At 35.9% G+C, this 61,183-nt stretch overlaps 3 protein-coding genes across 3 annotated transcripts; 2 read left to right on the forward strand and 1 right to left on the reverse strand.

Annotated features, from left to right (window-relative positions):
- The first annotated feature begins 21,761 nt into the window (after positions 1–21,761).
- LOC114349833 (lachesin) lies at positions 21,762–49,352 on the forward strand. The gene is made up of 9 exons (XM_028300401.1): positions 21,762–21,879; positions 32,072–32,194; positions 32,537–32,643; positions 32,723–32,908; positions 35,732–35,924; positions 37,585–37,713; positions 38,982–39,101; positions 46,542–46,712; positions 48,912–49,352. Exons 1-9 carry the CDS (start codon positions 21,792–21,794, stop codon positions 49,280–49,282), a joined length of 1,488 nt encoding a protein of 495 aa, XP_028156202.1. The 5' UTR covers positions 21,762–21,791; the 3' UTR covers positions 49,283–49,352.
- LOC114349830 (NADH dehydrogenase [ubiquinone] iron-sulfur protein 3, mitochondrial) lies at positions 24,162–25,058 on the forward strand. The gene has a single exon (XM_028300399.1). It carries the CDS (start codon positions 24,205–24,207, stop codon positions 24,997–24,999), a length of 795 nt encoding a protein of 264 aa, XP_028156200.1. The 5' UTR covers positions 24,162–24,204; the 3' UTR covers positions 25,000–25,058.
- LOC114349832 (sodium-dependent noradrenaline transporter-like) lies at positions 32,848–34,839 on the reverse strand. The gene is made up of 2 exons (XM_028300400.1): positions 34,499–34,839; positions 32,848–33,201 (listed from the first exon to the last, which is right to left on the reverse strand). The coding sequence occupies exons 1-2, from the start codon at positions 34,800–34,802 to the stop codon at positions 32,921–32,923; spliced, it is 585 nt and encodes a 194-aa protein (XP_028156201.1). The 5' UTR covers positions 34,803–34,839; the 3' UTR covers positions 32,848–32,920.
- Positions 49,353–61,183: the final 11,831 nt, after the last annotated feature.

Below are 61,183 nucleotides of genomic sequence, written 5' to 3' on the forward strand. Positions count from 1 at the left end.
CAGTTAACTGTTTAGTCGGTTTTGTAAGGGTCTACCTCTAATGCTCTAGCGTGTTTTACTGGCTAAACAGTACTGCTAAATATGTTGCAGCTTTAATCAGTATTCACGGTACAAGTGCGGCCGTGTCCGCAGCGCAAACACGTCGCCGAGTTACCTGTCCGTGACGTGTGGCGCCGGGCGAATTGCTTTATGCTCTCTGTCATTATGGCTCGCAGCTAAATTAATTGAAACACCGAATGTGAATGCATTTAAGAAAAAGAGTACGTCTTTCAAAATATGAAACACAAAGGTGGTCATTGCTACCAAACAATGAATACATATAGAAGTGTTTTAAATACCCAAACTTGCGTCATTGAAATAAGTAGTAGATATAGCGTCACACAGATTTTTTTTAATTTGTTTTATAACGAAGTCTGCCATTTCGTATGAATTTTAAAGAGTATTTGTACTTTTTCATTTATTCTAATTTTATTCGGATGATTTTAAATTTTGAGTTAATCATCATCATCATCATCCATCATTAATTCGTCCACTGCTGAACATATGCCTCCAATGATTTCTACATCGCCCGGTTGGTAGCGGTTTGCTGTAATCACTTAACCTGAAAAACGTTTATACAAACACAATCAATGCATGTAAAAAACTTTAATATTTTCAATTGCACCTTTTAAAATTATAAAGACGAAAATTCGTCAAAATAATGCATTTTACGAAGATTATTACAGTGATTGAACCTTTATGACATTATCTAAGATTACAAGAGGGAATTAGGTATTATCTTTATTTCCAAAAATATTCCGACTATTTACCCAAACAGCAAACGTTTGCGAGTACCTGCGTGTGATGCAAAGTAAATTGCTTCATATTGTCTCGACTGCAGCGCGTGTGCCGAGGCTAAATTAATTCAAACTACAAACGTGTATAACGTGTTTGCTGCTTTGTTTCGAGTTATTGGTGACTACAATAAGCGTGTTGAAGGTGTAGTTAGCCAAACTAAGTTACAAATAAGCGATAAATACTGCACCGACCACTTCCACGCAGAGTACCGCGTGATCCTGCCTGAAGATAAATAAGAAGGTTAACGATGACGTCTCTGAGTAACTTCATAGCTTTGTCCTCTTTTAGATCTATTTTCCACTTCATGATTTTTTTTTCATGTCATCTTAACATTAACCTAAATAACTGCGCTTCTAAGTAAACGTTAACCTAAACTTTTCTTCATTGCGTGAAAATATTTTGTGCAAAGATGTAGGTAAGTAAAACATTCATTTGTCATTTGCAGCATTATTACCTGGCGAGTGTTGAATTTAGTCGTCACAGAAAACGAAGAGGTGAAAAACCTCACGTCCAAGTAAGTCCAAATAATAATAATCCGATTAGACAAATGCACGTGAAACCAACATCATTTCCAAGTAAGTAAATTAACGATTAGTTGAATAAAATTAGTACAATTAGCAACAATACCGGTTATCATCGGTTTAAACCGTTATAGATTTATTCAAATTGACGACTCGAGATGACGTCATTTAAAAAATATCCTTGGACTAAATTATTTAATTTAGTTCTATTTATCTGATTGATACCTACCTAATCGTTACAGACATTTCGAATACCTACTTAATACAAATTAATATAATAACGACAAAAACTTCGATAGCTTTACTATTATAACAGTAAACTCTACATATTTGATACAAAAGTCTAATTATTGCGAAAAATTAACAACGGTAAAACAAAACACGCAAGCAAAGTTTCGGTCTAATTGGTCCACTACTTAAATTGCGTCACTTAAAAAGTATTCACTCTGGAATTTATTTGGGAGACTCGTCAAGGTAATTCAGTGCTAAACAAAAGAGCGTAATTGGTTTTCTGTACAAACTATGCAGTGCACATCGCTGCTCAGTCCACATAAACGACGTGGCGGACTCATAAAACCTTATCTGTCCCCTTGCGGGAGCGTTTGAATGGAATTCTTTACTTGCCTGAAAACTTGCGCGGGCGTGTGTTTGAACGTAATTTTTTCGATATGTGAATAACATTATTTTGTTTCAACTTTTTTATCTTTAATTATCATCCTTTTGTATCAGAATTTCTAGAACCTATCTCAATTTTTTTTTCTTTGCTAACGTTGAACTTTTATTTGGGCTGTTTAGTCTTGGAGGGCATTGAAAAAATATCATTGCTAGTAGATAAGATCTTGAAAATGATTAGGTTTTTGAACTTGGACGTTTTTAACTTTTTTTGTTCAATTGTTGTGTTAGGTATTTTTAATTAATTTAAAGAATTCTGATTTCCCAATACTCCATATCTTCGCAGTGATACTAGGAATCCATGGAACTAGAATATCCCCCCAACAAAAATAAAACTAAATCTTGTCAAGTACCTTAGGTAATTAAAAAATATGAATGTGATTATAATGTGAAAGTTGGAAAGGAAAACTACTTTGAAAGGAGATGAACTAATATCACTTACTGGAAATTGTCTGCAATTTGTCTTGTACCGTCGCGGTGTTGCATGAGATCAAATCCTAGGAAAACATTGTTTGGCCATAAAGTTGAACAAGTAACATGACTAGTTTACAAGAACGTTAAAAAAGGAATGAGTGCGTTGATCAGATTTTTGTTTACATTTTTAGACGATTGAAAACTTTTTAATTACAATTAAATCGTGAAACTTTTTTGGAGCATCGGGGTTCATAATATCACGATTCGAGTATATCAATGAACCAGTTTCGATGACATATCTTTGACAGAATTTTAATATTAACACGATCCGAGTAAATCAATGAAGCAGTTGCGATGACAAATCTTTGACACAATTTTAATCGCCACTTTAGATAATATATCGAATTGAGAACTGATATCCAGTTCTCAGTTAAATTAAAAGCAGTAGAAAAATGTATCTTCCTTTTCAAGAATACAGTAGTGTTTCACACCCTGATATGCAATCGCGAAATGACTTCAAGTTTTTTTCTGAGCTTTTTTATGTTAACAAAGTCGATTTTTTTTTCATTAATTGTTTATTTTGTATGTGTTGCTTAAAAATATAGCCTTACTATAAGATATCAAATGATGTCAATAAAATATCGTATTTATTTTATAACAAATAATAAGTCCATAGACTGGTCACCACTNGTGAATAACATTATTATGTTTCAACTTTTTTACGTTTAATTATCATCCTTTTGTATCAGAATTTCAAGTACCTGTCTCAAATTTTTTTTCTTTGCTAACGTTGAACTTCTTTTGGGCTGTTTACTCTTGGAAGACATTAAAAAAATATCATTGATAGTAGAAAAGATCTTGAAAATGATTAGGTTTTTGAACTTGGACGTTTTTAACTTTTTTGTTCAATTGTTTTGTTAGATATTTTTAACGAATCCAAAGAATTCGGATTTCATAATCTCCATATCTTCGCAGTGATACTAAGACTCCGTTGAACTAGAATACCCACTCAACAAAAATAAAACAAGTAGATAAGTATCTAAGGTAACTAATAAATATACACGTGATTCCCGGATTTTTCGTAAAAGTTGGAAAAATGAACCAATTTAAAAAGAAATAAACGAGTGTACTGGGAACTGTCTGCATTTTTTTTTACATTTGTCTTGTACTATCGCGGTGTCGCATGGCTTTGCCTAGGAAAACCTCGTTTGACCATAAAATTGAACAAGTAAAACGACTAGTTTTCATAAGTACGTTAAAAAAGGAATGATTGCGTTTTTCAGATTTTTGTTTACATTTTTAGACAAATTTATCATCATGAAACTTTTTTGGAGCATCGTAGGATAGGAGTCCACAATTACCACGATTCGAGTTAATCAATGAATGAAGCACTTGCAATGTTGATGATATAATCATTGACACAATTTTGACCGCCACTTAAGATATCGAATTGAGAACTGGATGGCAGTAGAAAACTTTTTTGACCGCCACTTAAGATATCGAATTGAGAACTGGCAGTAGAAAACTTTATCTTCCTTTTTAGCTTATCACTTTTCAGCAATACAGTAGTGTTTGACAAATGACACTCTGGAATACAATCGTTAAATGCCTTCAAGTCTTTTTCTGACCTTTTTTATGTTTAACAAAGTCGAAAATATATTTTTATTTTTGTTTATTTTCTATGTCCTTTTTTGTGTTTAAAAACAGCCGTAACATTAGATATCAAATTATATCAATTAAATATCGTATCCATTTTTAACAACTAGGTAATCAGTCCATAGACTGGTCACCACTTTTATTTTGCCGTACTAAAGCGGACTTTCAGTGAAGCGAGTGCACTTGCCAGTCCCAACGCTCCCCGGACTCTCGGGATTGAAGTACCAGCAACAATGACGGTCTTTGGCTTTTGTAATACTTTATTATGTGCCGGCAAAGATCCCCTGACAAAACTTTATTGGAACATCGAGTATGTACTAGCTCGATATGACACACTACTTATAATAGGGCAACATTATACGATAGTCTCTTTGAAGCCTCACAGGAACTCATTCGCCTATTAGATTGGCTTCTTTGCCGCTTTTATTAGGAGTGATATCATAATAATATAAAAGTTATTTATGTAATGAATTATGTTACTTCGTACTTTTTGTCACGATTTATTTATAGGAAAAAATATAAGGCAAATTTTTTGTGAATTAGGTAAATAGGAACCTGATAATTATAATTTGTATATTTTCAGTAAAGGTACAAAGCTGTTGAAGTAGCTTAGGCTTTATTATACTACTTTGGTACGTCAAATTATGTTTTACACTTACAAACTTGTTGAAGTCTGCCTTAGGCATTATAAACTTCTAAAATTACTTAGATACGTCAAATTACGCTTTTACTTCAGTTACTCCTACAAAATATTCTTACTTTTCAGAGGTTAAATGCAGCTAAAACATACTAAATGACATCATGAATAAAACATTCGTTACTAGAATAATGACGACACGATTTTAAAAGAGATCGGGCGAGTATGTCTGGGAGGAATTAGTCACTGTCATATCGTGTTTTTGTGTAACAGTTGGTATTACCGTCTAGAGCACACTTCCTTTACTCTGACCTGTTAGTTAGGGTTCAGTAGATAAGGACTGTGTACACGGGTTGCTTATTTTCGGGAACCACTTGGATACTAAATTGAAGGCAATTTTGCTTGCTTTTTCGTCATTAAGGCACACCATCATACTTTAACTTTAACAAACGTCAAAAAACTGTCAAACTCCATACAAAATAATTATGTACACCGGTTATCGTTATAGCTACGGTTAAAGTTAGGTAGTGCAACTCAGCCTAAGACTACCTAGATAGTTGATTTATTTATGATACCTATAGTAATGACATTGAACACGGTGATTGAGGTACACTATGGTTTGTAATCTGGAATATTATCTACATGATTTAGGTACCTCACGTACAGCGTTGCCAGTTTTTTTTTTCGCCAAGTCGGGACTTTGGTACTTTTTAAGTAAAAATAGCGGGATTCTTCCGTCAGAAGCGGGACATAGTAAAAAAACGTATATAATCAAAGGTTTTCAAATATTTATCTTTTTATTTGACTTAAAATTACGTTTACGTGACAATAGATAGCAAAAGGAGCCATAAAAAATGTATTTTAACAAAAAAATAATGTTTAAATCAGATTTACTCTATCGTTAAATTCGTCTTTAGCATAAAAAAAACATTAAAAAGTTTTATTCTTTAGAATAATATGGCGTTTCAAACAATAGTCTGGTGAACTGAGTGTCTCTCTCCGAAAAGCGGGACCGAGCCTGTCCCGCGCGGGACATTTAAATTTGATTAAAAAATCGGGACGTCCCGCCAAAATCGGGACGTCTGGCAACGCTGCTCACGTATTAAAACAAATAATTATTATAACGAAGATCGCGGGAAGCACCTGGATACAGGCGGCGCAGGACAGGTCGTTGTGGAAATCCTTGGGGAGGCCTTTGTTCAGCAGTGGACGTCATTTCGCGGAAACAAAAAATAATATGTTATCAAAATACTCGTATGTTTTCTTAAACATGGTAATTACTATTTTGTGTTTCATCATTATCTTCGTTTTAGCCACAGGACGTCTACTGTCACTGCTAAATTTAGGCCTCCCCAATGATATTCATTTTGACTGGTTTGTAGCGTTTTGTATTTATTTGAGAAAAAAGATCATGAAAATTTTCCACCAGTGTGTCTGAAACGAAATCACTGGTGTAGCTGCCACCATAGAATGGTCGTTCCTCCGTATCGGCGCCACCTCGTCTCGCCCAATAATATCTCTCGATGTGCAAAGGTAATCAAATGACAAAGCTCGTACGCGTGTTTGCAGAATACACCTCCTTGATTACGAATATAAACCCTATACAAAGACACGGAAGATGCATTTTGATAAAATATGTAGATGCAAACGAACTTGTTAGGCGTTAGATTTGTAGTATAATAGTGCTGAAATTGTCTGTTCTATGTAATTTTATGGATAAGTTCCCAAGTTCTGTGAAATGCTGGCAGACTCTGAAGTTGGTAATTTATTCTTAGAAAACGATGATTCGTTTATAAATTAATTAATTAAAGCATAGAATGGCCGGAAAACGTTGTAGGCAGGCCCCCACTAGGTGGACCGACGTTCTGGTGAAATTTGCGGGAGGTGCCTGGATGCGGAAGGCGCAGGAAAGGTCTTTGTTTAAATCCTTGGGGGAGGCCTTCGTCCAGCAGTGGAATCCAGAATATTGACAGTGATAACAACACGTGAGTAAACAAAAATGTTTTGGCTTTTTGTCATAATTGTAGAAAAAAAAATATTAAAACAAACAACGCTAAGCCTGTGGCCTATCCAGTAATAAACAAGTTTAACATTTTCTTTACAACGTAAGCTCAAAAGCTTTTCGGGAAAATTATCAAAAACGCGGGTAAATGGACTGATATGTGCTGAGTTTTACAGCCTTAATAAGTCATAAGTCAGGCGCGTAATGTGCGTGAAATAGATTCGCGCGCCCTCTCGCGGCGTTGGGAAGAAACGCTTGGAGTCAGTGCGGTGCCTCGAGATCCTGCTTGGAACCTGGATAAAGGTTGGTTTTGGTGAACATTATAGTCATTATACATCAATTTATTACATTAACTTAAAATGACTTAAAAACTAAAATTTAAAAATTACTTATGATAAAAACTATTTACAAAATAAAAAATACTTCACCCCCAGCGCCGCAGTTAGGAATGGTGCCCAAAAGGCTTGCAGCATTGCCACATTGAATGGCCAGGCTAATTCTCTGACCAAAATAGCTGCCAGCCTTTTGATCACCGGTCACCTCGGTGAGCCTCTTACATTAATTACATTAATTAAAATTAAAATAGTCAACTCTATATTTATACGGGAAATATTGTTTGTTTAGGTACACAGGTTAACTAAAAATACAAAAATATTGCATTTTTAAAAAAATATAAAAATCAACTGAAATTACGAGTAGTGCCGCAGAATAATGTAGTTCTTACCTTCATTTACTTCGCATTACTTTACGTTAAATAAAAAACTTAAACAGTTGGGTGTCAATGTTAGCTGATGGTATTTAACCAAACTTGACAGTTTTTTTTCACCAGATACTTTCACAAATATGCGCCAACCCATTTAGCCTTATAATGTTGTCGTATAATATGAATGTATTGTAGAGAGTGATTTAGTATGATTCACGGTGACGTTGAAACAGAATGAACGTGTAGGTATTTGCGTTTTGTCTTGTTATTTTCCCGTATGACGTTTCTCTCTCTTCCTGTATCTTCTTTCTTCTCTAATTTATGGTTTATGACGTACGGTATTTAGTAAGACGTGATTCATTTGTTTATTTTCTTTAGAATAAATACAGTTGGAAAAAAATCTATAGGTACATTTTAACAATATGTATCTTGAAGACAAAATTGATCACTAAGATGTAGAGACACATTATGTAGAGTTTCTTGATATATTTTTACACCTCCTTGTACGCAATCACCGCAAAGCATCAAAAAATCATCTACGTTAGTCGCCCATCCGAATTCAAATTGCGTTTCTGTTACACCAATTTGACGGTATGATTAAAGTCAAAAAACATGCGATCGGAAAATGAAGTTAAAATGGACACGAATATCTATAACAATGGTAAAATTTAATCGGCGAAAGCAATACGCGAATGTGTGAAACCGCACCGAATTGAATGCCGCATCGAATGGGCTTGCATTAATTGACTGGCGCACATAATAAAAGTCCTTTTCATTTTGTCAGCTATAAATAAAATGCGCACGGCTTATGTTCCGAACATAGAACGCAAGGCTTTGACCGACGACAGAGATTCTAGGAGATGAATCACATTTCATAATGTTGATTGAATATTTAAACGTGAAGGTAAATCTATTAGGTCTATTAGTTTAACTGATTGTAGTATAGTGACACTTTTGCAAACATATTCTGAGTAAAAGCACAGAATAATAATAAGTACTACGTACAGAAGTTTTACTTCGCGAAGGTATTTAAAAAAATGTATGCTCAATGTCATTAACAATATGGTGTAATTTAGCCTGTCTCAAGAGTCAAGCACCATTTTGTTGACAAACGTCAGTGATCGGCACTGCGCCGAAGCTATAGGGCTGACTTTGGTAAAATGATGTGACGTGAGGTGCCAAACTGCGGAAAATGGCGGAGGAAATACATGATTTAGCATGAATTATCATGAATAATATTAACTACTTATTTACCTCTCAGTGTCTTGAGGCAACTTAAAACAGTACATACTGTGTTTTTATTATTTTTTAGGCAGTTAAATACTGCACAGTATTTAGTACACCATTTTCTTTATTTTCTTCCATCATACACAAGAATACGCGTGCGTGGGTCAATGTTCGCTCGTATGTGAGGCCTTGTCGAATAGTGTCCTGTAGGTGGGCCATCGTGCGTGTTTTGTTTTCGATGTAAACTCGCGGAGATGAACAGGCCTGGTAAAAGTTTTATTCTAGAATTTTTTTGTTACTTTATTTGAAATAATCGGGCCCACGGCCATTTGCTTGCTAGGCGTTAAAAATATGGCTTGAGATGCAATTCTTAAAATTTTATTCATGTTCAATACAAACAAATGACAAACTTCCTCTATTACTGAAATAATAATGTCAGGAACGGGCTAACGTTAATTACCTTATAAATTGAATAGGTCCAGGAAAAACGTAGCTGTAACCTACATCGTACTTATCTGTATTACGAATTCTGTGAAAATTGATGACCGTAAATGAAAGAAACCACATTAAGTCTCGACTCGAAGTTCAGCATAGGTAATATTTATTTTATCCACAACGACGAAGCTCTTGGCCTGCATCTCACCTGATGGAAAATGATGATCAGATCAGGTCAGGTCATAGATAGAAGCGAGAGAATCTGCCCCCATTTCAAATCAAACTTGGGATCTCTAGGTCTGAAGCAGAAAGGGTGATCTTACCACTAAAACACAGAGGCGCGGCGGTTGGTTGAATTCAGGAATTTAATTTAATTATTTGGATTTCATATATTCTTGATCTAGCATTTCACTTGAGTGTGTTACTTAGGTACATATAATTTCATAATACAGATTTAAAAAACTAGGAAGTAGTTATTACTCAAACTGAAATCCTCACCAATCAACCCTCAAATTAAGGAGCGACGTAAAATACCGTAATATTTGGCTTAAAATTACAACAAAGCCCAGACCGGGGGCCGTATAATGGATCCTTTCAACCACCTTTTTATTCCAGATGTACTTAATTGCATTTGACCCCGTTTTCAGGCCGGTGCATACTGCGATAACGTTGTAAATGTCGCAACAGAATTACGTTTGCCGTGTCAAGTTACTGTAGTTACTATTGCAAAGTACCTATTGCGATAGATTACAATTTTAAGTACTATACTTTAAATATTACTTTTACTTGCAATAGTGCATTTATGGTAAAAATACAGCTGACGTGATTTTGATACTTGCACCAGTATTTTTATCGTAAATAGTGCATTTACGATAAAAACGATGTCGTGATTTTGATTTGGTTTTGACTCTGCTCACTTTGTCAAGTTATAATATGAAAATGATTTTAGGCCCAGTTATAAATCAACAGACTAGTGGGGTAGAGACGCGTTAAAATGTTTGAAAGAAGTTACGATTATTGGTTTGATTACCGGTTAAGTTGGTTTAGAAATCTATATTTTCGTTCACAAATGTTAGATGCTTTTAACAATAATTTCTTAACTTGTGATAACTTCGTAACACAAGGTTATCAGATTGGTTTGATATTTGGAAAATTAAATGCTTCTGACTACCTAAGTATGCAGATATGAATTTTTACATAATTTTGACACTAGGTAATCCCTTCTACTCTCTGAAATTCGGTACATCATTAATAAACACAGTCGTTCTGATATTACGCACATACTCGTATCCCCTGTATACACATTGCACACACTAAGTACATCCCAAACCGCAAACGTCAATATCAATGACCGCGTAATTCCACCCTAAATCCATAAAACAACATCAAACGCAACGCACAGAATACTTAATAGAAGCACGATATCAACAACTCAGTTCTTGAGTTTAATTTCAATTCCCGTAATGAGGCCGAAAAGTGCATATTTCATTGCCGCGGGCCGGGCAGGCGTTAAGTGGGGTATTTTATTGGCTTATTATACAATATTCTAAGCTAAAAATCGTGGAAAGAGTACGTTTTTAATTGGGCAGTGAGCTCGCATGGTGCTGACGGGAGTATTATTCATGGCTGCTTCAGAGCCAGCTCCGTCGCCCGTTATTCAGTTGTTTTTTTGCGATCGCAAACGGGAACTTTTTTAACCCAGTTTAACTTTTCTGAAATAGATTGAGTGCCTCGCAAGATTTTTCCTGTTGTGATCCCCAAAATATTGTTGCATGCCTCTCATGGTCCAATGCAACGGGGAAGGGTTGCTTGCGAAAAATTCGACAATTTCAGCTTGTTCCACGAATGCGGTAGGCAGGAATGCGATTGTCAATGCTGACTATGAACACAGAAAGGAAATATCTGCCTTTATATTGGCTCTACAAATCTTTTTTTTTTAATTGCATGGTTCTGGAGCTTTCCTGTGTACCTACAACGACTCTAAAACTAAAACAAACTACATAATTACTTCAATTTTCAATTTAATTACACTGCGGAAATATTATCTATAAGTTCAAATCACACCCATAGCCGCCAATAAATCTAAGCGCAAGGGCAAGCCTACTACTATCCTACACTTATTCCGCTTTAACAATTGTGAAAGGTCCCCGGAACTGCGGGGTTATTCCAAAAACCGTTATCCAAAATTTCGAATGTTGCCATCCCTCTCACGCAAGCGACATGCCAGCATGAGCGACAGTGACAGATAGACCTGAAACTACGTCAACGGCGTTTCGGAGTAGACCCCTACTTCCTAGGAGAGCGAGATAAGTGGCATATATAGAAAGTCACATCAATTTTAAAGGACTGTGAGGCTTCAACCAAATTGACTTATATTGTGTTCCTGTTGCGGGTGGGCGTTGCAGTATTTATAACTTTATATTCTTTGATATAAAAGTTAGTTGTTTCTAGATATTGGATCATCTAGANAGATTATCTAGAAATAAGTCTGTATTATTTTGGTTTCATTGCGCAGACCTCTTACTTGTTTAATATTATACTTATTTCTAAGATCCTAGATAATTTTAATTTTGCTATTATTTATTTAGTACGCAGTCATGTCGTCATCATCTTTTATAAAAATATATTTTAAAATCCCTTATTTACAAATCTTAGTCGAAACCAAACTCCGGTGAAAATAACCATTCATAATATTTTTATTTCAGAAAAGTATTCAAAAATACGCAGTCAAGCAAGGATTACCAAAATATCAACGGGGTCTAACAAGCAACGTTTTTTCAGTACACCATTCTTCCATCCAACCCACTCTCGCTTCGAAAATAGAGTCCGCAATCACAATAATTCATACACACTGTTTATTTTCGTTCGTCCAACAAGTGGCTTAATGTAAACAAAACCGGGGCTGGTGCTAAGTTTGTTTGTTTTTATCACTGTTAGCCGCTATCTGGTAAACAAAATTCGTGCACGTTAAGCTCCCTTTTATGAAGCGATGACATGCACACGAAAATACGTGTGAAGTAACAACACTACCATATGGGGCATGGGAACAATGGCTTCATTAGGGATTTTGTAACGGTTAGAGTTTGAATGTTACGAAAGTTTTTTTTAAAGTGGTTTGTGTTGGGTTATACCTAATATTCATAAACATGATAAAATACGTAGTTATGAATATAATATAAGTTTACGAAATTAGGTTACGTATTTTCTTAGAAATCTTCTGATACTTGAGTGTTTTAATACAATGAACTTAATGAATACGTAGGTAGGTACCATGATAGAATTTATACTAAGGCCCAGAACAGACGGTGAAACGCAACTGCAACGAAACTGCAACTGCTAGTTACTTTTGAGTTGCTTCTAAGTTTCTGCCATAGCGTCCGTTGAGAGACCACACATGACGCGACCAGTTTGAAAGTTTCAGTTTCAGTTTCATTCATCAGAATCATCACAAAGTTGCAGTTTCGTTGCAGTTGCGTTTCACCGTCTGTTCTGGGCCTAAGACAAGCGATTAGTTTTATTTTTATTTGCCAGCCTTCATTACTTACATGCTCAACAAGATCATTATGATTTTACTTAGGTATAAAAGATAAGAATTAAAGAGAACATAAGAATAAATGTAGATTTAAATTAATAATGTAAGAAAAATCTTTTCAGAAATATGTCCCAACATTTCTAACAAGTAGCATTCAAAGTTTCAAGCAAGTTTCACAGTTGGATAAAACCTGATTAACTTAGCGGTCTTTAGAGAACCAACGGGACAATTTCTTTAAAAGCCCTTAATATCTTTTTAAGAGTTCTTATCGCGAAAGGGCTACTAAACAAGGCAAGTTGCGAACATTATTTAGAAAAAAAGGAAACCACGCCAACTTTGCTTGTTTCGAAAAGGTCGTGGTAGCATCTAGATAACGGAGATTTGCGGTTTCTCCATTAACAAATTACCCCTTTAAGCGTCCTTAAAAGAAATGTGTCTTGTTTATTTATTGATGCAACTGCATATGGTCGCGTGCTATCTAAGTCTTTTAAATAGAGACATTAATAAGAGCTATCTTGACTCAACAAGGTAACGTTTAGCAGTACTTACCTGCTTCTAATTAAATCGTAATTGTGGACCCTTTTGTAAGAATATTTTTATACATAACGTTTCTAAGAAAATTTGCTTTACGAAATACAATTAAAGTTACATTTTTATGACTACCACGAGAATAAAGTCTTCTTGGGAATCATTTGTATGTATTTATAAGAGCAGGAAACTTCTACTTAATAACATAATAATAATTTTACTTTTCTTTTTGGAACTGTAATAATATCAAGCACAAAAGTGAAACGGCCAACACAACGGATTTTAATCCCAATCCCAACTAATATTATAAATGCGAAAGTAACTCTGTCTGTCTGTCTGTCTGTCTGTCTGTCTGTCTGTCTGTCTGTCTGTCTGTCTGTCTGTCTGTCTGTCTGTCTGTCTGTCTGTCTGTCTGTCTGTCTGTCTGTCTGTCTGTCTGTCTGTTACGCTTTCCCGCTTAAACCTCGCAACCGATTTTGATGAAATTTGGCATATAGATAGTTTGAGTCCCGGGAAAGAACATAGGATAGTTTTTATCCCGGTTTTTGAAACAGGGACGCGCGCGATAAAGTTTTTCTGTGACAGACAAAATTCCACGCGGGCGAAGCCGCGGGCGGAAAGCTATGAGTATTATAAAATAGTACTTATGTAGGTAACTTATTACAATTAATTGAACAATATGTAGCTGGATATGACGTCTAAGGTTATATTTCGTGCGAAAAAAATTTTTTTTTTCCATATTTATAAAAGAAATGAATGAAGCTGTTGAGATTTTTTAAATACGAAGAGAAAAATGAAAATCTTCAGCGAATTTAAGTCGGATCGTAATATTCAACTACAAATCATTTGGTAAGACGAACAATGGAAAGGGTGCGAAAAATTTACAGTCTCGTGCTCAGACCCTACTTGTTTTCGAGAGCGGCAATAAAAATATATTTTATTCTAATTTACGTAACGCCCTACAAAATATATAATATTTTGCGTAATTATTCATAATTCTCCTATCTTTCAGGCAGGTTTCAGACATTTGTACAAAATATACGCTTAAGAAATTTTGTATAATAGTAGGTAGATACTTGCCCAGTAATATTCTTATTAATTTATTACACCTCATAATATTTGGTTTAGGTTTTATTTTATGTTTTTTTTTACGCAATTCTACTAAAAAAAACCATCTGCGGCTTACCACCGACACTTCAAGTGATCATCATTATGTTTTGTTTTTAAGATAATAATAGCTAGTATGCGTACATAACGATGTGGTTGTTACCTAATTACAAACTAAAATATCATTATTCTTCTACCACAATTAGGCGCCCGCTACACTGCAAGGTTGTCTGGCAACTATTTCCAGATACAGGTCATCTTGTCAAATCATAATTATATGACGTTATGGTTAAGTTTTTTGCGTAAATACATGAAGTCATCAAATTGATATTTAACTGTGTCAACTTAGCTGTGTTTTCTCGTTCACATAATACGGTTCATGGTAAGAAAAGACACGGTAACAACGAGTGTGTGTAGTGGACTGCCATTGACTGAAATGTTGGGGATGCTTCTTCTTCGTCTTTTCGTGTCGACAACAAACCTACACAGTGATGACATCCAAAGTCATAATACAAGGTAATTTTTTGGGTGCCTATTCAGGCATCTGGTTAATTGTTGAAATAAAATAATTTTACGCGTCTTTCGACCGCATCATCGGCTTGGTGCGCCAGCGCAGCGGCGACACGCTTAAGAAGCGCAGTGGGGGAAACCTTAGTCGAAAAAACTTCTCACGAGAGNGGAGACCGCACGTCGTCGGTTAAAGGATATCATTATTCTTCAACCACAATTAGGCGCCCGCTACACTGTAAGGTTGTCTGGCAACTATTTCCAGATATAGGTCATCTTGTCAAATAATATAATATGACGTTATGGTTAAGTTTTTTGCGTCAATACATGAAGTCATCAAATTGATATTTAACTGTGTCAATTTAGCTGTTTTCTCGTTCACATAATACGGTTCATGGTAAGAAAAGACACGGTAACAACGAGTGTGTGTAGTGGACTGCCATTGACTGAAATGATGGAGATGCTGATGACATCCAGAGTCATAATACAAGGTATTTTTTTGGGTATTCAGGCATCTAGTTAATAATTGTTGAAATAAAATAATTTTACGCGTCTTTCGAGCGCATCATCGGCTTGGCAGCGCCCGCGCATCTTCGACACGCTTAAGAAGCGCAGTGGAGGAAACCTTAGAAGAGAAAAACTTTCCACGAGAGCTTTGCGTAGTGTAGATTGCGCTTTATGACCGCTACGCTATCCAGCTTGAGCTTTAAGTGGTGCAATTATAAAACATTAGCATAACCCTGCGAGGGAAAACCGCTAGACTGGTAGGTACGAATGTTTTTAAGAGTAGAGCCCACTGCGGCCGGAAAGGAAGACCTACCCAAGTTGGAGCCACGGACAAACCGTTTCGAATATTCATAGAGTACAGGCACAACAAAAACAAGAACATGTTTTACTAAAAACTGTTTTAATATCAATTTAAAGCGTCAATAGCCTATGGTGTCCGAGAGACGCAGGTTCGAACCCCGCCGCCCGCTGGTCTAAAATAAATACAAATTACAAAATTTTTTTCTTAAAAAATATTCTATAGACTGTCTGTTTTGATTAAAATTTAAAAAAAATCGGAACATAGAGCCCATACCCGACGCATAAAAAAATGTAAGCCTTTTTTCCTTTGCTCAGGAATGGAACACTGCACCGTCAACAAATTGATCAAAAATTCATCTTCTATACTTATATTAAATCTGTAGAGAGGTCAATTCTGTACATGAAATATATCTTCAAAATAACTATCAGGGGGTGATTGGTGATCGATACTGTTGCCAAAAATGCAATCAGTAAAATTTTTGTCTGTCTGTCTGTCTGTCTGTCTGTCGTTTACTTTTGTAGCGTCGACCACGTATTCATATGATGCGATGGTAGCCGCGGTTACTACCACCTTCCAGGTAGGGACGGACGTTTTTTAGGGCACCTTTTCTAGCCCCCTCCCTGGCTGAGCAGGGAGAGCAGTGCCTCCCTAAATAGGGCTGCTCTGTCATCCCAGGTGCTGCCGAATCCACACTGCCGCCCCAAATTTGCAGTGCACAAACGACCACGGCGTGTACTCACACCCCTGGGACCGCCCGTGTGCAGGAATCAGACAAAGCCTAGCTTGCATCAGGCCAGACCTCTCTACCTCATCCCATCGCCACAGGACTTAACTTCATCGGAGTCCTTTAGACGGAAGCGGTCAAGTGCGCAGGATATTTTAAGGTGCGCAAACGTTCGCGCAGACGCAGGCGCACGCACTCGTCTTCCCCCTCCTCGAATCAGTGGAACGGAAAACCGCTACGACTGGAAGAGAGGTCAGATGATGTGTCTGGCCGATGGTAACTATGCGCCCTCTACCATCGCCCTAGGCCATCCACCTTGCCTTGCTGAATCGTCGAGTCCTCCAAGCCCATTTGCATATCTGCGGTGGGTTGCATTCCTCGCCAAATCAGACTTTATGCGCTTTGCGGGAGGGATCCGCATAAAACTTGTCCACCGAGATGGCAAGCCCCTCATCCAGGTTTAGCCCGTGAGCCGACATGGTTTGCCGGGGTGTGGCCGCTGTGCGCACCACAGCTACTTGGAGCCACTGGAGAGAGTTTATGTGCTAACAGCAGGTATGATACATCTCTGCCACCTCTATAGAGGTCGGCTGGCAGAGATTGGCGCTATTAACACACTACACACCGGCCGCTAGTACCGAATATACAGTCTTTTTTACAAATACAAAATTTTGGAATATTTTTTGTAACAGTTTTATTGGTAACTGTACTTAGAATGTAAACAAAGGCAGAGGTGCAAATGATGTATGCTAGCAAAATCTTGTTAGTGTGCACATTTGTACAAATTATAAAGTCATGTTCAGTTTTTTAATCAAAGTCGAAAACTATAAAGCTAAGCTGCTTAATTTTACAACCACATTTTTTTTTAATTCGCCTATCTGAATGGTGGAGTGACAACATTACTTCTTATTCAAATAGGAGACATATTCCAGTCCATGACATGGTCCAGTTGGCCTTTGGAACATCTTTTTATTTTAACATATTATTATTGTTATCTTTTAACCAACCATAAAATGTGAAAAATACATGCAAACTGTTACCCAAAACAATGTAGTTGTCATTTTAAATGCAGCGGCGGAAGTGATAGCGTGACGTCACGTGGAGCGCACCGCGCATGCGCACGCCACCGGAACCGGAAGCTGCGGTGTTGCGGCGCAATCTGGAGTCGGACCGCACTGAATCAAGTGCAGCCTTCCCTCTCTGTTTTATGTACGATTCTGTGAAAGATAAATGAGCGCGATTCCGAATGGCTGAACGCTAACACGTTACAAGGATTATTTAGGGTGTTTGTAAGGGTCTGATTCATTTTTTATTAGATTAATGAGTGGACTGAAGAAATAAAAGAAATGATGCGTGTTTGGTGACTTATATTGATCATTATTAGATTGCAACTTGATTACTTAACGACCTTTGTTAAGATTTTCTTTCTTATGTAAATTACAAATAGATTTTCAAGGTACAAAAGATTCTAAACTTACTCGTAGGAGTAATCTCTAGAGGTTATTGAATGTCAAATGTGTATAATAAATTAATTAACCTAAAAGTCTTACCTTGTAACAAAAGATGATAAAATATTTTTGTTCAAAATAACCGTGTTAAGGTAAAAGGAGCTTTATATAACTAAAAATAGTCAACCATCCAATAGAATCGAAGGAGTTTTAAAAAGAGTTCATATAAAAAATATATTTCATTTTTGTATTCGATTTTCCTCTTGTAAGAAACATAAAGAAAAAAAAACTACTGTAAAAATATATCTCACTTATTTTGTAAATTTTAAACTTTGTACATAAACGTGTGTAAAGTATGGAGCCTACAAGTTTGCTCGTATACATTGGCGAGAAGCTACCAGCACTCTCTAAAATATACAAAATGTACATTAATTTGTCTGCATTTTTTAAATTGTATTATTACCTTATAAAAACCAAACTCCGGTAATTACGGCTGGAGATTAAAAAAAAACTCTTATTCTGTGCAAAACAAATATCATTACATCAAACTTGTGATTATTATTACCTACACTAACATTTTCCCACACAACTCACCATATAAATCAAACCGTCTTATGGCAGGCAGCGCGGTTAATTCAACAAGCTGGGAGCAACAGAACTAAAACCATAAAACATTTGTAATTAAAACAACGGCGCCTTACAAAGAATCGGAACACCTTCCACGCGGGCTTACTGTTGCTTGTTACAGATGTAAAGACCTGGAAGAGACTAGTCTAAATAGGCGAGGACTAAAAACAATTACCAAAAATTCTTTCTAGCTGCTGCTAGGGACTTCCTTAATTCAATGTCAAATACTATTGATGTCAGACAATATACGCATTTTGAATTTTTACCATGCATTACTGGCGGCTGAAGGGACAGCAAAGTTCTAAAATGAAGGCCATGTACCGGCAACGATAGGCGTCCACGCACAAGGTAGATGGATGACCATATTATACAGGTTGCAGGAAGGTACTGGATACAGACTGCTATCAGGCCAGCCTATCTGGAAATTATTGAATGAGGCCTTTGTTCAGCAGTGGAAGTTCTGTGACTCATAATATTGATGATGATGATGATTTATTTATTTATTTATTTCGGTAAAAAAANAAAAAATTGTAAGCCTTTTTTCCTTTGCTCAGGAATGGAACACTGCACCGTCAACAAATTGATCAAAAATTCATCTTCTATATTAAATCTGTAGAGAGGTCAATTCTTTACATGAAATATATCTTCAAAATAACTATCAGGGGGTGATTAGTGATCGATACTGTTGCCAAAAATGCAATCAGTAAAATTTTTGTCTGTCTGTCTGTCTGTCTGTCTGTCCGTCTGTATGTTCCTTATAGAAACAAAAACTACTCGACGGATTTTAACGAAACTTGGTACAATTATTCTTCATACTCCTGGGCAGGTTATAGTATACTTAGGAGTTCCCAAAGGAACAGGAATTAGCGGGAAAATCCTTTTGTATGAAAAATCTAAACCGCTTAAGTTAGACGCTTGAAATTTGGCATGTAGGTAGATACCTTAATAAACTTAAAGCTTACTTACAACAAGGAATTCCCGAAACTCCCACGGGAACGGGAATTAGCGGGAAAATCCTTTTGTATGAAAAATCTAAACCGCGTAAGATAGATGAAGGGGGTAAAATGGGATCCACGCGTACGAAGTCGCGGGCGGCCGCTAGTACCGAATATACAGTCTTTTTTACAAATACAAAATTTTGGAATATTTTTTGTAACAGTTTTAGTGGTAACTGTACTTAGAATGTAAACAAAGGCAGAGGTGCAAATGATGTAAGCTAGCAAAATCTTGTTAGTGTGCACATTTGTACAAATTATAAAGTCATGTTCAGTTTTTTTAATCAAAGTCGAAAACTTTAAAGCTAAGCTGCTTAATTTTACAACCACATGTTTTTTTAATTCGCCTATCTGAATGGTGGAGTGACAACATTACCTCCTATTCAAATAGGAAACACATTAATAGGGTCCAGTTGGCCTTTGGAACATCTTTTTATTTGAACATATTATTATTGTTATCTTTTAACTAACCATAAAATGTGAAAAATACACGCAAACTGTTACCCAAAACAATGTAGTTGTCATTTTAAATGCAGCGGCGGAAGTGATAGCGTGACGTCACGTGGAACCAGCGCACTGCGCATGCGCCACCGGAACCGGAAGCTGCGGTGTTGCGGCGCAATCTGGAGTCGGACCGCACTGAATCAAGTGCAGCCTTCCCTCTCTGTTTTATGTACGATTCTGTGAAAGATAAATGAGCGCGATTCCGAATGGCTGAACGCTAACACGTTACAAGGATTATTTAAGGTGTTTGTAAGGGTCTGATTCATTTTTTATTAGATTAATGAGTGGACTGAAGAAGTAACGGAATGATGCGTGTTTGGTGACTTATATTGATCATTAATAGATTACGAATTGATTACCTGACGACCTTTGTTAAGAGTTTATTTCTAATATAAATCTATAATCTATCTACTATATAAATAAAAATGAATTGATGTTCGTTAGTTTGTTTAAAACTCGAGAACGGCTGGGCCGATTGAGCTGATTTTGGTTTTAAAATGTTTGTCGTAGTCCAGGGTAGGTCTAAACGGTGAGCAAAAAAGGAAAAATTGCGATGGCTTTATTGCCTTTAAGGCGGAACAGAGTTCGCCGGGTCAGCTAGTTACAAATAGATTTTCAAGGTAAGTACATAAGACTCTAAACTTACTCGTTGGAGTAAATCCCCAGAGGTTATTAAATGTCAAATGTGTATAATAAATTAATTAACCTAAAAGTCTTACCTTGTAACAAAAGAAGGTAAAAATGATTTGTTAAAATAACAGTGTTTAGGTAGTAGAAGCTTTAAATAACAAAAAAGTAAAACCATCCAATAGAGTCGAAGGAGTATTAAAAAGTGTTCATCTAAAAAAATTGCATTTTTGTATTCGATTTTCCTTCTGTCCTGTGCAAAACAAATATTATTATATCAAACTTGTGATTATTATTACTCACACTAACATTTTCCCATACAACTCACCATATAAATCAAACCGTCTTATGGCAGGCAGCGCGGTTAATTCAACAAGCTGGGAGCAACAGAACTAAAACCATAAAACATTTGTAATTAAAACAACGGCGCCTTACAAAGAATCGGAACACCTTCCACGCGGGCTTACTGTTGCTTGTTACAGATGTAAAGACCTGGAAGAGACTAGTAAAAAGTTGAGGACTAAAAACAATTGCAAAAAATGCTTTCTAGCTGCTTCTAGAAACTTCTTGCAGGCAGTGTACGAGGAACGAAGGACGTCCACCTTAAGGTGGACATGTTATGGCCGTATGCAGCTTGTAAATTATAAATAACTAACTTGAAAAAATCGAACTGCCTAAGGCGGGAATCGAACCCACACGAACTTTCGTTTACCGGGCGACTGCACTTCTATCTGAGCTACTTAGACACTGGATGAACCTGTCGAAATTTTCAAATGTAATACGCTGTTACGGCCAGCGTTTGTTTCATCAATGTTGGGTATGCCTACCTTATACAGCTTTCAGGAAGGTGCTAAAATCGGACCACTATCTGGCCGGCCTATCTGGAAATTATTTGGCGAGGCCTCTGTCTCTTCAGCAGTGGACGTCCGAATGAATGACGCATCTTGAAAATATGACAAAAAACTTAACAGATCCAAGTAATGTTGCTATTTGTAATGTGTATCCTCTTAGTCATAGATAAAAAGAAACAAAAGTAGTTTAGGTATTTTTTTCAGAGCAGGCAAGTTGAAAAAAAAAGACTGTGGCATGTATGTCTCTTCTAAAAATATAAGATCTTCGTTTCGTTTGTATGTAGCGCGCCGCGCGAGTCCTGCGGGACATATGTTGGAACTTCCACTAGAAAAGTTTCGAGCGAAGTGTAAAGTCTTGTTCCGTGTGTAAAATGCGCGCCGTCTCGATTATGTGAAAGCATTATTTGATAATTAGGATCCACGGTGTACATGAATTTACTGGGTGTAGAAAAAAAAGTGTCAAGCGAAATTACGGTTGCAGAGAACGCTGAGAAGTACCTGAATCAGACTCGACAAGGTAAGTTGTACTGTATTTTACAGTAAAAATATTTTGAACTAAACTTTTTTCACTGCTTTCAAAAGTGACTTGAGTGGGAACTTGGTGCTCTTTTTCGGAAAGGTTGCGAGGTAATAACAAAACTCGTAACATGTTTATTAACTTAGCAAATGAATCTTAAGTTCAGGGAAACATTTTTTTCGACCATATTAACATGACTCTATTACATAATTAAATAAAAGTAGGGTAACCCACTTTCAACTTTGACCAAACATGTTAGTAAATCAAATTAATAAAAAGTTACATTACTTAAAGAATATTTATGTTAGCGACATGTTTGTGTGTTTTTCTTTGGAATTTTCGATGTGAACTTGTAACAGTCTTATAATGTTTATCTTCAAACTTGTGAAGCGAATTGAACGCGCGCCTAATTAATATTTAATTTAAAGTTAACATACTTAAACAGATTAGACACCTACTACTAAGAACATTGTGTAAGTTATTATTAATCATCTTATGTGAAACACAAACCGTTTCAGCTAATTTTGTAAGGAAACTTTATAGATTGAAGTTAAAGTTGAAGTGTTGATTCGGTAGGAAAACATTCAGAGCTAGTTGTTTGATTCGTGGTTAACTGAACTAATAATATACCTAAGAATTTTATTACTAGTGGCTAAATATAGTCAAAATATAAATTAAAATGCTTAAAAGTTGTGTGTAGTAAAAGTAAAGTTAAGATGTCCCGATAGGTGGCGGTAACATGCTTTTGTTGATTTATTTATAACCACTTGGTAAAGGCAAATTGGTTGAGTTCACTATGGATAAAAAACCTGGGATATAATTATGTAATTAAAATAAGTATAACATTGAGAATGACAAAATGCACGACATCCATGCTTCTTCTAAAACGACGCTGTCAAAGACCTGTTTGGGTCCTCGGGTACTCCGTAGAATGCCAGCGTAAAGTTCGCAGGCTACACTCATTTAATTAAAGGAATGACTAGATTAGTTGTCTGTTTATACGTATCTATGTCTAATAGTATTTACATAAAGTCACCACTCTTTAAAATATAATATGACTCTACATTTCGAAATCGTTTCTCAACGCTAAAGCGAAGGTTGAACGATTTAATCACAACTGTTTCGATAATTAAGGTTTTAAGTCTACAGTGTGCTTACCATGAGTTTACGTTAGGTGTGTGTCGCTAGCGACTGCGTAAAAAAATTACATTAAAATGTATGACATCTTGCGAAGCGAAATACAATTTTCATAGACTTTTCTGACATACTCGCTAACGACCAAACCTAACGTAAACTCACGGTAAGCACACAGGTTAAACGGTCTCGAATCGAAAATTAATTTGAGTACAACCATTGAGCAAAAGCAGACCTATAAATTATTACCTAGGATTATGTTTAGGCATAAAGCATTAGGAAGGATTAAGTATAGATAGTGTATAGTAGATACAGCTGCTTAGATATGGCTTACCTACTATGTTTGTTATGTATACGGCTATTGATGGTTACAATTTGAAAAACTTGTTAAAACAACACATATAAAAACTTTAATATCGAAAACTCAAAATTAAGGTGGTGCAATCCCGTCAGTAATAATAATTATAAAAACTTATTAATATTATGCAGTTGCAGAAATCTACAAACGAAAGTAGCAGTCAAATACTTGTACTATTATGTGACTTTGCATCTTACAAATTCTGTACAAACATTTTGTACTGCATTTTCTATTTATACGCGTACAAACGTATTACTGCGAGCGAAATAAGTAGGAAATGTTAAACACAAGACTCCGACGAGTCGAGCGATTGTAATGTTTTAATTAAGACCAACGTTCACATTTAAATGTTACTTGAACAGTGTGTGCTCCAACCAACATCCTCCCGCCATAAAACGGGTTGTAAAAATTTAATCAAATTTAGGGACTGCTTGTCAGTTCGCTGTGACATGCACAGATTTGATAAAGCTCTCCTGAGTGACATTGTATCTCAATTATTATTTTGAACAGGATTTGGGCTGGTGTGCAGTTAAAGCCGCTTATTTTTACATTTTCTTCGTGGTTAGAAATTTAATGTTTGTCTACAATTTAAGATTATTTTACTTTACAGATAGTTTTTCTGGTAGAGTAAGTAGAGACAAAAGGGTTAATATTTTTATACAGAGACAAAATTTTTTGTATTAAGACCTAAAACCATCTAAATCTATGTCTAAAAGTTTTTTACTGTTTGATCATAGAGATATTTGACGCCTTGATTTTGACGCAATATATCATCAACCGCTGCCAAAATATTGATTGTTGTATTCGAATTTTTCTATGAATTAAATAAAATAATGTACAGAATATTGAAATCCACTATCATACAGCACCTTCCAACGATTATCAAGCGTAAATTATACACAAGTTACACGTTATGTAACAAGAAATGTAACGTGCAGGTAAATGATCCGGTCCGTTTGAAGCCAATAGAGACGAAAGCCTACACTTTGAGGAAGCATAACAATCCAAGACGGCAAAAGCTGTACGAGTTTGGGTTATACGTCGCAGCTTGCATGCCGAAATATGTTCAGAAGATCCAGATGCAGCATTGCGATGAGCTTGAAATTTTGGTTGCTCCAGAAGGCTTGTTCCCGGTTCTGAGTTTTTTGTGTCATCACCAACACGCTTGCTTCAATGTCTGTTCGGCAGCAACAGCGATAGATGTACCTAGCAGAGAGTATAGATTCGAGGTGGTATACATGTTGCTAAGCATGAGGTTCGGAGAGCGCGCGCGAGTCAAAACTTACACTGACGAGCTCACGCCGCTGCATTCAGCGTACTCCTTGTGGAAAGTTTGCAATATCTGGGAGAGAGAAATATATGATATGTTCGGCGTTATATACACGCACCACCCAGATTTGAGGCGGATTCTGACGGATTATGGGTTCACTGGTCACCCTTTGAGAAAGGACTTTCCCATGGTCGGGTACACAGAACTTCGGTATGATGATGAACTGAAGAAAATCGTGTACGAGCCGGTTGAGTTTGCCCAAGAATATCGACGTTTCCAGTTGGAATCGCCTTGGAATTATTTGAAGAATTTCCATGAAGGATACAACGATCCTCCGCCACCACCAACAAAGAAATAGTCATCTTTGCTTGCGCTGCAGGTGCTAATGTTTGGAATGTTCCAGATTATTGTATTTTTCTTTTTATAAATACAAAGATTTATTGAATGTATTTCATGTTTGAAACTATTGTCACACAACAGAAAAGATAGACAAAAGTATATTTTTAAAATATCATTGCATTTTTAGATATATTGTGAGCACATACCCTTACAAATAAGAAATCTGTTTTGAATACTACCCTCAAAACTTAAGCTACGTTTCCTTGGCTCTTCAAAAAATGTTCTCAATGGCGGCAAGTTGAATACGGCAACGACTATAACTTGAATTAAATCTTGTACGCTAATGAGCTTTTGTGTTGACACAATGGCGCGTCATTTAGTGAGTGCATAAAAGGGTGTGACTACACGGCCGAATGCGCTGCAAATGTAGATTTATGTCCTTAGGACAGTACAGGAACATTGTTTTCTCTTTAGGGATTTTAAGACTAGTGTACATTACGATACTATAACACTAGCGCTTACAACATGTGAGAATGTTTTTGTGACGTCAAATGTCAGTGTGAATTCTGGTGAGTTTCAGACTTGTGTGCTCTGACACGTTACAATGTTATTATATACTCAACATCAAATAAACGATTTTCTTCTGACACAATCATGGTGCCCCAACAATATTGGTGTTATTTGAAAGCCCAATAAATATCCTTAAAGAAAAACACATTTAATTTCTTAATAAATGATTAACATATACCATAAATGTGACTTGAAAATAGACCTCACTTTGGGCTCACCTCTGGGATCAATTAGACCAATTTTTATGGTTATAAAACCAAATAATGATGTCACGTGTCCTCTTTAACAGATGGATAGCGATTAATCCCAATTTAACAGTTTTATAGCCATAAAAGTTGGCTTTAGCGTAACTACAAATTTTTTGAAGAAGTGACTCTAAAGACACATTTTTGGGGTAAAAACCTTTCCTTTAACGAAATGAAGGTTAGAACTAGGCTTTTAAATGGTGCCAATATTGGTGGGAAGTGGGGATGCATACGTTTGAAAATGCTTGTCGCGGGAGGTGCGATTTATTTGATGTCGAGTGTATTATGTCACCCCCTCTCGTGCTCCTTCCATACCTCAAGCTCTGATTTAGATAATCACTAGACCTATAGTGCATAAGACACCTTGGTTTGTTTTGTAAAATAAATTATGAATGCTGCATAAGCTGTACATAAAGTCCGCCAGTAACTTGTCTTGTAGTTATTGAATCAGATTATAGGATGGAAACTATCAAGACAGTCTGAAAGAGAGCCAACTAAAATAAATAACATATTTCTTACAAAGATTCCAAGTCGGGCAACATTGCGAACACGATCATTTACGCACTAGACAATCTTCCCTGGAATACCACGCCAATGTGACCGCAGCTTTACGCATATACATATAAGATGGCCGCCTTCCCCCAGCGAGCAGATGACGGTCCTTTCTAACGCCTCAATTAATAACTTTCGAAATTAGCGCGAGTGGCTAATTATTCTATCTCCATTTCATTAAGTTAGTTGCTTGGCGAGCTTGGGTCAACGGGATTGGGACTCATTATACGAAAGTATCTCGGAGCTTTTTTGATTGACTCGTAACTCTTTTAATAAAAGTTTTTTTATCACATTTAAACCTTCGCTACGGAAATAAAAAGAGGTGAGTTAATGATGATTTTATAGACTTTCTGTTCGCGGAATCTCTTCCGGAGTTTGCCTTTATCCCTGATCAAAAACATGGTCGTAAATAAACTACTCTCACAGTAAATACTTTTATTTTATACCTAAACACCTGCAGCTAATTATATACATAAGTCAAAAATAAAGACGTATGTCTATAATTGTTTTAAAATTTTAGAATATTTTAACAAAAGTAGATTATTATCATTGTATCAACCCAGTGACTCTGGCGCAACTGCTTGAGTTGTTGCCTTGTCTTGCCTAGTATTAATAATTGAGCCACAAATAATAGAACTGTATTAGATATTAATTAATACATTCATTGCTTCCTCAACGTAGCAAACTTACACAAAATGTTCTTAAAACGAGAATTCATAAAAAATAGTGGCTTAGGCAACATGTAGGTCTGACAGAAAGATCGAGTTAGTTACTCTTTCTTACATAAAATAATCAGTATATTTATTTATTACCAGTCATTAGCAAAAAGGTCGCGGCTTCGTGTGCTACTTAGTTTCTCCAGGAACACCTTTTATGGGATTTCTCAGAAAATCCAGTAGAAAATGTTTTATTAATATTAAAGGGACTTACATGGAAATATAATTAGCTTTTATGTACTTTCACGTAACCCAAATAATAAAACAAACTCCTACTATTTATCGGTCTCTTTTTACCTTACTTTATTATTAGAATCATCAATTTAGAATGCAGCAAACTTACTTATGAACTATTATATTGAAAAAAAAAAACAAGATAATATTTCTAAAATATTTGTATAAGTACCTAAATAAAGTTACTGATTAAACAAAGAAACAAAAGAAAACACAAAGCAATACAATTCTAGTGGATAAATTAAGAAATTATCATTAAATGACAAAAAACGCACTGGTTTTTCTGGCGATTCTTGGAACATTTCGCTTTATCTAACAACATTTTTGTTTTACATTATTAACTCCGTGTCAAGTTGACAACAGAGCCAAGTCGCCACCCCTTTCATACTTCATATCTGCCTCCATCATATGGACATCTGCGTAAGAATAACTGCGGAGCGGAGGTCGGAATGAACAATCGGCTCAGTGTGTGCCTCTCGGTGCCACGATCCGCCCGCCCCAGCGCTCTCCCGCGGGACGCCCGCCCAAACTTCGCTCGCACTTACAAACTCTATACAGGGAAATAATGCCGCGCGAAAAATAACTTTCACCTCCACCAACTTTGATTAACCCTTGATTGACAATAAAGGTAAGCAATTTTCGTTTTTCCTGCCCCTTTTGCGGTACTAAAAATTTCTGAGCGCTTTCACGTGTAAAAAGTAAGCGTGCTCATTTCTTTTTGACGTAAACTTTTCTGGCCGGTTTTGTCGCTTGTTTTTCTTAGTTGTTTCGCTATTTTGTGTCCCTAAATAATTTAGTGATTTCTTAGAATTTATTTCGTTGTTGTAGAAAGGTATACAATTTTCAGTTGACTTTTTTTACATTGAATATTTTCTTCGTAGAAAATGCTGTTTTGTTTGTAATCTTAGTTTTACTAAAGTTTGTAGCTGTTTATAACTTAGTACTTTATGAGTTTTATAGCAACAAAAACGAAAACACATTTTGTTTCTTAGAGTAGACAGTTATTTTTAATATCAAGTTAACTAGGTATTTCAAAATATTCCGAACTTTTTATTTTAATGAAAATATTTTTGAATCAAATTTTGTGTCTTAATTATATTTTATTGTATTCCAAATCTAAAAACAATTTAATTTTCATTAAATCGAATCTAAAACAAGCACCAAATCCTTTTCAACATGCCGGCGTATTTATTATTCTCTTAACACCACCATTCGAGGTTCCTCGGCTGAATATTTAACCAAACAGCAAACATTTGCTCCGGTTAAAATTGACCGCCAGTTAACGCGTTAGTAGTCGCTAATTAACGTGCATCCGTTGCACTCGCTTGTTTAAAACGGTGATGGATAATAGATTTTACTGCCTAATTAATAACTGGAACTTAATTGCCTAGACAAGCTAAATATTTACAAAGTAAATACTTTTAGTTTGACTTTAACTTTACACATTTGTCACTATTACGTTAATATTATAATTTTAATATTTAAAAAAATGCAATAAACTAAAAATAAATCACAAGTTCAAAGTTTAGTAGGTAACACAGATTAAAATAAATGCAAAAAATACTTTTAGTATAAAAACCCCTTATCTATTAATAATAATCGAATATAAAGAACTTAAGTAGGTATAAGTTAGTAATTCAAAACCAGAACCTGATTAGATAATAATTTGAACATGTACCACATGTAACATTGGTATAAAACAATTTAGGCATTAGGTACTAAATAATATAATACACAATCCCCATAATTTCTTCGTTTAAATGTACTACCTAACCAAGTTCCCTAAACAACTTGAAATCCAAACATTTAGTTACCATCTCAGACGCAGTCAAATGTCACAACACAATATAGCAATAGTATTAGTAAACCAGGCAAGTTTTGTTTAGGTACGAACGAGTTACCGGCCGGTATGAAATTTCCGACAGCGTTTGCAAACTTAGTTCCCTTGGCCAACTTAGGGGATTCGTCTGCTGCAAGCGCCTGGGGTGCGCTATATTGTTATACATCCGTGTTGTTCGATTGTGTGTAATCCAAAAAATATAGGAAAGAAATATTGAATTTTTTTGTGGTTTTTAGCGTTTGCTTAATGTTGTTTTGATGGCTGGTAGAGCCAAAAAATAAAGAGATGAGATGCTTTTCAAAAGCAACAATTAAAACCAATTTCCAAAAATTTAATTTTAAAAATTATAGTTTTTATTGAACACAATGGCAGTTTTTATAGAACTTTGAACTAATCGCAAGAGATGAAGTATCATGCAATTTAGGTATGTAGAGATTGACTAACGAAACTTTTACATAATAATTGTCCTCGGAAACTACTCAAATATACCTATATTATGTTATTAAGTATACAAATATACCTATACGAGAAAATCTCCTGCTTTATACTAGGTACCTACCTAGTATAAAGCAGGAGATTTTCTCGTGTCTAAAAATGGATAATTGACAAAAACAAAAGATGTCGTCTCACTACTAAAGCTGAGTTGCACCAGCTTACTTTAACCGTAACTATAACAACAACCGCAGTTATTTGTATGGAGTTTAACAGATTTTTGTCGTTTGTTAAAGTTAAAGTAAGATGGTGCAACTCAACCTAAAAGTTGTATTAAACAAAAGACATTAGCTCATTGCTAATAACAATACCAAGTCTACTTAATGTAACTAGGTAAGTACTAGGACAAGGTATTCTATGTTTAAACTGTCTATAAATAGGCTCATCTGCTGCGATCGTTATCGTTTAGAGGCATATGGAACCAGACACTCGCAATCCGAGAACAAGGCTTTGTTAATACGATCAGAGTTGTTCCATATTTAGAGTTAAATTCATCATCTTTATTAGCCATAAGATATCAACAATTACAGTCTTCCCTTAGACTTCTAATAGTTTTTCATATTTTTTTAATTCTAGTTGTGTTGTTGCACATTAAGATGTGCAGAATAATGTGTAGTTCTCTTAGATTAATCACTTAATCATATTAATATAAGCCAGTATAATAGTTTTAAGTATGAATACTTGAATGAGCACGACGATTTATTTGTTACTTGAGTCAAGAGTGTTTTAAAGTACGTCCGTCCATCCATTCGAGTCAAAGCAGTACAAACTGGCTAAGTTGGTAAGATAGCGCCTTGGTTAGTTTGGTGTAGTTATTGTTGACTTATTTCCTTATATAAATCATTTGTAACTATCACGAATCTTAATTATGCCACCTCTTAAAAGCCGTCAGTTATAGTTTGGATCTGTAAGAACAAAAGCCTAATCTAACGTCCGTTTCTGTAGTTCGCACCGTTCAGGATAATTTTACATACATTCATACACGAGAACCAGTCTGTAACAAAGCTAAAGTAAATATTATTTATAGACATCCCTTGCTTTCTACGTAACTGTTTGTGTTCCAAAAATATATCCCAACTTTCCAATATCAATGTCGGGCAAAAGATATCTGCGTGGGCAACCGCTAACTCCAATATGTCGGTCGTATCGCAATGGCCGCGGCGATGTGCCTCGAATTTTTCTCAAGCATTATCGCACTTTTACGGAAAAGTAGTTACCGGTGCGCGATCGCATCCTCGCTCGTTTCGCTCGTTCACAAAGCGGCGGCTCCGATTTAGAAGGTCGCGCAGACAACCCAACATCAAATCATTATTGACTGATGAAATCGCAAAAATGATACGGAAGGGATGCGAATGTGCCCGTTCCCGTATCGCACACGCTCCTGTGCTCCTAATTACAATGAGTGCATGCCGGCACGTAATGTACGCAATATTGTTTTGGATGTCGTTGTTCATAATATTTGATATACTTAGGCTGAGTTGCACCACCTAACTATGACCGTAACTACTTATAACGATAACCGGTGCTTTTTGTATGGAGTTTGACAGATTTTTGACGTTTGTCAAAGTTAAAGTAAGATGGTGCAACTCAGCCTTAATTAGCTCATTATATAGTTGTTCTTATAATTTTAGTACTAAATTAGGTTTGTGGAAGTGTTACGCACTCTCCTAGTATAGTAATAGATTAATTTTATTGTTCGTAGTTTAGTAGGTACTAAGTTACTTAGTTGCGCATTCACATCCGAGCTCGTTTCGCAAAGGTTTCGATTTTAGAAGGCCGAGCAGACAACCCAACATCAAATCATTATTGACTGATGAAATCGCAAAAGTGATGCGAATGTGCGCCGTTCCCGTATCGCACATGCTCCTAATTACGATAAATGCATGTGACGGTACCTGTACGTAAATGTGCGCAATTTTGTTTTGGTTGTCGAGTTCATATGACACAATTATCTCAGAGTTATTCTTATATTTTGTTACTAAATTAGGTAGCGTTTGTAATAGAAGGAAATGTTACGGATGCTCGTATATTAGATGAATTGTTCGTAGTCTAGTGCTTAGATCCAAGGTAGGTACGTCTCACTAGTATAATTAATGCACCAGACTATACAATTTAGGTGTATGTAGTACTTATTGTAACCATGCCTCGGTTAAGCTTGGTGTGCTGTCGTCTTCTGACAGTCTATCACCAACAGTAAAGACCTATCTTATCACATTTACTACCTTTACGTTTTAGTATTAATTTCAGTATTTCAGTATTAATTTTCACCTAATTTGTTCCACGGGGAATACCATCTTACATCAAGGCAAGTCTAGCAAGCATTCGTGGCGAAGTAATAAAACGCGTAATTTATTACCTACCTATGTAGATCATTTTCATTTTATACGGTCGGAATAAGCAGTGTAAACCGTGAAATATGTTAATAATTTGCCTTTGTTGCAGTCTCATGGAGATCCCAAGCTTCGGGGCGGAGTAGAGGATCAGTTGCTAAAAATATGCAGCAGTCTTGTTGGGCGTTATGTTTACTGGCCGTTTTCATGCTAGGACCCAACTCGAAATTTGTTGGTATGACATTTTTTAACTCTTAAAATGTAGTTAGTGTAGGTATCACTGATGAGCCTATATGTCAGTTTTTTCTACTACTTCTTAGTTTTCATTTTTGTAGCCACCGAAATTACCGAACTTAGTGTCAGATTGTGCAATAGACGGCTGACATGTCTCTATTGTATGTGATCTTTCCTGAAAATGTAATTGATTTAAGATTCGTCATTTTAAACATGTTTTACGGATCTGTGTAATAAATAATGTTGATGCTCTCTTGTTACAAACATGTAGCTATAACACCTAAATGTAAGTAAAAGTTGCATACTACCTACTGTTTGATAGATATGATTTTTTCTTATACAGGTGAAGCGTTTCAACCGGAGTTTGCGGAACCAATCACAAACTTAACTGTGCCAGTCGGCCGAGATGCCACTTTTAAATGCCTAGTTCAAAATCTAGGCGGATACAGGGTAATGTATAATAAAATAAAACCAAATATAATAGGTCTGCATTATATTCTCAGATATTTTATTTTAATATTTTTTACAGGTTGGGTGGGTAAAAGCAGACACCAAAGCAATACAAGCGATACACATTCACGTAATAACAAACAACCACAGAGTGGGTGTGTCACACAACGGACTGACCGTCTGGAACCTTCACATACGAAACGTTCAAGAGGAGGACCGGGGTCAATACATGTGCCAGATAAACACAGACCCCATGAAGAGCCAGGTAACAATCCATTTAATTCGAAGTCATGGCACTCCACTCCGTCCCGTCACTTGACGAATCAGTAACTAGATTCTCTATTTGCTTCTGTCGGACCGCAGCTTTTTGCCTTCTAGAATACCCGTGTATCCGAACCTGTCTGTACAGGAATTCCCTAGTCATTATTTCGGGCACAAACATATTTCTACTTTTAAACAAAATCCTATCACTCGGCCCCCAATCTTCGCTCGGCGTAAAAACTTCCCGGATCATGCCATGGCGATAATAAATTACTAATTCAATTATAACACCAAATAAAATAACGCAGCCATATATCGCCACAAGGACGTAAACTATCAATATATCGTAATACACTGAAATGGGCTCGTCTAGGTAAATAGAATCTTCATACTCTGCAGCTTCCAAAGTTAAAAACTTAGCGTACAACAAAGAAAAAATCAACACGGGGTTAATTAACCACGTCAATTTCCAAAAGTAGCTGGCTTTTATACCTGTCATGAAAATGATATCAACGTTGTGATTGTGGAGCCCATATATCCAGTATAATGAGATAGATAGGAAAAAGCTGCTTAAGATTTGTATTATCTCTATTGCATCCGTAAAAGCGCCCGTAATATCAGAGCAGAATAGAGGCCAAGACATCACACACATTAATACTGTGATTATTATATTACACAGCCCTGTATGATGCTGTGCGAAACGAATATTTTCTTTGACAAGGTCTCTCAAAAAGAAATTCAGTAACCATGTATTAACAAACAGAGCTAGAAAAACAGATGAAAACCACAAAAATCCCCAGAGGGGTGTTTCGTCAAAATAACTCAACACCTCCGAAACCGATGCGAATTGTAAAAAATAGCTGCTAAAACCCATTTCTATCACGTTTTCCTCCTCACCGTGGTAATAAGACATGGTTTTTATGCCGCTAAATAAAATCAGCGCGTACATAATAGTGACGAAAACCGAAAATAAAGGTGCTGTGATGGAGGTCATTGTGGCGGGGCTGCGGAAGGGAGCATCCCGCGATAAGAAGCCAATTATCCCGAAACCAGTTCCCACTGAAAGAAAACCACGGGTAATGGATTTATAGCAGTCGAGGAAGTTGTACTTGTCCCAGTCTATTGTTATTAGCGTCGCGTACCACGCGCCGCTCGTAGACAGCGCTACACACAGCAACAGAAGCATCACAACCGAAACGTATACCGCCAGAAGCTTCACTGTTATTTGAATGAATTTTCTCTTTCCGCAGCGATAAAACGAAAATTATAGTACTTATTGAAACACTCGCTATAATTGACTTCCACGCAAGTGCACAGTACCACGAGTTCTTTGTGTTATTGTTCCCGATCTCGCGTTCGAAAAACCAGCTACTTGCAGTTTGCACGCCGCAGTCATCGTCAAACAGTATCTGAGCTTCAAGGCAGTGCTGGAAAATTGACACGTTGACTCTTTTCACCATACATTTTGTGGTATTGAAATCATCGCAGACAAACCAAGGCGGTGGGTCGAGTGCAGCGTAGAATGTATATTGCAGGTACCAAGACGTCACAGCTGTGATGTATACTGATTTCAGTAAAACTAAATAAATAGTCCCATAACCGACAGGTCGGAGAATCGGTAGAAAATTCCATATTGATATGACTCCGTTATTTGTGTATTGAGACAAACAAATTTCGGAATAGATGAGTGGTATTCCTATGAATATAACTGAAAGGATATGTAACATTGCGTATATGTAGAAGCCACTGTGAGATATATCCGTCGCTATTAACATGAGCCCCACTTCATTTACCATCCAGGCCCATATGATCATTCTGTAGTTGCCGTAAGACTTCCATCTGCAGCTTGTATCTGGGGTATATTTTATGTCCATCACACTCTTTTTTACCTCAAACATTTTTGTAGCACTATAAAATAACTATGAATTTAATGACGTTCCGTGACACAGTATCAAAGCCATCTAGATTATCGTACAATGCGGGAACTTTCTTTAATAAAACTCGGCGGGCGATCAAATTGTGAGTACTCGCTATCAACGAATGCAATTACGTTGAGCGTTTGTGAGATAAAGTGAATTAAAGTGCAGCTGGAAACGCAGCGGGTAATGATTCGTGCGTGGTGCTCCTAAATTATTGCGCTTCTGTGTAATTTATATGCGGGCCTGATAACGGCATAAATCGCGCGGCGACAGCGCAGACAGCGCGGCGTTGACGCAGACGTCGCGTCGACGCGGCATGACGCCCTGCCCTGCTGCATGCACTGTTTCAAAAATTGTTTTCGAGATCGGTCTGTTGTCCATAGTTAGTCGGTCAAGTCTCAAGATTAGGTAGACGTGATTAAATGGTTAGTTGATAAGTAACGTCATTTTTATATCGTACTAACTTTCCGCCCGCGGCTTCGCCCTCGTGAAAAAAGGGCTGTTTTACGGGTTTTCCGACTTGAACGAACATTCAAAATAAGGAATTGGTAAATCGGTCCAGGCGTTGTTGATGCGCTTACCAACACATTTTGCGATTTATTTTTATATATCTAATAGATTTCATTTTTTTTTTTCGAGATCTGCTTCTATTTTATTTTGTCTAGCCTAGTCCGCAACAACTAGGTACAACAAAATTCATAAAACATGAAATGAAATTTTTATTATTCCTAAATCTTGGACATATTATTGCCTTCTACAGAATACTATTTCACTAGTGACAGTTAGTAAGTACGAGTATGTTCTGTATTTATTTATCTATTAAAACAGTAATCCCAGATTTACTTTGACAAACTTTTATAGTCCATTTTCTTGCAAGGTCAACATTAAATGCCTCTTTTTCTTGCTAGATGGGCTTTCTGGATGTGGTGATACCTCCCGACTTCGTTCCTGAAGAAACGTCAGGAGATGTCATGGTTCCTGAAGGTGGAACTGCTAAGGTGGTCTGTCGGGCCCGGGGGATGCCGGAACCCAGGATCATGTGGAGGAGAGAAGATGGAGCGGATATTGTCATTAGGGACCCTCATGGAGGAAAAACAAAAGGTACACAAATTATATAATTGTTAGCCTAGGCGCAGAGTCGAGTTTAGTCGGCTGATAGTTGGGCCCGATTATAATTTGTATGAAGAATCAATCGGTGTAATGTGCGCAGCACTTCCATACATGCCCATACTGATAACTGCCCGACTAAACTATCGGCCAACAAAAAATTGGTGGTCCGGAACAAGAGTCAAGATACTTAACATTTGTTGTTGTTTCNATTTTCGAGATCGGCCTGTTGTCCATAGTTAGTCGGTCATGTCTCAAGATTAGGTAGACGTGATTAAATGGTTAGTTGATACCTGTTGATACTTATGTAACGTGATTTTTATATCGTACTAGCTTTCCGCCCGCGGCTTCGCCCGCGCCCGATTTCATTTTTTTCGAGACCTGCTTCTATTTTATTTTGTCTAGCCTAGCCCGCAACAACTACAACAAAATTCATAAAACATGAATGATATTATTCCTAAATCTTGGACATATTAAATCCTTCTAAAGATTACTATTTCACTAGTGACAGTTAGTAAGTACGAGTATGTTCTGTATTAAAACAGTAATCCCAGATTTACTTTGACAAACTTTTATAGTCCATTTTCTTGCAAGGTTCAACATTAAATGTCTCTTTTTCTTGCTAGATGGGCTTTCTGGATGTGGTGATACCTCCCGACTTCGTTCCTGAAGAAACGTCAGGAGATGTCATGGTTCCTGAAGGTGGAACTGCTAAAGTAGTCTGTCGGGCCCGGGGCATGCCAGAACCCAGGATCATGTGGAGGAGAGAAGATGGAGCGGATATTGTCATTAGGGACCCTCATGGAGGAAAAACAAAAGGTACGCAAATATAATTCTAAACTCCGCCCGAAACAAGAGTCAAAATATAGATCGTTTCATCTACGAAGAAGCGCCTCACCAATTTTTGGTCGAAGGAAGCGCGGGGTGCGGGACTGCTGGCGAGTCTGATCCGTCCGAGCAATCCGAGCGTCATTATTGTAGTGTCGATAATTAGCGTGTACCAATAACATTCAAACATTAGCGGAAGAATGGTGGGGCGCGTCTTCGTGGATGAAAAGATCTACTCAACATTTAGATTAGTAATCAAACTTATAAATATTTTAAATACCGCATTTTTGTAATCCACTGATCCGACAGAAGATTTTGTCGAACATGAAGATCCAGTTTGCACAGAAACGTTATCGCGTCCCTCGAGACAGTGTGTTTTCCTGGGTAGTAACATACTTGGACAGAAAAATAAAATATACAGTCTATGTATCTTGTCTCTAAACAAGTGATTTTTAAATGCCATAAAAACTACATTAATATTTAAAAGTGTGATTCTGTGAACTGACTATAAAAAACATTTTCATAGCTGTACAAAAGAACTTAATTTTTACTTCATTTAACTGCCCAAAAAATTAAAATATTTAATAAGCTCTACATTAAAATATTCTATACCATAGTTACTAAATATAAAGTTGTACTTCTGTAAAGCTGGCCTACTTATGTAACTACATTGTTAACTAAAGTAAAGTAAATACTTATCACCAACAAAAAAACTATTAGTCATTGATGCCTCCAATTCATTTTTACGCAGTTGGGTTTTTGATTTTTCAATAATTTTATAATAAAAACACAGAATCTTTATTAATATAAAATATTTCACTACCAGTTCAGATGTACGAGGAAGAAGTGTTGACTCTGACGAAGATATCGCGCTCCGACATGGGCGCCTATTTGTGCATCGCCAGCAACGGGGTCCCGCCGTCCGTTAGCAAGCGGATCCAGATCAAAGTACACTGTGAGTCTATGTACATAAGGTTTATGTTTCTATTTCAAATGTAGGTATAAATGTTTGGCCAAAGTAATGACCGTTTACCTAAACTGCTACTAAACGTACCCCACAAAGAAATTGATTTTTATTTTAAATCATTAATGTAACTTTTATAATCGAATATTTTATGGGAGAGATTTAGCGTAGGGAGAGATTTAGCAAAATCGTATTTAATTAGTTAAATATACTTACGTAATTACTTACTTTTGAAATACTGAACAGAGATTTCTATCAATTTTAATAATAATGCAGTAATTTATGCAGTAAAATTAATGACATACATTTTTGCAAACAAATCTAGTAGACCGATTTCGATTTGCGATGATTGCGTTGCGTTGAACATAGTAAATCAGAATCGCGATGAGTTCCATCAGTCCTAATAAGATGATTTGTTCCATTATTACACATATCTATCAAACACGAAACAACTGTTCTTTATTAATAACTTACCTAAGATTTATCACTTAACCATTGGCGCAAGTAACCTTAAGGAAACATTTTTGGACGAAATCTCCTTTTTTCTTAGCTCATTCAGAGACGAAATAGGTTCTGCGAGAAATTCTTGGTAATTGTTGTTTATCTCGGCAACTTTCGGGGGTGCTTGTTATTAATGGTGTTATTTAATTTCGGCAAGTAGTAGCTTTTAATTATTTTCAGCCTGTTAAGACTGTTTGTGTCTTCACGTCAACTCAAGCGGACATTGTGCTTTCAGGCTAGATTTAACTTTAATATTAGTGTTCTAATTTGTATTTAATGAGTGATGAAGAAGTTGCTTTTGTTTAGGAATGGTATTCACAAGAAATCCCTGTTATAATTTTAGTCGTTAGTTCTTAACTTGGATGTTTCCATCCATGTTTTTAATCAAATTATTTTGCGTTTTTTATTCTTGAGATTTGATCAAATTCTAAAGTTAGTACTTAGTAAGAAACAACAAAGCCTAATTTGACTTATTTTAGAGACAATATTTTATAATGAATTTTTTGACATCATGTACTTTTCACAGAGTAGAATACGACCATACTCTCACTCTTACAGTTTACAAAAGGTGACTAAAGGACAATCATAGTGCCTCATGATGATTGTCACTTGTCTGGCCATGTCATCCCGTCTGGCCAGGGTGTGGGTGGTTGTGTATAGGCTCAATCCACCATTTGCCTGTGCTAAATTACAGAGATTCATGGTCCTGCAGTGGCTACTAAATGACATGATGATGATGATGACGATATTTGTTTTAGTTCACCCCGTGATACAAGTGCCAAACCAACTGGTGGGTGCTCCTCTCGGGACTGACGTCACCCTGGAGTGCTATGTGGAATCATCACCGAAATCCATCAACTACTGGGTTAGAGACTCAAGTGAGTAATTTTGTAATACAATATTTAAAATCAATTTAGCCTAAAACTATACAACTATTGTAAACAATGAGACTTACATCTAAACTTTGAGTTGGATTATTAGAAAAGCTAAGAGTATTATTTTAAGTTTTGTTTTAAGATAAAAGATCATTTATTTTATTCACCGATACAAGGTAATACAATAAGGTAGATGTTACAATAGTTACACAGTTCAGCTTATCTCACCAGCAAGCTAGTGTGTGATTGTTTATAAAATATCGTCTTCATTGTACCAAGGTTGTGATTTTTTTTTATTTAGCACTTTATGCAGATGACTTCTTAACTGTTGGTAGAAACTAACTATTAACCTAGCAGACTACAGAATTTTAGTCAGCTGATAGTTGGGCCTCTATTCTAATCTGTATGAAGAATCGGCCGATGATATACCGGTGTAATGTGCGTGTGACATACTGATTACTCGCACGACTCAACTATCGGCCGACAAAAAGTCCTTGGCTGCTAGGCTTACTTTGTATCCAAAATTCGTGATACTGGCCACTTTTCAAAATTAAAAATAAGTTTTTCTTAACACAAAGAAGACTTTTTTTAAACTTATGTTAGCAAAAAAAGTACCTATTCAGCCTTTACTTGATATTTTGTCGACTTGCGCCAATGCTCCTATTCACATTACCGCCCCACATCGGCTCCTTAAGAACTTTCCCCGTACATATCTAAACAAGCCACTTCACAACGCCCCCTCGGGGAATCGAATGGCAATCTCGCTTTGGTTCTCAAAACGGTGCTAGCCTTGTCTTATTCATGAGACCGCAGAATTGGGGATTGGCTTTAAAGTCAATTTCCGCTAGTCTGTTTTTATTTTAGTAAAAAAAAAGAAAAACGTGATGATTCTTTACATCTAATTTGCTTCTTAGTTGAAGGCCGAATTTATTGTACACAAAACAAAACAAGATCTTGCATAAAAGAAATGGCACGGCAAGCGATCTCTTGTAGACAATCTAGGGAGACAGAAGACAGAAGACAGACGTGAAGGTAGTTGGAATTTAAACATATAAACAAACGTATAATCTATATATATAAAATAAAGTCGTGTTAGTTACTTCGCTTATAACTCAAGAACGGCTGAACCGATTTAGCTGAAAATTGTCAGGGAGGTAGTTTAGAGCCAGGAGAAGGACATAGGATACTTTTTATCCCGTTCGAAATTTAAAAAAAGTCTGCTTATTTATTGCCATTAAGGCGGAACAAAGTTCGCCGGGTCAGCTAGTCTATATATAAAAATGAATTGCTGTTCGTTAGTCTGATTAAAACTCGAGAACGGCTGGGCCGATTGAGCTGACTTTGGTTTTAAAATGTTTGTCGTAGTCCAGGGTAGGTCTAAACGGTGAGCAAATAAGGAAAAATTGCAATGGCTTATTTATTGCCTTTAAGGCGGAACAGAGTTCGCCGGGTCAGCTAGTGACACAATAAATATACTCCATTGAGCACATTTCCGCGCAGTATCTAAATACTTGTCACTTTTAAAAATTGTAGTGATAAAAATATCAGTGTCAGTCAACGGAAGTCCGCTCCTGGACAAAGGCTTCTTTCCCTAAACATTTAAAATATGTCTTAACTAAAAATATTTTCATTAACAACATGCAAAACTATCTTAAGCAGGCCATCACTAGTTTACATGGATCCAGTTACTGGAGTACAGTTAAAACAAACATTCCAACAAGTCTAATCAAGCTTTTGATTCGGCAAGTTTCCGCACCGACCGGACTGTACCAACTGGGTAACTGCGATTGCTAACTTGCCTACGTTAAAGGATTATACTAAACTATTTGATAATGCTGTAGTCTACGGTGTTGTTGTATGTTGCCGTCAAATAGTAAATTAATTAATTTATGTCTTTCATAAAACGTCTCGAAGGCTTAAATTTTTTATCACTGCTTTGTATGATGTGTGAAGCCAATTAAAGTCACACTGCATTGATTTTAATCTGTGTCATGGTGTTAAAATATTATTAAAATTAAATGATAAATACGACTCAGGGACAATTTATTATCAACTTAGATGATACTGTCAGCAATATGATGTATCTATCGTATTACCCTAAAAGGGGATGCCCTTATTTTCTGTAACACATATATACACAATCTTAAGATATACACGAAAAAAATTTATTTTTAAAAGAGTAACAAAAGAAAAGAATAAAAATCTTTTGTATTTGCCAAAAAAAGTCGAATGATGTGGAAACTTCATGGCAGTAATCTGAGTACATTAATGTTCTTTCCAAAGAGCGTACTCGTATTACACTCGTTACTCACAATAACTCGTAATTATTCATTTACGCAGTGATTGAATGACTATTATTGTTTATTGTATTGTGATTATGGAAAATACGTTGGTAATAATAATGCTATTAAGGTCAACAATGTAACGTATTACATATAATTTGACGTACTCATTGTGTTTTAGAAGTTATTAACTCTATTCTAGAATACCACTAGCTACTATAGAAGGTAATTTGAAAAGTATTCCTGCACAGCTTCTCTCTAAGTGCCTAGCCCACTGACACGGAAGTAAACGCCATTGTCTTCCCACAATAGTTCAATCCACAATTTGAATCAGACGCACTCGTAAATTAAAACTTAATATCTCATTACTTTCAAGCGTCACCCGCCCATTCGCATTTCGCCAAAAAAAACTCGAACAATTTGCAAAAGAAGGAAAGAGTCGAGGAAAATCCTATAATTATAATATTCACGTCGTTGGCTCCCTTCCCTTTGCTTTTAGCGCCTATTTAAAGCCTCAAACCTATATTATCGTAAAATAAAATTTCTATAATTACACTTTTTAGCCGGGGAAAAAGACTCGCATTTTTCATACAGAAATGTTTTTGCGATAATTAAGTAACACTCCTCCATAGAGACGAATTTGTATTGAGTTTATGTTTCGAGTGAATTAGCAACAAGTATTCAGTGTTGATTTTATAATTCTGCCATTCATTAAATCATTAAATTTTCCCTAAGGACTCTACTAGTTTAATCTTTAATACACAAAAGCAATGTAGCGAAAGATGCGTCAACAGCGAGCATGAAAAATATAACTGACGGACATTCTTCCCCCGGGACTCTAAACCAAACACGGCGCTTGGCGACATAACGACAGTCCTTACTCTGCCCGTGACGCGATAAAAAACTTTTATTCCCGTAAACACTCTGAAAATCCCTCCCAGAGAATGATTCAGTTCCTTATTTGTTACAACTTTATTACAATAAACAAAAAGCACTCTAACGAGGATTTATTATGTGACATTTTGAAAATACGCTACGTAAAAGTACTATTTTAATCAAGTTTTTGCTGTTTTTTGCTTTACACTTTAAAATATAGCCCTTTCCGAAGCTCGTGACGTAATTGACAATGTGGTAATTGGGTCTCTCCCACAGGACTACCGCAAATAAATATTAGCTAACGTAGAGTATACAGAATAATTTCACGAAATTACCCATCTAACATCATCCGATAGATCCTACGTTTTTCATTGTAACTACATAGTTTGGAATTTTGTTAGGATCAGTTTACTTATCAAAATTGATTTTATATTCCGACTCCGTCATTTTCCAACTTCTATCGAACAAAAAGTTAGTTTATAATTGCTAATGAGGTTTTTGTCAAATGAGTAAAAATTTGGGGTAACTTCTCTGAATTCTAAAAATAAATTGTGCCATGATTGAAAGGAAAACTTAAAGTTTAATCGCTTTAATTCTTCAAACATTCCTACTTGCGTTTTTCATTCATTTCTAACTAGGTCTCACCAACAAAATTTCTCATCTTGCGTTTCGGTTTTGAGAAAACATTCACATACAAAGCCAGGTGATCATTACACACCTAACGTGAACACAACGTTATTCAAGCACGAAATGTTCGTTTATTCAACTGATGAATCCATATTTTATTCATATTGCCACGTAAGAGATGAGAGCTCCCATCCTACCCGGTTTCATATAAAATTCTTTACAGATACGAGATATTCACATAAATCGTTTCCTAGCAATATGAAAATATGAAGCGCAAACCTAATTTGTGTGATCTTTTTGAATGCATAAATTCAGTTTTAATAAACGAGCGCATCACGAAGACTTGAGCTCGTATCTCTGCCGTATAAAACCGAATGTTCCAATAACATTGAAAAGTAGAAACATTACCGTTCGGGAATCATAATAAAAGTACACGTGTCTCAGTGAAAAATCCATTAGTGACACACGGCTAATATAAAGCTGAAAGTTGCGTAATAAAACATATTTGGTGGTATCTCACCCCGTAACATTGGATGTTATGTGTCAAGGAAATCTGGGTACGGAACGTACCAGCCGAATGTTCTTACGTATTCAGTGAGGACGAGCATTATACATCACAATTCACAAGTCGTTTCGTTTCAGAAATATGGAAAGGAGTCACTACATTTGGGGACTTTTGTAGTATAAAGACATTTGTAATTAGCTTCTAGCAGCAAATTAATATTTGATACATATGAGATTCAACAGACGACAACTNTGACAACTAGTGATATGAAATACATACATTACTAGTTTCAATAATAGTGTTTTTGCTAGCCAAATCCTCGAGTTATGACGTGATATTTTAACAGTACACTGCGCTTTTCATACTAAAAAGTAAGCCGTAATGAGCTGGATACGATACTAGGTGTTACTTCGCTCCGCAGCCGACGGCGGTTTCGCAAAGTTCTCTACTCGGCAGTTGTCGCGTGAAATTTACGGGTTAATTTTCAATGGGACCGAGTTTTGAGCTTCTGGAAAATTTAAGTTCCACATTATGCTTGGCGCTCATCCGAAATGGAGAATACGTGACGTCATAAAACATTGGGAGTAAAATATATGTATACATGTGCGGGTGACGTGGAGTTTTACGCTCGCCAAATTATGTTAGAGTATCAGGGCCTTATTACAAAAAAGTTTAACGTTAAACATTGATTTAAAATGTCATTTCCATAAAAAATGATAATTTGAACAGGTATTACACTACGGTACAGCAGGCGTTTAACTTTTTGTAATAAGCCTTTCAGTGTTTGGTAGTACCTACCTACTAATAGGTCTATGGCTAGAAAAGTCTATTAACATTAACATAAAATTCCACGTATACCTTCACTCATATAACAAAATTATAATAAAGTTCCAAATACACATGCTAAGATAGGTTGAATATTAAATTGTTTACATCATTCCTTGAAACCACGTTATTAGTTACCTTCTCCTTCGTACTTGCTTTTCTACGGAAGTAATATTGAAGTCAAAATCAAAATGCTAAATAAAAATTTAAAAATAATAATCTGTAAGCAGATTAGCAGCAACAAGATTAGCAGCTTAAAATACTTACCTGTAGGTATTTTAACTTATTTAGATTTCGTATAAAAAAACAACATTAAACAGAAAAAAATCTGAAAAGCGAGATGACTAGGCGTTGCTGTTGCCCAAAAATACAAAAAAAAAAAATTGTTTTGAATTTAACGCAAGATTTTCTAGGAAATACTTGCAGTGTTATTCTGAACCACAATAAAACAACACGGTCTCAAAAGCTAGAATGGTTGCACTAAATTCTCAACACAATATCAATAGTCGATGGCCCCGTTCCTGAAGCTATCAGTGTTTGCTTCACCATTTCACTGGCGACTTTACAGCCGCTGAAAACCTAAGGGAGGGGCCGTAACGGTCATAATAACTTCTACGGAATAGCCGATACTCCAGCCTTAGCTACAGTAACATTATCTCACTGCTTTATTATCTAGTTAGCCAATGAGAATAACCCTGAAAAGTAAAGGTTAAGTGCCGAGTGGAGATTTAGCTTTTTGATGATGAGAATCGGGAAGTTAGGTAAATAAAACGAGAGTTAGAAACGCTGCTGTTTGATTTGTGCTGATCAAATTCGAAACAATTAAGCTCAATATCACGATTCTTACAGAATTATATATGATAGTAGATTTTGAAATTATCACAACACACCAATATTTATAATCAAGTTTTTCTTGGAAACAGTCATAAGATTTCAAACATACGAGTAGATACATGTATACTCGTAGTAGACTGCTGTTTTAATTTTTTGATGTGAGAGTATTTTTGCCAGTGGAAAATGCATAAACATTTAGTGTCCGATGGACTTGGCTGAACGAGGGTTTAATGAACCCCAAAGTTGAAACATTTAATGCTGGCGTATAACATGGATGATCAAACAAGTTGCTTTGCCGGAATGAGGTAAAACTTGTACATAGAACTAAAATATAGTTATAACAAAATTATTCACAGTTACATACCTACTAATGAAAAATTCTCTCCGTGCGGTGGCACGATAAAAACGTGGGCCCGAGCCATTCTCGCCGAGCTGGCGCTAATTGTTAAAACGCATTAAGGGCCAACTTGCTCCACTCTGTGTTATGATCCGTGGTGCGTTTCCAGGCATTGTTCCCGCGAACTTGCCTCCCATGACTGGCATTTTCTCACAAGTACATAACGAAAACCAACCAAAAGGGCACAGCACTGGATCGTCATTTTCGTTTGTCATCAATCTATGTTAGACCCGCTGACATGTAAGTGTTAATTAAGCAGGCCTCACTCGAGCGTAATTAAGAGTGTTACAGTGTTATTTTAGACATTAATTGAGATGAAATTTCTTGTTATAATGAAGCGGCGGGCTCGGGTTGTCGGATAATTTCGTTTGAAGGTCATCTTTGGTGTCGCGAGCGGAGGTACACGGGGTAAACAAAGTTTCGATTGAGATTAAAAAAGCGTTATCGTTGTAACTTCCTTGGGTTTAAATTTAGGGTTTTTGCGATGAAAAATTTAATATCTTGCGGCTTGTTTTATTGCCTCCAATAACTCGGGCGGGCGGAGCCGGGAGACTATTTACACGGCAGTGCGGTGCAACAGTGTTTTCATAAGAAAGCCAGACGCTTTATCATTTGCGGACAACAGGCGCTGGGGGCTTAGGGGCTCGGAGCGAACGACATACTTAGTTACCAATAGAAGGATTGTTTGGGCCCCGCTGAAAAGGTGCAGGAAATGTCAGCGCTCTGAAGCTTCTTGAAAAATATCGTTCATTTTGCAACGCTTGCAAAGGACACGTTGATATTTTTACAGCAGTTAACATACTTACACGTTCAAACCCATAAATCACCGAGGAATACTAAAAGTATACATGTCTTATTAAATGCAACCCAATTAATTCAGCTACGCTTTCAACGGGTGTAGAGCCCCATCCAAACTTTAATTTGTATTTTAAATTAAAGTAGTCCGAAAGTGGTATGATGAAATCTACGAGTATGTCTCTTGGTAGGCTTTAATTTTACATTTATGGCAATTGGAATCATTTACCTTTTCCACTTATAACTAAAATCAACTTGTAATATTTATTTATTGCCTTGCTAATAAACTATTTCTTCACTAGATGAAATGGTGATATCGTCAAGCAAGTACGAGGTGGTGAACACAGTGATCAGTTCCTTTGAGAGCAGCATGGCGCTGACCGTCAGGAAGCTGACTGCAGCTGACGTGGGTGGCTACCGCTGCGTTGCCAAGAACTCCCTGGGTGAAGTGGATAGCATCATCAGGCTTTATGGTAAGTTATTGGTAAAAGATGCTTGGCGCTAACCAAAAGAAGGGTGACTGCAGACAAAGTTGGTGAGTACCGCTGCGTTGCCAAGAAGTTCCTGGGTAAAGTGGATAGCATCGTCAGCTTTATGGTAAGTTGTCGGTAAAAGTAGTTTGGTGTTCGCCATAAGGATGGTGACTGCAGCTAACGTGGGTGGGTACCGCTGTATTGCTAAGAACTCCCTGTGTGAAATGGATAGATTCATCATACGGTGAGTTCTTGGAGAAAGCAGCATAGCGCTGACCGTAATAAGTCTGGCTACATCTGATTTGGGTGGATACCGCTACGTTGCCAAGAACTCCCTTACTAAAGTAGATAGCATCATCAGGCTGTAAGGTATGTAGTGTTCTTTTCAAGAACTCAACTTGAATTTATTGCTTAATGTGTCATAGATGTGCTTACGGAGAATCCATCCAACAAAAAAAGTACTAAAGCAAAAATCAGCCGTCTTATTAAAATTCAAGGCTTCAAAGTAAAGTCTATCTACCTACATCCCTGTATTACCGAGCACCAGACAAAGGACTGATGGAAGTCTTCCTTGAATCTTATCGGAGAAATAAAATTACAATATTGCTTTAATATTATTAAAACATATAAACACAAATTTCCTGGAACGATTACGTTGCCATGTCACCTAATTCTGTTAAGTTACAATAGACCTCTATTTTATTTCATATGAAGTGACAAACTTCGCAGTACCTATTGAGATAGCGAAATTATTCAAGATAAGTGGTTCCTTTGACGGAACTCATCTAATTCCTGTATAAGAACATAAAGGAATTTGAAAAGTGGTGATGCGAGATGTATTTTTTAAAGAATATTTACTAATTCGCAAATAAAAATTACAAAACTATGAATATATAGAAAGAGGTTTCTATGTTCTATGGTTAAGCTTGTGTTACCAGTGGGTTCACCACTACAATAGTCAAGCGGCGAAAAAAACTATAAAATTTTAATGATCATATCAGAATGGAGCCTCAAACCTATAAAAATGATCAATTTATTATTTAAATGAGATAGAATTTGTCTAAACTCTACCTTATTTAATCGCTGATAGTAATGAAAGTCAGCCGTCCTTTGTAACTTTTGATAGGATTACACCCAGCACATTAATTACCACCTTGCAATGATGCTATCTGATAGTTATTGTTCATTGTCGGTTCAGTAAGCCCAATGCTAATCTGCCAGTGTAAATTAATGGAGAGATTACGTTAAGGCTGGAGCCGATTCCAGGAGAATCGAATAGGTCTATTAATGCCCTAATGGCTTCGATAAGATTGGTGCTAATTGAAACTGTGGCGTTACAGTACTCTTAAACGTTTTGAAGATGTATTTACCTTAAATAATAAACATTTAAGGAACGCATTATTATATTTTGATAAGATGGACCTAGCAAAATCAACATAACCCACTAAGAAATTGCTATTTTCAAGCCGTTTGCTATCAAAACTGTCATTCATTTTAGACTTGTGATACGTAAAATAAGAGACATTCGAAAATACACAGTTATTATACTATAGGAAACATAACGAAAAATACGTACAATTGAATCAAGGCAATAATATCTGTGCTAATAGAAACTGGCAATGTTTTCAATTAATAAAGTCGAATCATGAAATGTAATACATACCTAGATATTCGAATAAACCTATCTTTGATTTCAAAATGAAGAAATGTTATGAATTCTGAGGCAGTTCAATCTCTGTTTGAGTTGATTTTAACAGCTGTAGGCTACAATTAATTACAAAATAGCCAGTTTAAACTGGCACGGACTATAAATGCATACGAATCTTGGTTCCAGCTTTACTTAGGGCATTGGTATATTGAGATAGCCAACAGCAATCTACCTAGCTTGACCATTCGTTTGTGTGCTAGAAAGACAAACACAAGCCTGTGGTTTGATATTGCACTCGCGTTGATGAGGTCTAGGTTTTGTAGGCGAGTTTTTTGAGGTAGGATACAAGGCATACAAAAAATAGCAACCCTTTAAGCAATTGAGTTATAACACGTTTAGACTTAATATCTCATTGTTTCTTACTTTATTACTTTAACTTTCATCAAAAATTAGGTAGTTCTTTGCTAGCCTAATAACTACTGAAAAGAGAACTATTAATACTACGCCACGAGTCTATACTATCAGTTCTTTAATGTTAAAATGTTTTACAGAAATTCCTGGCCCGACCGTAAGGAATACAAGCCCTGCAAGCAAGAAGGAAGATTACAAATACTCCACACCCATCGAGGGTCCTGACAACCAGTTTGGATCTGCCGACAGGTCTGATGATGAAGACGAACTAGTTGTAGACGACGTGTCATCAAAAACCCCGCACCTATCGAATGAATATATTACAAAAAACAAAACACACAATTATCTGGCTACGAATATGGTCAACGAACAGAAACTTAGCAATAAGATACGAAAAATATTCGACATAAACGAATTCGAAGGGGTTAACTCTTGTACAAAATTTTCTTCCTCACTATCCTTCAACAGTTTATTGGTAGCATTCACAATTGTACGTGCAGGTTTAACGTAGATTATAATATTTAGTGTACAAAATCGATTCAACCCATATCGAAATCTTTAACGTAAGTCCCACCGATTGCAGAAACCACGGAGGTAACAATCTATGGTATTGCTATTAAAATAAAGGATAACTATAAAGTTATCCTTATGGTTATAAAACCATAGGTAGATAGGTAAATACACAATTTGGCTTACACTAAATGCGTAATAACTGAATATTTTCAAGTACCTAACCTGTAAATTGATATTGATGAAAGAGTTCCGACACGGCTCTTCGCAAATTAATACCAAAATAGATTGCTATCGTAGCCATTAAGTATATTATTTCCAATATTAGAACACAATTTAAAAGGTAGCTGCTGTTAAATTTTAGATAAACTGTACATTATTATTGTTAACCCAAATAAATATAAAATATTTTTTCATTATAAATAACTAGGAGTAAAATAAAATCATAAAGGCATGTGTAATAGTTGTAAATTATTGTTGAATGCTATAATATAAGTATAAGTATGCTATATGAAATATAATTATATTATAATATAAATTGTGATATAGATAGTATAAAACTTATTGATTGACTGAAATATGGCAATAATAATCTGGTCGCATTTCACACCATACATAATGGTTTTTATAATTTTTCAACCATACTTTTTATCACTGATTTAACAATTTTCTAGAAAAATATGTTTTCTACCGATACTTTTTCAATGATATTATGACAAGCTGTTGTTATAGGTACTTGCTACCGATTTATTGAGAAGTAGAAAGTAATTTAGTACAACATAAAACGTTACGCTTTATTAATTTAAATTAAAATGAAGGAGGAAAATGTACAGAACAAATAAAGTGTAATAAAAATATTGGATAAATCAAGTACTTCTTCTTTGTTTTAAAAAATCATTAACGCAACTTAATTAATTTGAAGTAGGCAACCGTATTAAAGCCGTAAATTGCTTATATTTTCCTATTGGAAAACATTTTATGTTTTAATTGTTATAATTTAACTGAGTAAGTTTAACAATAGATGTTTTAAATTGGATTTATTTGACGAAACTATGAAATGAAACTAAAGTTGATTGACTAATTTGGTTTATAATATTATTTTTAATTTCATTTTCATAATATTATTATCATCAGTTACACGACACATACATAACCCATACTTATAAAACATACAGCACAATTATTGATTTTTTTTTATTGTTTTTATGTTCTAATAATAGTTTTAATAGTTTTAAGTACCCAAAATATTGTAAAGTTATCTCCTGGCCTCCACGAGACAGGCTTGCCTAGTGTGGAGTCCATGATTAATATGAAAAATGTAATTGTTTTTCTTGCAATAAACGATTTTATTATTATTATTTATTATTATTAATTTCAAATTGTTTTATGTCAACTTAACTTAAATTAAATCAGCTATCGAATTTTCATCTTATTGGTTCAATAAGTTCATAATTACCTTAAGCATTTTTAGTTTAAGTAACGTTAGAAAAAGAATATTTCCAGTAATAGCTCTAAAATCAACGTAAAATAAAATATGATGACAAAAAGATAAAATATAATGTAAATAATGTATTTGATATTCATGATTTACTGAGAGACATTCCCTTTTCTGTATTATGTATAATATCTCCTGATAAAATATCCTGATTATAAAATTATAATAAATACTTACAACAGTTTTATTTTTTTAATTTCCTTTATTTAGAACTGTGTAATAGGGTTCGTTAATTAATTAATAAAATAACATACAATTAGATCTACAAGTAGATATTTAACAATTTCAAATGCAATACATTTCCAGTCAATCCAGTTAAAGTACCTTGGTAAACTCTTAAATAAATGTTATTCTTTTTATAAATGAATAAAGAAATCTCAGGATAAGTCAAATCTATGTTATTGTCTATCACATTTTTTTCAGGAACGCAGGAGCTGTAAAAAATTTAAGGAGCTGTGTATTGACGTGATTGTAAATGATATTTTTTATTACTACGTTATATTAAACATTCACCAGTTAATGAAATCCTACAAAGTTCATGTTTCTTTTATAAGATTTGGCAAGAAACAAGATTGCTCAGCGCAAGAGAAAAAAAGCGAAAATCGATAAAAAGCTAAGTACCTATTTCGTATGTTTTCAGTACAGTAACTTTGTTTGGCATACAGATTAAAACGGCGTAGGTTGAGAAGGCAGCCAATGAAGTTCGCGGCTGTTGCGGTTTCTTCTAAGTCACAAGTTCTCAACTAGTTAGTGTCTTATCCCACTTTTAAGTACCAACGAACAGTAAAGGACAACTAGAGTTTTCTGAGACCATAATATGAAAAGTATTTAAGTATAACAGCTCGATTTTTTACCCGTTGATTGGCACATTGGCATTAATTAAGTGATCAATAACGTTGTAAATAATTTATTTAATCATAATTTTACAAAATGTACATTGTTCTTGCTGATACGAAAGATTATTATTTTTCTGCTTAGTCAGTCGCAAGTATTTAAATTCTAGCTTCGTTATAATTTATATTGCATATTTTAAATAATAGCTTGTAAACCATACCAATGAGTGATGATGATGCATAGTTGTGGCCTTGGACAAATTTTGATGTCTATCTGTAACATTTTTACTTATTTTGCGTGCTAATTCAAATTCTAATAGTTTATTCAGTACATAAGCCCTTCCAAGGCACTTATACACATCCCAAATATGGGCTGGTGCTGAGAAGAAATTAAACTAGACTAGTTAACTTAAACTAAAGTACGTATGTTTTATCATCGATAGCGCTTTATTTAAACTTTATTTTACTATATTACCAGCCCAACAAGTCTTACTTATTACTGTAATCAATAAGGGGTAGTAACTTCTAAAGTTTGGGAACCGCTACCCAAGTTTATCAGATCACCGACCGTCTTCATTATACCAACAAGCGCGATGTTCACACCCCGGCCTACGTTCGCGGCTTGTTTCGTTCTATGTATGTAAATGAGCCGCCTCGAGTTGCTAACAAATACACGACTTTCGGGCCACATTGGATTGGGAGCGAGTTTTGCTTTACTTTTGAGTCTTAAGAGTTTAATATTAAGTCGTTTTAAATACATAGCAGAAAAATTAAAGGTTATTTATATGCATGATAGGACAAACTGAAATATGTTATTAGTAGTTACCAATTTTTTTATTAGAAAAAAGACCGTGGACTTTAAAAGCGTTTAAAACGCGTATAGGAACAAAATACGTGTTTAAAATTTTAGAGTGTTAGTAGTGTGGTAAACACCTATGACTAAGTTTTCTGAGCATAGGAGGCAAGTGTTATGAGAAGTTTGCATAGTGTACCTACTGTTGCAGAACTTTGAAAATCGCTTAGGTACCTACATAATTATAGCTTTATTACGGTCGGTAGGTAAGTAGCGCAAACAAATAGTTAATTAGTAATTATATTATTATTCACCAGACTAGGTTGGATGGACAGTTCCAAGAAATAATTACGAACCGAAAATGTATTTTCACATTTCATACAAATCGATTTGAGAAGAACTAGCTTTTACCTGTGGCTTCGAGAATTGACTTGAAGCTGTATATTTTCCATTAAAAGATACAATTTTCTGAAGCAAATAAATAATTCCAAGAATGAACTCTTTTAACAGAAATTTTCATAAATTCTGGCATCAAACTGGCTAAAATTGTCATGATGATATCACATTTTTTTAAGTGTTTTGAAGTGAGAAAGAAAACCAAGATGGTTAGGTAAATCAATCAGTATTTTCATTTTTAGTTCAAATAAGTAACTGTTGTTAAAAAAATAAGGGTTGATATTACACTTTTACTATAATATGTAGTTAACTGAATAACAGTCCTTCAAGAACCTTTTAAAAATGAACCACGACCTACGCAAGTAAGTAACGCTGTAGATCGTTGTTAATTAAAATAATTACATAAGTATATGTAATATCATGGCGTCATCATTATTAACTTTGATAACAACAATAATATGATTACGATCAACGCAACGCTCCAAGCAGGTTTCAGTACGGTTAATTGAAACTCATCTGAATTCCCGGCTGTAAATTTTTCGTTCGCCGGTTTTTTACAGAACTTTTCGACAGAGCCAGTTTTCTGTTTATTTATGAGCTTTTGGTACGGCCAACGGACGGCTTGACCAACAATATTTTCACATTAAAGGCTCTTTTTACGCAATGCCGATTTAGACACATAAATACACAGTGGGTAACCATTGTTTTGAAAACCTTTTTGGGGCTGTAACGCCTGATATTACTCGTAAAGCAATGGCGTTTATAATAATAGAGATATCTGAAATTAGGCCTCATAAAAATATTTTACAAAAGGCATTAAAAAACCCAACCCAATCAACAATTTGACGGCGATCTTCTAACGTTTATTCGTACACATAATTACGTGCGTTGTAAAAGACAAAACACTAAAGAAATACGCAGAGCCAATAGGCGACAGCGTATTAAAGGAAACAATACACGACACGGGGGCGGGTAACGAGAAAATAATCAATCTCCCGAGTCCATATGGAAGCAATCAGCGGTCGGTTATTGCGTCCGTCCGATCCGATAGTAGAGTCGATATATCAAAGACGGCTCAATTACTAGCTATCTCCAAGACGCAGTTGAAATGAAAACTGTCGGTGCAGCCTGCGACTTGTAGGCATACGTCGGGGTCTTATCAAATGATAGTGACATAAGGCAGCTTTCCAGCAAAGATATGTGTGGAATGGAGTGCTGCGATATTTTGGAACGATATGACATTTTACGCCTAAACTAATAGAGATGTCTGAATGATGAGAGGAACCAGGGAGTTCTTTTCAGCTTCAGTTTGTCACACTCGTATCCAAGCTCCTCACTTGGTTCACTTGTAATTTTCCGTCTTCTTTGTGACTCTAGCAAAATGGATGGTAGATTTTTTCAGCGAAGCTTTTGGTGGAAAATCTTCCTTACCTTATAATATTTTATTTCAAAGTCAATTATTTTTCACACAGCAAATTTTTTTCTTGTTATTTACATCTTTTGATATTGAATAAGAATTTGATAAGAATTTTGATAAGAATTTGATAANTTTTGATAAGACTTTGATAAGAATTTTCCTCGCAAGGCTTCAACCCCAAAGCCTAGATTCAACTTTGGTACAGTTACCTATTTATTGCCGCCACCAAGATGCAGTTGGGAATGATTCTGTTCCACAGCGTCACGGCCAGGGCTGTGTCGCAGACAGTTGGCAAGCCATGCGGACGGAGCACCCGATTTCACAATAACAGATCGGATCTGAGTTGTATGATTTTTTCTGTGACTGACAAAGATTGAGCTGAAACAGAATAACGTGAAAAAAATTGTGGGAATCAACTGGAAGTTAAGGCTTAAATTATGACAGTAAAAGTGAAGTTGGCGGTTTTGGCAATAATCAATCCATTCAAAACAAACGCTTATTAAACCTTTAACGTTTTTATTTGATTTAAAACAGAGTTCAAGCAGGATTTACGTTACATATTTTTTAAATCGATAAATCATAATATTGAGTCTGGAAATCATTGGGCCTATGTTGAGCAGTGGACGTCCTGAAATCCTGGATGAAAGAAAATCATATTCTCCTTGTTCACCGAAATCTTCAAAGATCGTTTAATTTTGTGTTTTCGTTGCACTGACGTGAAAATAAACTCCATTAAGTATTTCATACGTGTTAAGTGTCAAGCGATGGTATCTTGGTAGGTACATATTAATGCAATTACGTTTGAAAGCCCGCCTAAGGCCCTATGTTCATACTGCAACATAATATAGTCGTATCGTAGCTATAGCTAAAGAATACCCATGGTTAAGTAACGTAGCTAAATCATCTTAAGATTATACACATTTAACAATAAATTGAAAAATTCTTCTAAGTATAATACGAGTATTTAAAGGCGTAATTTTTTGGAAGTTCTAAGAAACTGATAATTAATCGAAACAATAACAACGACATGTTAAGCTAATATTTGTTGCTGCTGCTACGTAGCTGTTATGAAAGAAAAATATATTGGTAAGTTATTTTATTTTATAAAAAAAGACAATTTGCATACCTATTAGTAATATCAGATGCAATGTCAAAGTTAAATAAAATATTTGATATATTTTAAAAATAGATGCTCTCGGCATTGTTAAACTTGAAGTAAAAACCCTTAATAAGTCCCTTTCCAAAGCAAATTGTTTTAGTGTGTTTAACAGCCAATTTGAGCAAGTTCATTCGGTATACATAAAGAGAAATTAGGTAATTTGTTTCCCGCCCCTTTTTATGAGTCTCTGTGTGGGTAATAATACAACAAAAGGTACACACAGTAACTCCAGTGTCTACAGAACGTACATACATTAACTTTAGTGTCACAAATTATAAGGATGTAACTCAGACAAAGGAGTTAATTAGTACCCCAGATTCGATCTTATTTATTTGTCCTTTTTTTCATTGTATATTACACTAGCTTTCCGCCCGCGGCTTCGCCCGCGTGGAATTTTGTCTGTCACAGAAAAACTTTATCGTGCGCGTCCCAGTTTCAAAAACCGGGATAAAAACTATCCTATGTTCTTTCCCGGGACTCAAACTATCTTTATGCCAAATTTCATCAAAATCGGTAGCGAGGTTTAAGCGGGAAAGCGTAACAGACAGACAGACAGACAGACAGACAGACAGACAGACAGACAGAGTTACTTTCGCATTTATAATATTAAGTTGGGATTATAGGTACAAGGTATTGTATTTTTTTTTGCCAGTCAGTGACTATCCGTACGTATACATCTGTTAATTTAATGTTTTAGTTTTCCGATAAGACTCTCACTAGTTAAATATAAAAAAAAAAACAATGTGTAAAGACTGTTAATGACCATTACAGGTTGCGTTTCTGATCTAGGAAAAAAAGATTAGAGTCTAGTAGCGAAACCTCTTAGTCTTTCGTCAAGGTTTGGTGATAGCTGTTCCATTAAATAAATAAATTATTAACCGTTTTCAAAATAAATTATGTCTTTCCTTATTACTTTTTGCGCGGTATTCTAAACAAGAGGAAACCACTAAATATAGTACAAATAAATTGAATAAGCGACAACTGCATCGACCGTGCAACGCGCAAGTGATTCATGTCTGCACAGAATAGGAATAGTTGGGCTGAAACACCGCACCTCTTTTCATGTTATATCGCCAGATTTTTTATTCGATTTCAGATCTTATTGTGAGGAGATAAAGGCTATGTGGATACCAGCCAGTTTGTGTACACATATCATACGTGGAACTGTTTCGTGTATGGCTCAAACTCTCAAACTTTTAGTTTTTTTTGTTGCGAACTACTTTTTTTGTGTTTCAAACAATATTCCCTAAAAAGTTTTTACACTAGGTACTACATGCTTTGCCAGATAAATAGAAATTGGAAATTATTTTTCCTATAGCACTTCGCTTTTCATCGGCTACAGTAACCTCCGCGCTGGAAATTGCTAGAATACATTCACATTACAGGAATTATATTATACTAAAGCCTGGTCTGGATAATCTGTTGCTGTCGCGCTCGCACACTGCGGGCGCCAGTCGCACAGTCGCGACAGCAATATAATTACGCGCGAGCGATAAGGATGGGTAGCTCGGGGTCATTGGACAAAATTCTACGTGCTCACGGACCAGGCTTTAGTCATCATATCTAATCCAGAAGACTTAGAACAAGTATGTTATGGCCTAATTTCTATCTGTTATTATAGATATGAATGTATAATTTTTAAAATGTGAAAATCTAAAGCTAATTACAATGCTGTAATGGAGTAGGCATATTATGTCTATCGAAACCCTAGCTTACACAACTAACATAAAATTTTATGATATCAAAGACCTAGAAAAGGGTTCAAACGTTAACTCTTTGGCAACCACTGGTCAATGTATACGTGACGAGCCCGGAAACTTCCCGCGTCTTGTTACCGCTGCCGTGTTTGGCAGATTGGATTTGTTTTCCCGCATGCTAATATGGTACGTGCGACTGTGACGCCTTGGATTAGTCCCGATGAAAAAAGGCATTCGGTCGGTGGGAACAATAATAATCATCCGGATTTTTCGGCGGGCTGATCGGGTTATAATGGTTTTAGAACGGAGTGTTCTACAAAGCAAGTGATTCAGTTTTCGGCGACTGAATTCCGCTTTGATTGCTTTGGACATTTTTTGAGTTTTGAAGAGACTGAAAACTGGCGAAGCTTACCTACTTACTTGTGTTATAAATATTTTATCAAAACACTTTTTATTTTGGGATATGATAGTGCTCATTTACTAAATATAGGTAAATCAAGCCTAGCTCCCTCTACGTTCTTTCCATGTTCTCTCAGTTCTGAGGATCACAAGCTTTCTCCCATCAATTTTATGTCATGCCACACTTTTGTCCACGCCATCTGTCATGATTTTGAGTAATTAATAGAGTTATGTTATAATTTGCAATCATGAACTAGGTATGTTTATAAAATTAAAAATATGAAATAATCTCAATTTCAGACTTCTTGGTCAATGCGCTACGCAAATATTAATGCCTATGGTGAGAAATAAAGAATTATTATTATTATTACCAGCTATTTGTAAATATTTTGAAATGCTGAGAGGCCTATGTTTGCAGTAATTGCACGCGAAAAATCTCGGTCCTTATTCCAATGGAATAAAGTCTAAAAGTAATAAAGTAGCTTGGTTGAGGAGCAATATGCATGCGACGCCGTCGCAGGCGTGTAAATTGTTAAAGTTGAGAGCGGTTGCAATTTTCGCAGCTGTATAAAATATTGTCAGGAACAATATCAGATGGTTGCCGATGGATGTTCTCTTCGGCTTTTCGGCACGTTTCAGTGCAACGTCACAGATTGAGTTACTGCATAGGCGAAAATGTTTGGCGCAAATTGTTTTCTGTGCTTGACGCGTCCCCACGCTGCTCGTTAAATGACCGCGTGGCTGCGGCTCTGTGTGCAACGCACAGTGGTTTATTGCGTTAAAATAAAAACGGACGACTTTTTTCCGAAAAAGTATTTGCTNCTCCTCATTTCTGATTCGATCACGCAGGGAAACTCCGAGCATAGCCCGCTCCATCGCCCTTTGGGTGACCTTGAGCCTTCTTATGAGGCCCATAGTAAGCGACCACGTTTCGGATCCATATATCAACACTGGCAACACACACTGCTCGAACACTTTTGTCACAAGTGGGCCTCAGAATGAACATGGACAAGACAAAAATCATGTCTAATGTCCGTGTTGCACCCACTCCTCTGAAGGTTGGAGACTCTACACTCGAAGTTGTTGACAATTATGTATACCTGGGACAAACAGTCCAGTTAGGTAGGTCCAACTTCGAGAAAGAGGTCAATCGTCGAATCCAACTCGGATGGGCAGCGTTTGGGAAGCTTCGCCATATACTCATGTCCGAAATACTTAACATTTAGATTAGAAAATTAAACTTATATTTGAAATACCGCATTTTTGTAATCCACTGATCCAACGGAAGACTTTGTCGAACATGAAGGAAGATCCAGTTTGCACAGAAACGTTATCGCGTCCCTCGAGACAGTGTGTTTTCCGGGATGGTAACATACTTGGACAGAAAAATAAAATATACAGTCTATCCAATACAAGTTTATGTACCTATCTTGTCTCCAAACACGTGAATTTTGAAATGCCATCAAAAACTACATATATGTATATTTAAAAGTGCGATTCTGTAAACTGACTATAAAAATATTAAAATTTTCAGAGCTTTACAAAGAACTTAATTTTTACTTCATTTAACTGCCCAAAAAATTAAAATATCTATTAAAATATTCTATACCATAGTTACTAAATAACGCTGTACTTCCGTAAAGCTGGCTACTTATGTGAAAGGCATTGTTAACTAAAGTAAATACTTGTCTCCAACAAAAAACTAGTCATTGATGATTAAATTTTTTACGCAGTTCGTTTTTTTTTTGCTTTTTCAATCTATATCTATATCTATATCTATTATATAAAAGAAAGTCGTGTTAGTTACTCCACTTATAACTCAAGAACGGCTGAACTGATTTAGCTGAAAATTGTCAGGGAGGTAGTTTAGAGCCAGGAGAAGGACATAGGATACTTTTTATCCCGTTATTTATTGCCATTAAGGCGGAACAAAGTTCGCCGGGTCAGCTAGTAATTTATAATAAAAACAACACAATTTTATAATAAAAACACAGAATCTTTATTAATATAAAATATTTCACTACCAGTCCAGATGTACGAGGAAGAAGTGTTGACTCTGACAAAGATATCGCGCTCCGACATGGGCGCCTACTTGTGCATCGCCAGCAATGGGGTCCCGCCGTCTGTCAGCAAGCGGATCCAGATCAAAGTACACTGTGAGTATTTGTACATAAGGTTTATGTTTCTATTTCAAATGTAGGTATAAATGTTTGGCCAAAGTAATGACCGTTTACCTAAACTGCTACTAAACGTACCCCACAAAGAAATTGATTTTTACTTTAAATCATTNTTTTTTGAGTTTTGAAGAGACTGAAAACTAGTGAAGCTTAGTTACTTAAGTACTTTTGCTATAGATATTTCATCACAACACTTGTCAATCAGTGATGTGGGATATGATAAATAAGACAACCGCTTATTTACTAAATATATTGGTACATTAAGCTCTCTCTGCATTCTTCCCATGTCTGATTGTGATGATGATGATGTCTCGGTTCTGAGGATCACAAGCTTTCTCCCATCAGTTTTATGTCCTGCCACATAGCTCTCTCTTGCTTGTCCACGATATCTGTCACGCTTTTGATAAATTAATAGAGTTATGTAGAATTTGCAATTATGAACTAAGTATGTTTATAAAATTAAAAATATCTCAATTGCACACTCTAAAAAAAATCTTGTTGCATCAAACAATATTGTGATGATTGCGACCAAGTCTCTTGACTCCATACGAGCCTATCAAGACGTTAGATACATCAAATAAGATGGTTTTGATTACTCTTACTGTTGTTACTTTATAAAGTTATCTAAGATCTTGTTTAATATTAGCATGATGAATTACTATACTAACTAACTCATCTTGATAAACATTACTTATTGTTTGAGCTAAATAATTAAAAATAATTGAATCAAGCAAAAAAATAAGTAAATTATAGAAACGACGAATATACTTGTTAGAATTAATAAGAGTGCCTGCATGTTTAAATCAATCACAGATGAAAATGTTATTTTAACAATTTAGTTTTGATTGATTTATGTATTATTATAATTGTTTTATTCAATTTATAGTCAACCAAGAGAAAAACGCTCTTAGTTGGCCTTCATTTTTTAGAGTGCAGACTTCTTGCCAGGAAAAACCATGTCCACTACTTAGTATCGATTTTATTATCAATGCGTTAGGCAAATGTTAATGCCTACCAGCTAAATGTAAATATTTTGAAATGCTGAGAGGCTTATGTTTGCAGTAATTGCACGCGAAAAATCTCGGTCCTTATTTCAATGGAATAAAGTCTAAAAGTAATAAAGTAGCTTGGTTGAGGAGCAATATGCATGCGACGCCGTCGCAGGCGTGTAAATTGTTAAAGTTGAGAGCGGTTGCAATTTTCGCAGCTGTATAAAATATTGTCAGGAACAATATCAGATGGTCGCCAATGGATGCTCTCTTCGGCTTTTCGGCACGTTTCAGTGCAACGTCACAGATTGAGTTACTGCATAGGCGAAAATGTTTGGCGCAAATTGTTTTCTGTGCTTGACGCGTCCCCACGCTGCTCGTTAAATGACCGCGTGGCTGCGGCTCTGTGTGCAACGCACAGTGGTTTATTGCGTTAAAATAAAAACGGACGACTTTTTTCCGAAAAAGTATTTGCTTTTTTAGTTCACTCACGGTTGGCGTTCGGAACTTTGGTTTGGTTTTGATAAACTGTCAAAAATATTTTGAA

Source organism: Ostrinia furnacalis, unplaced genomic scaffold (assembly GCF_004193835.3).
Source record: "Ostrinia furnacalis isolate ACB-3 unplaced genomic scaffold, ASM419383v2 OfSCF0710, whole genome shotgun sequence".
Taxonomy (NCBI): domain Eukaryota; kingdom Metazoa; phylum Arthropoda; class Insecta; order Lepidoptera; family Crambidae; genus Ostrinia; species Ostrinia furnacalis.

Bases quoted from the DNA above. Each gene is read 5' to 3' on its own strand.
- LOC114349832 (XM_028300400.1), bottom strand. From the start codon at position 34,802: ATGTTTGAGGTAAAAAAGAGTGTGATGGACATAAAATATACCCCAGAT. The intron at 33,202-34,498 runs GGACTATTTATT...GCTGCGTTATTT, and splicing joins TCTCCGACCTGTCGGTTATG to TATTTGGTGTTATAATTGAA.
- LOC114349830 (XM_028300399.1), top strand. From the start codon at position 24,205: ATGTACAGAATATTGAAATCCACTATCATACAGCACCTTCCAACGATT.
- LOC114349833 (XM_028300401.1), top strand. From the start codon at position 21,792: ATGAATTTACTGGGTGTAGAAAAAAAAGTGTCAAGCGAAATTACGGTT. The intron at 35,925-37,584 runs GTACACAAATTA...TTTCACTACCAG, and splicing joins TCATGGAGGAAAAACAAAAG to TTCAGATGTACGAGGAAGAA. The intron at 37,714-38,981 runs GTGAGTCTATGT...TATTTGTTTTAG, and splicing joins GATCCAGATCAAAGTACACT to TTCACCCCGTGATACAAGTG.